General features: G+C 46.3%; 1 protein-coding gene across 1 annotated transcript; it reads right to left on the bottom strand.

Annotated features, from left to right (window-relative positions):
- Positions 1-12,142: 12,142 nt before the first annotated feature.
- Positions 12,143-51,070, bottom strand: st6galnac5a (ST6 (alpha-N-acetyl-neuraminyl-2,3-beta-galactosyl-1,3)-N-acetylgalactosaminide alpha-2,6-sialyltransferase 5a). Its single transcript, XM_038988179.1, has 6 exons — positions 50,948-51,070; positions 49,388-49,612; positions 24,507-24,740; positions 18,515-18,693; positions 13,084-13,191; positions 12,143-12,368 (listed from the first exon to the last, which is right to left on the bottom strand). The coding sequence occupies exons 1-6, from the start codon at positions 51,068-51,070 to the stop codon at positions 12,143-12,145; spliced, it is 1,095 nt and encodes a 364-aa protein (XP_038844107.1).
- Positions 51,071-72,089: the final 21,019 nt, after the last annotated feature.

Below are 72,089 nucleotides of genomic sequence, written 5' to 3'. Positions count from 1 at the left end.
TCCAATATGTTCAACACTAGCCCTGCGTGGCCATCCTTCCAACATGTTCAACACTAGCCCCGCGTGGCCATCCTTCCAATATGTTCAACACTAGCCTCGCGTGGCCATCCTTCCAATATGTTCAACACTAGCCTCGCGTGGCCATCCTTCCAATATGTTCAACACTAGCCTCGCGTGGCCATCCTTCCAATATGTTCAACACTAGCCTCGCGTGGCCATCCTTCCAATATGTTCAGCACTAGCCTCGCGTGGCCATCTTTCCAATATGTTCAGCACTAGCCTCGCGTGGCCATTCTTCCAATATGTTCAACACTAGCCTCGCGTGGCCATCCTTCCAATATGTTCAACACTAGCCTCGCGTGGCCATCCTTCCAATATGTTCAGCACTAGCCTCGTGTGGCCATCCTTCCAATATGTTCAGCACTAGCCTCGCGTGGCCATCCTTCCAGCATGTTCAACACTAGCCTCGCGTGGCCATCCTTCCAATATGTTCAACACTAGCCTCGCGTGGCCATCCTTCCAATATGTTCAACACTAGCCCCGCGTGGCCATCCTTCCAACATGTTCAACACTAGCCCCGCGTGGCCATCCTTCCAACATGTTCAACACTAGCCCCGCGTGGCCATCCTTCCAACATGTTCAACACTAGCCCCGTGTGGCCATCCTTCCAGTATGTTCATCACTAGCCCCGCGTGGCCATCCTTCCAATATGTTCAACACTAGCCCCGTGTGGCCATCCTTCCAATATGTTCAGCACTAGCCCTGTGTGGCCATCCTTCCAATATGTTCAGCACTAGCCCCATGTGGCCATCCTTCCAACATGTTCAACACTAGCCCTTATCTAGCGCACCTAACTAACTGGTTGATAAATTGAATCACGTTCGTTACTACTGGGTTTGGATGGAAAACCTGCAGGATGGTAGCTCTCCAGGAGCAGAGATGGTCAGACCTGCAATAGTGATTTGGGATTTCTAAAAAAATAAATATAAAGTTGAGGCCAATAAATCATCAGATAATCTGATGGGTAGTTTATGGGTAGTTATTATATTAACTACCCATAAATTAAGGGTAGTTGGTGGGTCTGATACAGGAGTGTCTGGGCTTCTCTACCTGACCGTCTCATTACAACAGGCTGCCCTGGTGGGTCTGATACAGGAGTGTCTGGGCTTCTCTACCTGACCGTCTCATTACAACAGGCTGCCCTGGTGGGTCTGATACAGGAGTGTCTGGGCTTCTCTACCTGACCTCATTACAACAGGCTGCCCTGGTGGGTCTGATACAGGAGTGTCTGGGCTTCTCTACCTGACCGTCTCATTACAACAGGCTGCCCTGGTGGGTCTGATACAGGAGTGTCTGGGCTTCTCTACCTGACTGTCTCATTACAACAGGCTGCCCTGGTGGGTCTGATACAGGAGTGTCTGGGCTTCTCTACCTGACCTCATTACAACAGGCTACCCTGGTGGGTCTGATACAGGAGTGTCTGGGCTTCTCTACCTGACCGTCTCATTACAACAGGCTGCCCTGGTGGGTCTGATACAGGAGTGTCTGGGCTTCTCTACCTGACCTCATTACAACAGGCTGCCCTGGTGGGTCTGATACAGGAGTGTCTGGGCTTCTCTACCTGACCGTCTCATTACAACAGGCTGCCCTGGTGGGTCTGATACAGGAGTGTCTGGGCTTCCCTACCTGACCTCATTACAACAGGCTGCCCTGGTGGGTCTGATACAGGAGTGTCTGGGCTTCTCTACCTGACCGTCTCATTACAACAGGCTGCCCTGGTGGGTCTGATACAGGAGTGTCTGGGCTTCTCTACCTGACCGTCTCATTACAACAGGCTGCCCTGGTGGGTCTGATACAGGAGTGTCTGGGCTTCTCTACCTGACCTCATTACAACAGGCTGCCCTGGTGGGTCTGACACAGGAGTGTCTGGGCTTCTCTATCTGACCGTCTCATTACAACAGGCTGCCCTGGTGGGTCTGATACAGGAGTGTCTGGGCTTCTCTACCTGACCGTCTCATTACAACAGGCTGCCCTGGTGGGTCTGATACAGGAGTGTCTGGGCTTCTCTACCTGACCGTCTCATTACAACAGGCTGCCCTGGTGGGTCTGATACAGGAGTGTCTGGGCTTCTCTACCTGACCTCATTACAACAGGCTGCCCTGGTGGGTCTGATACAGGAGTGTCTGGGCTTCTCTACCTGACCTCATTACAACAGGCTGCCCTGGTGGGTCTGACACAGGAGTGTCTGGGCTTCTCTACCTGACCGTCTCATTACAACAGGCTGCCCTGGTGGGTCTGATACAGGAGTGTCTGGGCTTCTCTACCTGACCTCATTACAACAGGCTGCCCTGGTGGGTCTGATACAGGAGTGTCTGGGCTTCTCTACCTGACCTCATTACAACAGGCTGCCCTGGTGGGTCTGATACAGGAGTGTCTGGGCTTCTCTACCTGACCGTCTCATTACAACAGGCTGCCCTGGTGGGTCTGATACAGGAGTGTCTGGGCTTCTCTACCTGACCTCATTACAACAGGCTGCCCTGGTGGGTCTGATACAGGAGTGTCTGGGCTTCTCTACCTGACCGTCTCATTACAACAGGCTGCCCTGGTGGGTCTGACACAGGAGTGTCTGGGCTTCCCTACCTGACCGTCTCATTACAACAGGCTGCCCTGGTGGGTCTGATACAGGAGTGTCTGGGCTTCTTTACCTGACCTCATTACAACAGGCTGCCCTGGTGGGTCTGATACAGGAGTGTCTGGGCTTCTCTACCTGACCGTCTCATTACAACAGGCTGCCCTGGTGGGTCTGATACAGGAGTGTCTGGGCTTCTCTACCTGACCGTCTCATTACAACAGGCTGCCCTGGTGGGTCTGATACAGGAGTGTCTGGGCTTCTCTACCTGACCTCATTACAACAGGCTGCCCTGGTGGGTCTGATACAGGAGTGTCTGGGCTTCTCTACCTGACCTCATTACAACAGGCTGCCCTGGTGGGTCTGACACAGGAGTGTCTGGGCTTCTCTACCTGACCGTCTCATTACAACAGGCTGCCCTGGTGGGTCTGATACAGGAGTGTCTGGGCTTCTCTACCTGACCTCATTACAACAGGCTGCCCTGGTGGGTCTGATACAGGAGTGTCTGGGCTTCTCTACCTGACCTCATTACAACAGGCTGCCCTGGTGGGTCTGATACAGGAGTGTCTGGGCTTCTCTACCTGACCGTCTCATTACAACAGGCTGCCCTGGTGGGTCTGATACAGGAGTGTCTGGGCTTCTCTACCTGACCTCATTACAACAGGCTGCCCTGGTGGGTCTGATACAGGAGTGTCTGGGCTTCTCTACCTGACCTCATTACAACAGGCTGCCCTGGTGGGTCTGACACAGGAGTGTCTGGGCTTCTCTACCTGACCTCATTACAACAGGCTGCCCTGGTGGGTCTGACACAGGAGTGTCTGGGCTTCTCTACCTGACCTCATTACAACAGGCTGCCCTGGTGGGTCTGATACAGGAGTGTCTGGGCTTCTCTACCTGACCTCATTACAACAGGCTGCCCTGGTGGGTCTGATACAGGAGTGTCTGGGCTTCTCTACCTGACCTCATTACAACAGGCTGCCCTGGTGGGTCTGATACAGGAGTGTCTGGGCTTCTCTACCTGACCGTCTCATTACAACAGGCTGCCCTGGTGGGTCTGATACAGGAGTGTCTGGGCTTCTCTACCTGACCTCATTACAACAGGCTGCCCTGGTGGGTCTGATACAGGAGTGTCTGGGCTTCTCTACCTGACCGTCTCATTACAACAGGCTGCCCTGGTGGGTCTGACACAGGAGTGTCTGGGCTTCCCTACCTGACCGTCTCATTACAACAGGCTGCCCTGGTGGGTCTGATACAGGAGTGTCTGGGCTTCTTTACCTGACCTCATTACAACAGGCTGCCCTGGTGGGTCTGATACAGGAGTGTCTGGGCTTCTCTACCTGACCTCATTACAACAGGCTGCCCTGGTGGGTCTGATACAGGAGTGTCTGGGCTTCTCTACCTGACCGTCTCATTACAACAGGCTGCCCTGGTGGGTCTGATACAGGAGTGTCTGGGCTTCTCTACCTGACCGTCTCATTACAACAGGCTGCCCTGGTGGGTCTGATACAGGAGTGTCTGGGCTTCTCTACCTGACCGTCTCATTACAACAGGCTGCCCTGGTGGGTCTGATACAGGAGTGTCTGGGCTTCTCTACCTGACCGTCTCATTACAACAGGCTGCCCTGGTGGGTCTGATACAGGAGTGTCTGGGCTTCTCTACCTGACCGTCTCATTACAACAGGCTGCCCTGGTGGGTCTGATACAGGAGTGTCTGGGCTTCTCTACCTGACCTCATTACAACAGGCTGCCCTGGTGGGTCTGATACAGGAGTGTCTGGGCTTCTCTACCTGACCTCATTACAACAGGCTGCCCTGGTGGGTCTGATACAGGAGTGTCTGGGCTTCTCTACCTGACCTCATTACAACAGGCTGCCCTGGTGGGTCTGATACAGGAGTGTCTGGGCTTCTCTACCTGACCGTCTCATTACAACAGGCTGCCCTGGTGGGTCTGATACAGGAGTGTCTGGGCTTCTCTATCTGACCTCATTACAACAGGCTGCCCTGGTGGGTCTGATACAGGAGTGTCTGGGCTTGACGTTGTCTGACCTGTAATGACCTGTCCGTTTGCTCACACTCAGGTACATGTAACAGTGTCTCCTATTTATCCTGTATTTTATTTAACCTTTTTCTAATTTTTCTCATTTCTTCTCCGTTTTTCTCATTGAGATCACATCCCTTTTCCAAGAGAGACCTGGTATGTAAACCTCCTTCAGGTGTCATTACATCATTATGACCTGGTATGTAAACCTCCCTCAGGTGTCATTACATCATTATGACCTGGTTGCCACTGTTTTCATGTTTTACCATCATGCATTTCACCCCCTATCACCTGCACTGAGCACCTTGGACCCTTTGTCATAGTACCTTTTCTGTTCCCTCTTTCCTCTCCGTTTGAGAAGAATCACCTTGTCATCCTTCTCTGTTTCTAGGACGACTGGGAACCTAGTTTTGCAGTTTCCTGTTGAACAACAGCTCTGCAGGAGACAGACCATGTTTTGATGGAGTAGCCGTGTAGTTCCAGATCTGTCTTTGAGACGAGAGCTATTCTTATGCAGAAGTTTCACTGTTTTGACGCCGTTCTCCACTAACCCATTAACGACTGTGGGCTGGATGTGACATGTTTGAACCCGTACAGTTTAGCAAAATCACTGAAAGCTGAACAGCTATACTGTGAGGCGTTGTCTGTACGGACTACCTCTGAGACCCCGTTATAAGCAAAGAATGACTTCATGTGAGTTATCACCTGACTAGCAGTAGTGTCCTTCAGCAAAGCTCTCTGGGTAATGAGACTAATAGTCCATCAATAGAACATAGAGAGGAGAAAAGAGATGTTCTCTCTGCCCTCAGGAGAAAAGAGTTCTCTCTGCCCTCAAGAGAAAAGAGTTCTCTCTGCCCTCAAGAGAAAAGAGTTCTCTCTGCCCTCAAGAGACAAGAGTTCTCTCTGCCCTCAGGAGAAAAGAGTTCTCTCTGCCCTCAAGAGAAAAGAGTTCTCTCTGCCCTCAAGAGACAAGAGTTCTCTCTGCCCTCAAGAGACAAGAGTTCTCTCTGCCCTCAAGAGACAAGAGTTCTCTCTGCCCTCAGGAGAAAAGAGTTCTCTCTGCCCTCAGGAGAAAAGAGTTCTCTCTGCCCTCAGGAGAAAAGAGTTCTCTCTGCCCTCAGGAGAAAAGAGTTCTCTCTGCCCTCAAGAGAAAAGAGTTCTCTCTGCCCTCAAGAGACAAGAGTTCTCTCTGCCCTCAAGAGACAAGAGTTCTCTCTGCCCTCAAGAGAAAAGAGCTCTCTCTGCCCTCAAGAGAAAAGAGTTCTCTCTGCCCTCAAGAGAAAAGAGTTCTCTCTGCCCTCAAGAGAAAAGAGTTCTCTCTGCCCTCAAGAGAAAATAGTTCTCTCTGCCCTCAAGAGACAAGAGTTCTCTCTGCCCTCAAGAGAAAAGAGTTCTCTCTGCCCTCAAGAGAAAAGAGTTCTCTCTGCCCTCAAGAGACAAGAGTTCTCTCTGCCCTCAAGAGACAAGAGTTCTCTCTGCCCTCAAGAGACAAGAGTTCTCTCTGCCCTCAAGAGAAAAGAGTTCTCTCTGCCCTCAAGAGAAAAGAGTTCTCTCTGCCCTCAAGAGACAAGAGTTCTCTCTGCCCTCAAGAGACAAGAGTTCTCTCTGCCCTCAAGAGAAAAGAGTTCTCTCTGCCCTCAAGAGAAAAGAGTTCTCTCTGCCCTCAAGAGACAAGAGTTCTCTCTGCCCTCAAGAGACAAGAGTTCTCTCTGCCCTCAAGAGACAAGAGTTCTCTCTGCCCTCAAGAGCCAAGAGTTCTCTCTGCCCTCAAGAGACAAGAGTTCTCTCTGCCCTCAAGAGACAAGAGTTCTCTCTGCCCTCAAGAGACAAGAGTTCTCTCTGCCATCAAGAGAAAATAGTTCTCTCTGCCATCAAGAGACAAGAGTTCTCTCTGCCCTCAAGAGACAAGAGTTCTCTCTGCCCTCAAGAGACAAGAGTTCTCTCTGCCCTCAAGAGACAAGAGTTCTCTCTGCCCTCAGGAGAAAATAGTTCTCTCTGCCCTCAAGAGAAAGGAGTTCTCTCTGCCCTCAGGAGAAAAGAGTTCTCTCTGCCCTCAAGAGAAAAGAGTTCTCTCTGCCCTCAAGAGAAAAGAGTTCTCTCTGCCCTCAAGAGAAAAGAGTTCTCTCTGCCCTCAAGAGAAAAGAGTTCTCTCTGCCCTCAAGAGACAAGAGTTCTCTCTGCCCTCAGGAGAAAAGAGTTCTCTGCCCTCAAGAGAAAAGAGTTCTCTCTGCCCTCAAGAGACAAGAGTTCTCTCTGCCCTCAAGAGAACAGAGATCTATTCCTACTTTACCTCATGGTCTCAACACCTATTTTTCCTCAAACTATATTGTGTCTTTGCTCTGTTTTGACCTGTATTTCTGTCATGTATATTGTATCCAAGGTCACGTGACCACTTAGTATTTCTAAGACAAGAAGATACAACAGTATTCAGGACAAAAAGTTAATTTCTTTGCCATGTTTTTTCCATTTTACTTTAGTTCCTTAATGCAAACAGGATGCATGTTTTGGAATATTTTTATTCTGTACAGGCTTCCTTCTTTTCTCGCTGTCATTTAGGTTAGTATTGTGGAGTAACTACAATGTTGTTGATCCATCCTCAGTTTTCTCCTATCACAGCCATTAAACTCTGTAACTACCAATCTCTAGTGGCGCAGTGGTATAAGACACTGCATCGCAGTGCTAACTGTGCCACTAGAGATCCTGGTTCGAGTCCAGGCTCTGTCGCAGCCGCCCGCGCCCGGGAGACCCATGGGGTGGTGCACAATTGGCCCGGCGTTATCCGGGTTAGGGGAGGGGTTTGGCTGGCAGGGATTTCCTTGTCCCATCGCGCTCTAGCGACTCCTGTGGCGGGCCGGGCGCAGTGCAAGCTGACCAGGTCGCCAGGTGCACGGTGTTTCCTCCGACACATTGGTGCGGCTGGCTTCCAGGTTAAGCGGGCATTGTGTCAAGAAGCAGTGCGGCTTGGCTGGGTTAAGAAGGATGCACAGCCGACCTTCGCCTCTCCCGAGTCCGTACGGGAATTGCAGCGATGAGACAAGACTGTAACTACTAATTGGATACCACGAAATTGGGGAGAAAAAGGGGTGAAACATTGGAAAACCTCCCTGGTCTTTGTGGTTGAATCTGTGTTTGAAATTCACTGCTCGACTGAGCAGCCCTCGGGGTTCTCTATGGTGTTTTAGGTCAGGGGGGTTTTCTAGTATTTGTATTTCTATGTTTTTTAATCTTTTTCTATGTTTGTCTCTAATTAAGTTGTCCTTTGTTCCCATCTGTTTTGTGGGATATTGTTTGTGTTTTGTAGCATCACGGCTTTCACGGTTCGTTGTTTGTTTATTTTTTTTATTTTTTTAAAGTTTCACTTTAACTAAAGATGTGGAACTCAACTCACGCAGAGAGGGAAAGGATTGGGGAGCCATTCTACAGAGATCACAATCCCAGACCAAACATTTAATGAATGTTATCTCTTCTCAGATGTCACTGATCTCCTACGACCTACAGCATCGTCATTCTGTTCATCTGAAGCTGTAAAGCTATGAATAGATTTAGCTGCTGTAAGTGTGTGTGTGTGTGTGTGTGTGTGTGTGTGTGTGTTGTGTGTTGTGTGTGTGATGTGTCAGCAGTGTAACAGTCCCATTAATACAGTCTTGTGTAGATGCTGCAGAATGACACAACAGACAGGAGACGGATGAAGACGGAGGACCTGCAGGAATGTAGAGGCTTTCATCCAAACACGTCATCACGCACACGGGCAAGGTCGCACGAACACACACACCGTGTGGGAAACCATCTCTGCCGATGACACCTGTCATTCTCCGAGAGAGAGAAGCGGAGAGAGGAGAGCGTTTGACAGGTGTAACACGTGTTCATAGACTGGCAGTCAGAGTGAAGGGTGTGTGTGTGTGTGTGTGTGTGTGTGTGTGTGTGTGTGTGTGTGTGTGTGTGTGTGTGTGTGTGTGTGTGTGTGTGTGTGTGTGTGTGTGTGTGTGTGTGTGTGTGTGTGTGTGTGTGTGAAGGGTGTCTGTGTGAAGGGTGTCTGTGTGTGTGTGTGTGTGTGTGTGTCAGTCAGAGTAAAGGATGTTAAGTCATTCATATGTCTGTGGCTCTGACAGAACGGGAGAATAATCCCAACTCCAACGCAGTGCTCTGAGGACAAACCTCATCTTCATCCCAAATGGCACCCTATTCCCTTTTAGTGCACTACTTTAGACCAGAGTCCTATGAGTCCCTATTCCCTTTTAGTGCACTACTTTAGACCAGAGTCCTATGAGTCCCTATTCCCTTTTAGTGCACTACTTTCTACCAGGGACCATAGGGGGCCATTTTGTAACAGTAGTTACAGAATTACAGTAGTGTTAATGTAATAGTAATTACAGTAGTTACAGAATTACAGTAGTGTTAATGTAATAGTAATTACAGTAGTTACAGAATTACAGTAGTGTTAATGTAAAAGTAATTACAGTAGGTACATAATTACAGTAGTGTAAATGTAATAGTAATTACAGTAGTTACAGAATTACAGTAGTGTAAATGTAATAGTAATTACAGTAGTTACAGAATTACAGTAGTGTAAATGTAACAGTAGTTACAGTAGTTACAGAATTACAGTTGTGTTAATGTAATAGTAATTACAGTTACAACAATAGCCCAATATGCAGTGAGTGAGTCTCTAGCTGAGTGGAATGTCCAATGCTGTTACCTCCGTTATACACTGAGTAAAACGGGGTATGGTAGTAGGTGCCAGGCGCACCGGTTTGTGTCAAGAACTGCAGCGCTGCTGGATTTTTCACGCTTAACAGTTTCCCCGTGTGTATCAAGAATGTTCCACCAACCAAAGGACAGCCAACTTGACACAACTGTGGGAAGCATTAGAGTCAACATGGACCAGCATTCCTGTTGGAAAGCTTTCGACACCTTGTAGAGTCCACGCCCTGATGAATTGAGGCTGCTCTGAGGGCAAAAGGGGGGGGTGCAACTCAATATTAGGAAGGTGTTCCTAATGTTTTGTCCACTCAGTGTAGACCCACCCAGTGTCCAAACTTCAGACTGAGGTGGAACATACACACCGATGTTTCCTTTGTTTCAGACTAGATGAAACATACAGTACAGTCTAACCTGAAGGTGACAGAATCATCACACAGGAATGTATTGTTCCTCTCTGAGCCCTTCCTCTGTTTGACCATGGTCTACTCCATCTCTGAGACCTTCCACTGTGTGACCATGGTCTACTCCATCTCTGAGACCTTCCTCTGTTTGACCATGGTCTACTCCATCTCTGAGACCTTCCTCTGTTTGACCATGGTCTACTCCATCTCTGAGACCTTCCTCTGTTTGACCATGGTCTACTCCATCTATGAGACCTTCCACTGTTTGACCATGGTCTACTCCATCTCTGAGACCTTCCACTGTTTGACCATGGTCTACTCCATCTCTGAGACCTTCCTCTGTTTGACCATGGTCTACTCCATCTCTGAGACCTTCCTCTGTTTGACCATGGTCTACTCCATCTCTGAGCCCTTCCACTGTTTGACCATGGTCTACTCCATCTCTGAGACCTTCCACTGTTTGACCATGGTCTACTCCATCTATGAGACCTTCCTCTGTTTGACCATGGTCTACTCCATCTGTGAGCCCTTCCACTGTTGGACCATGGTCTACTCCATCTTTGAGCTCTTCCACTGTTGGACCATGGTCTACTCCATGTAGATCCATCCATTTCGTTCCATCTATTAGCAGTTAGCAGCATGTGGACCATCCAACTGTCTTTGGTCCTTGCAGTTGTCCATGACAGATAACTAGAGAAGGACTGTGGATCCTCCCTGAAGGACTCTGTTCTGTATGGACCAGTTCCAGTTGGACCAGTATCTGACCAGGACCAGTACCAGTTGGACCAGTATCTCTCCAGTTGGACCAGTACCAGTTGGACCAGTACCAGTTGGATCAGTATCTGACCAGTACCAGTTGGACCAGTACCAGTTGGACCAGTACCAGTATCTGACCAGTACCAGTTGGACTAGTACCAGTTGGACCAGTACCAGTATCTGACCAGTACCAGTTGGACCAGTACCAGTATCTGACCAGTACCAGTTGGACCAGTATCTCTCCAGTTGGACCAGTACCAGTTGGACCGGTACCAGTTTGACCAGTATCTGACCAGTACCAGTTGGACCAGTATCTGACTTGTTGGACCAATACCAGTTGGACCAGTATCTCTCCAGTTGGACCAGTACCAGTTGGACCAGTACCAGTTGTGGTCAGAAGGCTTTGGACCATCCCATACGGTCCAGCCTGCTCCAGTCCAGTCCTCAGTCCATCTGAGCTGCATCTCTCCATAGACGCCCAGCGATCACCATCCCAGTGCCTCTCCCAGTCACCGGTCACGTATTCTGATCCTGACCTTCTCCGTCTCCCCCTGCGTGCGGTTAGCGGGGGTTTAGCGGGGGTCAGTGGGTTCAGCAGGGTCAGCGGTTAGCAGGGATCAGCTGTTAGCGGGGGTCAGCTGTTAGTGGGGTCAGCGGTTAGCGGAGGTCAGTGGAGTGGTTAGTGGAGGTCAGTGGAGTGGTTAGTGGAGGTCAGTGGAGTGGTTAGCGGAGGTCAGTGGAGTGGTTAGCGGAGGTCAGTGGTTAGCGGGGGTCAGTGGTTAGCGGGGGTCAGTGGTTAGCGGGGGTCAGTGGTTAGTGGAGGTCAGTGGAGTGGTTAGCGGAGGTCAGTGGTTAGCGGGGGTCAGTGGTTAGCGGGGGTCAGTGGATAGCGGGGGTCAGCGGTTAGCGGGGGTCAGTGGATAGCGGAGGTCAGTGGAGTGGTTAGCGGAGGTCAGTGGTTAGCGGGGGTCAGTGGAGTGGTTAGCGGAGGTCAGTGGTTAGCGGAGGTCAGTGGTTAGCGGAGGTCAGTGGTTAGCGGAGATCAGTGGAGTGGTTAGCGGGGGTCAGTGGAGTGGTTAGCGGAGGTCAGTGGTTAGCGGAGGTCAGTGGTTAGCGGAGATCAGTGGAGTGGAGTGGTTAGCGGAGGTCAGTGGTTAGCGGGGGTCAGTGGAGTGGTTAGCGGAGGTCAGTGGTTAGCGGAGATCAGTGGTTAGCGGGGGTCAGTGGTTAGCGGGGGTCAGTGGTTAGCGGAGATCAGTAGAGTGGTTAGCGGAGGTCAGTGGTTAGCGGAGGTCAGTGGTTAGCGGAGGTCAGTGGTTAGCGGAGGTCAGTGGTTAGCGGAGGTCAGTGGTTAGCGGGGGTCAGTGGTTAGCGGAGGTCAGTGGTTAGCGGGGGTCAGTGGTTAGCGGAGGTCAGTGGAGTGGTTAGTGGAGGTCAGCGGTTAGCAGGGGTCAGCGGTTAGCAGGGGTCAGCAGTTAGCGGTGGTCAGCGGTTAGCAGGGGTCAGCGGTTAGCGGGGTCAGCGGTTAGCAGGGGTCAGCGGTTAGCGGGGTCAGCGGTTAGCGGGGGTCAGCTGTTAGCGGGGGTCAGCGGTTAGCGGGGGTCAGCGGGGGTCAGCGGTTAGCGGGGGTCAGCGGCGGGGGCCAGCGGCAGGGGTTCCCAGTCAGGCTGGTAGAAGTGGATGTTGAAGGTTCGAGCCCAGCTGGCAAAGACCCTCTTCTCTGTGATAAAGCGGTGATGGCTTCCCCTGCGGCCTCGCTCATGGCTGATGTACATGGCACACTCCTCTGGACCGAGCGGCTCGTAGTAGTGGTATGGGGAGGGGGAGGACGGGGGCTGGGGCTCTCTAGGAGGGGAACAGGAACACAGGATAGATTATTTGAGAGAGAGAGAGAGAGAGAGAGATATAGAGAGAGAGAGAGAGAGAGAGAGAGAGAGAGAGATATAGGAAGAGGGCACAGAGAGAGAGAGAGAGAGAGAGAGAGAGAGAGAGAGAGAGAGAGAGAGAGAGAGAGAGATAGGGGGATATATAGGGAGAGAGAGAGAGAGAGAGAGAGATATAGGGAGAGAGAGAGAGAGAGAGAGAGAGGTAGAGAGAGAGAGCAGAGATAGAGGGATAGGTATAGGGAGAGAGAGAGAGAGAGAGAGAGAGATATAGGGAGAGAGAGAGGGGAGAGAGATATATGGAGAGAGAGACAGAGGAGGGAGAGAGACAGGGAGAGACTTATAGGGAGAGAGAGAGAGAGAGAGAGAGATATAGGGAGATATATAGGGAGAGAGAGAGAGAGAGAGAGAGAGAGATATAGGAAGAGAGAGAGAGAGAGAGAGAGAGATAGGGAGAGAGAGAGAGAGAGATATAGGGAGAGATATAGGGAGAGAGAGAGAGAGACATAGGGAGAGAGAGAGAGAGAGAGAGATAGAGGGAGAGAGAGAGAGAGATAGAGGGAGATAAAGAGATAGAGAGATAGCGGGAGATAAAGAGATAGAGAGAGAGATATAGGGAGATAAAGAGAGAGAGAGAGATAGAGGGAGAGAGAGAGAGAGATCAGGTCAGATCTCACCTGCAGTGGTCTGGAGCCACCATGCCATAGACATTGATCCGGTCACACAGCTCCAGAGCTATGGTCATAGTGAACCAACCAGTACTCAACCATGAGTTGGAGATACGCCTGGAGGAGGAGGAGGGAGGGAGAGAAAAGGGTGGGGGGGGGGGGGGGGGGGGTAGAGAGATAGGGGAGGCGGGGAGGAGGGGGAGGTGGAATGAGGTTATAGAAGATACCTGATTATCTGGCATAGGTAATCAGTAACTCCCATGTCCATGTGAACTCATCCACCAGACCTCTCTCTCTCACACTCACACTCACACTCACACTCACACTCACACTCACTCACTCACTCACTCACTCACTCACTCACTCACTCACTCACTCACTCACTCACTCACTCACTCACTCACTCACTCACTCACTCACTCACTCACTCACTCAGGCCTTTATGGTGAGTGGCCAGACGGAAGCCACTCCACCAATCAGGTCTTTATGGTGAGTGGCCAGACGGAAGCCACTCCACCAATCAGGTCTTTATGGTGAGTGGCCAGATGGAAGCCACTCCACCAATCAGGCCTTTATGGTGAGTGGCCAGACGGAAGCCACTCCACCAATCAGGCCTTTATGGTGAGTGGCCAGATGGAAGCCACTCCTCAGTAAAAGGCACATGACAGCCCGCTTGGAGTTTGCCAAAAGGCACCCAAAGGTCTATGACCATGAGAAACTAGATTCACTGGTCTGATAAAACCAAGATTAATATCTTTGGCCTGAATGCCAAGCGTCACGTCTACAGGAAACCTGTGGCTTTAGATAAATGTACTTAAAACCCTTTTGAAGGAATACTCCATGAGGAAATCTGCTGGCCGGCAAATGGAAGGGTTTTCAGTGGTTGAATTACAGTTATTCAAGGGAACCACGTCTGAGAAGTACGCAGGAGAGGCCTACATTTCCTACGACTGAATCGGGCACTAAATCCTCTCCAAAGGGATTTTCCTGGTGGTGTCTGAAGGGAGCCTGGTGTAATCAGGACTTGTGTCCCCAATGGCCCTCCTATTCCCTATATAGTGTACTATATTTGACCAGAGATCTATGAGCCCTGGTCAAATGTAGTGCACTATGTAGGGAAGAGGGTGCCATTTAATCAGATAGGATCCCAGCAGCAGACAGACTCCCAGAGCCACGCCTCAGAGCGAGAGAGAGGGAAACAAAGCCTTTCATGCTTTTTGTTTTGTTCAGTATCAATGGGTAGAGATTCAGAATGGAGCACACTATGAACGAGCGAGATGCCTAACTACCCCCACTATCTGAGGGAGATGAAACTCTGCCCCACTATCTGAGGGAGATCCTGAAGCATGCATGAGAGCACCAGCTGTTCTGGACAACTGTGTGATCACGCTCTCCGTAACCGATGTGAGCCAGACCTTCAAACAGGTCAACATTCACAAAGCTGCGGGGCCAGACCGACAACATGGACGTTGTATTCAAAGCATGCACGGTCCAACTAGCAAGTGTCTTCACTGACATTTTCAACCTCTCCCTGACCGAGTCTGTAATACCTACATGTTTCAAACAAACCTGCCTAAAGGATTACCGTCCAGTAGCACTCACGTCGGTAGCCATGAAGTGCTTTGAAAGGCTGGTCATGGCTCACATCAACAGCATCCTCCCAGAAACCCTAGACCCACTCCAATTCACATACCACCCCAACAGATCCACAGATGACGCAATCTTAATCGTTCTCCACACTGTCCTTTCCCACCTGGACAAAAAGAACACCTATGTGAGAATGCTGTTCATTGACTACAGGTCAGCTTTCAAAACCATAGTGCCCACGAAGCTAAGGATCCTGGGACTAAACACCTCCCTCTGCAACTGGATCCTGGACTTCCTGACCGGACGCACCCAGGTGGTAAGGGTAGGCAACAACACATCTGCCACGTTGATCCTCAACACTGGGGCCCCTCAGGGGTGTGTACTTAGTCCCCTCCTGTACTCCCTGTTCACCCACGACTGCGTGGCCAAACACGACTCCAACACAATCATTAAGTTTGCTAAAGACACAACAGTGGTAGCCTGATCACCGACAACAATGAGACGGCTTATAGGGAGGAGGTCAGAGACCTGGCAGTGTGGTGCCTTTCTGTCAATGTGAGCAAGACAAAGGAGATGATTGTGGACTATAGGAAAAGGAAGGCCGAAGAGGCCCCCATTAACACCTATGGGACAAAAGTGGAGCGGGTCGAGAGTTTCAAGTTCTTTGGTGTCCACATCACCAACAAACTAGCATGGTCCAAACGCACCAAGACAGGTGTGAAGAGGTGGCAACTGCTTGGCATCTGACCGTAAGGCGCTACAGAGGGTAGTGGGTATGACTACACATGTTGTATTCAGCATTTCACTGTGGGGTCTACACCTGTTGTATTCAGCATTTCACTGTGGGGTCTACACCTGTTGTATTCAGCATTTCACTGTGAGGTCTACTACACCTGTTGTATTCAGCGTTTCACTGTAAGGTCTACTACACCTGTTGTATTCAGCATTTCACTGTGAGGTCTACTACACCTGTTGTATTCAACATTTCACTGTGAGGTCTACACCTGTTGTATTCAGCATTTCACTGTAAGGTCTACTACACCTGTTGTATTCAGCATTTCACTGTGAGGTCTACTACACCTGCTGTATTCAGCATTTCACTGTGAGGTCTACTACACCTGTTGTATTCAGCATTTCACTGTAAGGTCTACTACACCTGTTGTATTCAGCATTTCACTGTGAGGTCTACACCTGTTGTATTCAGCATTTCACTGTAAGGTCTACTACACCTGTTGTATTCAGCATTTCACTGTGAGGTCTACTACACCTGCTGTATTCAGCATTTCACTGTGAGGTCTACTACACCTGTTGTATTCAGCATTTCACTGTGAGGTCTACTACACCTGTTGTATTCAGCATTTCACTGTGAGGTCTACTACACCTGTTGTATTCAGCATTTCACTGTAAGGTCTACTACACCTGTTGTATTCAGCATTTCACTGTAAGGTCTACTACACCTGTTGTATTCAGCATTTCACTGTAAGGTCTACTACACCTGTTGTATTCAGTATTTCACTGTAAGGTCTACTACACCTGTTGTATTCAGCATTTCACTGTAAGGTCTACTACACCTGTTGTATTCAGCATTTCACTGTGAGGTCTACACCTGTTGTATTCAGCATTTCACTGTGAGGTCTACACCTGTTGTATTCAGCATTTCACTGTGAGGTCTACTACACCTGTTGTATTCAGCATTTCACTGTAAGGTCTACTACACCTGTTGTATTCAGCATTTCACTGTGAGGTCTACACCTGTTGTATTCAGCATTTCACTGTAAGGTCTACTACACCTGTTGTATTCAGCATTTCACTGTGAGGTCTACTACACCTGCTGTATTCAGCATTTCACTGTGAGGTCTACTACACCTGTTGTATTCAGCATTTCACTGTGAGGTCTACTACACCTGTTGTATTCAGCATTTCACTGTGAGGTCTACTACACCTGTTGTATTCAGCATTTCACTGTAAGGTCTACTACACCTGTTGTATTCAGCATTTCACTGTAAGGTCTACTACACCTGTTGTATTCAGCATTTCACTGTAAGGTCTACTACACCTGTTGTATTCAGTATTTCACTGTAAGGTCTACTACACCTGTTGTATTCAGCATTTCACTGTAAGGTCTACTACACCTGTTGTATTCAGCATTTCACTGTGAGGTCTACTACACCTGTTGTATTCAGCATTTCACTGTGAGGTCTACTACACCTGTTGTATTCAGCATTTCACTGTGAGGTCTACTGCACCTGCTGTATTCAGCATTTCACTGTAAGGTCTACTACACCTGTTGTATTCAGCATTTCACTGTGAGGTCTACTACACCTGTTGTATTCAGCATTTCACTGTGAGGTCTACTACACCTGTTGTATTCAGCATTTCACTGTAAGGTCTACTACACCTGCTGTATTCAGCATTTCACTGTGAGGTCTACTACACCTGTTGTATTCAGCATTTCACTGTGAGGTCTACTACACCTGTTGTATTCAGCATTTCACTGTAAGGTCTACTACACCTGCTGTATTCAGCATTTCACGGTAAGGTCTACTACACCTGTTGTATTCAGCATTTCACTGTGAGGTCTACTACACCTGTTGTATTCAGCATTTCACGGTTAGGTCTACACCTGTTGTATTCAGCATTTCACTGTAAGGTCTACTATACCTGTTGTATTCAGCATTTCACTGTAAGGTCTACACCTGTTGTATTCAGCATTTCACTGTGAGGTCTACTACACCTGTTGTATTCAGCATTTCACTGTGAGGTCTACTACACCTGTTGTATTCAGCATTTCACGGTAAGGTCTACTACACCTGTTGTATTCAGCATTTCACTGTGAGGTCTACTACACCTGTTGTATTCAGCATTTCACTGTAAGGTCTACTACACCTGTTGTATTCAGCATTTCACTGTGAGGTCTACTACACCTGTTGTATTCAGCATTTCACTGTGAGGTCTACTACACCTGTTGTATTCAGCATTTCACTGTGAGGTCTACTACACCTGTTGTATTCAGCATTTCACTGTGAGGTCTACTACACCTGTTGTATTCAGCATTTCACTGTGAGGTCTACTACACCTGTTGTATTCAGCATTTCACTGTGAGGTCTACTACACCTGTTGTATTCAGCATTTCACTGTAAGGTCTACTACACCTGTTGTATTCAGCATTTCACTGTGAGGTCTACTACACCTGTTGTATTCAGCATTTCACTGTGAGGTCTACTACAGCTGTTGTATTCAGCATTTCACTGTAAGGTCTACTACACCTGTTGTATTCAGCATTTCACTGTAAGGTCTACTACACCTGCTGTATTCAGCATTTCACTGTGAGGTCTACTACACCTGCTGTATTCAGCATTTCACGGTAAGGTCTACACCTGCTGTATTCAGCATTTCACGGTAAGGTCTACCTACACCTGTTGTATTCAGCATTTCACTGTGAGGTCTACTACACCTGTTGTATTCAGCATTTCACTGTAAGGTCTACTACACCTGCTGTATTCAGCATTTCACGGTAAGGTCTCCACCTGTTGTATTCAGCACATGTGACAAATACAATTTAATTGGATAACATTTTTTTTGATTTGAGATTAAGTTCTTTCTTCAAAATATATCATATAAGCTTTTTGAAGAAAAAAAAGCCAAAATGTTGTCAATACTGATCATGACTTCTAATGTAACTTTTCTAATGTGTTCGTTTCTTTAAAGGAAGCAGTTATTATTATTTATTCAAACTTACTTTTGGAGATAACGCAAGTCTTCAAGTCTCATTCATGGTTCATCTCTGACTCCGAGCCCCTTCTGGTCCACTCATCATTTTTACAGTACTCTAGCTTTTGCAGGTGAAACTCACCTGTCCTTTCCCGTCTCCCTCTTGAAGAGTTCGTCGAACTGCAACATCTTCTGCCTGGAGATCATGTAGACCTTTAGTTTGGGCAACACCTGGTTCATCAACCTCAGGTTATTGTAGACCAGACCCTTCCCATCCCGTCGCATGTAACTACTGGGCCCCCAGAAGATAAACACTGTGTCCTGGAGGGAGGAGAATGTAATGTTACTACTGATAAACACTGTGTCCTGGAGGGGGGAGGAGAATGTAATGTAACTACTGATAAACACTGTGTCCTGGAGGGGGGAGGAGAATGTAATGTAACTACTGATAAACACTGTGTCCTGGAGGGAGGAGAATGTAATGTAACTACTGATAAACACTGTGTCCTGGAGGGAGGAGAATGTAATGTAACTACTGATAAACACTGTGTCCTGGAGGGAGGAGAATGTAATGTAACTACTGATAAACACTGTGTCCTGGAGGGAGGAGAATGTAATGTCACTACTGATAAACACTGTGTCCTGGAGGGGGGAGAATGTAATGTAACTACTGATAAACACTGTGTCCTGGAGGGGGGAGAATGTAATGTAACTACTGATAAACACTGTGTCCTGGAGGGAGGAGAATGTAATGTAACTACTGATAAACACTGTGTCCTGGAGGGGGGAGGAGAATGTAATGTAACTACTGATAAACACTGTGTCCTGGAGGAGAATGTAATGTCACTACTGGTAAACACTGTGTCCTGGAGGGAGGAGAATGTAATGTCACTACTAATAAACACTGTGTCCTGGAGGGAGGAGAATGTAATGTAACTACTGATAAACACTGTGTCCTGGAGGGGGGAGGAGAATGTAATGTAACTACTGATAAACACTGTGTCCTGGAGGGGGGAGGAGAATGTAATGTAACTACTGATAAACACTGTGTCCTGGAGGGGGGAGGAGAATGTAATGTAACTACTGATAAACACTGTGTCCTGGAGGGAGGAGAATGTAATGTCACTACTAATAAACACTGTGTCCTGGAGGGAGGAGAATGTAATGTAACTACTGATAAACACTGTGTCCTGGAGGGGGGAGGAGAATGTAATGTAACTACTGATAAACACTGTGTCCTGGAGGGAGGAGAATGTAATGTAACTACTGATAAACACTGTGTCCTGGAGGGAGGAGAATGTAATGTAACTACTGATAAACACTGTGTCCTGGAGGGAGGAGAATGTAATGTAACTACTGATAAACACTGTGTCCTGGAGGGGGGAGAATGTAATGTCACTACTGATAAACACTGTGTCCTGGAGGGGGGAGAATGTAATGTCACTACTGATAAACACTGTGTCCTGGAGGAGAATGTAATGTCACTACTAATAAACACTGTGTCCTGGAGGGGGGAGAATGTAATGTCACTACTGATAAACACTGTGTCCTGGAGGGGGGAGAATGTAATGTCACTACTGATAAACACTGTGTCCTGGAGGAGAATGTAATGTCACTACTGATAAACACTGTGTCCTGGAGGGGGGAGGAGAATGTAATGTAACTACTGATAAACACTGTGTCCTGGAGGAGAATGTAATGTCACTACTGATAAACACTGTGTCCTGGAGGGGGGAGGAGAATGTAATGTAACTACTGATAAACACTGTGTCCTGGAGGGGGGAGAATGTAATGTAACTACTGATAAACACTGTGTCCTGGAGGGAGGAGAATGTAATGTAACTACTGATAAACACTGTGTCCTGGAGGGAGGAGAATGTAATGTAACTACTGATAAACACTGTGTCCTGGAGGGAGGAGAATGTAATGTAACTACTGATAAACACTGTGTCCTGGAGGGAGGAGAATGTAATGTAACTACTGATAAACACTGTGTCCTGGAGGGAGGAGAATGTAATGTAACTACTGATAAACACTGTGTCCTGGAGGGAGGAGAATGTAATGTTACATGTAACATTACCCAACTGTGCTATTTTGTTTGTTTTTTCACATTGTTTGTAACTAATTTTGTACATAAAGTTGATGCTACCGTCTCTTATGACCGAAAATAGCTTCTGGACATCAGAACAGTGATAACTCATCTCGAACTGGACGAAGATTTTATCTTTAATGATTCCGACGCGAAGGGTATACTGCTTTGTTGAGACAACGCCCAAATCCCCGTCATCAGCGTGGAGAAAAAGAGGGAGGAGGGCGGGGTGCCTTGTAAGAATTTGCCGACAAGTAGGTAAACCACCACTATTATTGGCCAATAATTGGGCAAAAAAAACGGATGATCTACGATTAAGACTATCCTACCAATGGGACATTAAAAACTGTAATATCTTATGTTTCACTGAGACGTGGCTGAATGACGACACGGATAAAATAGAGCTGCCTGGCTTGTCCATGTATCGGCAGGACAGAGCAGCTACGTCTGGTAAGACGAGGGGCGAGGGTCCGTGTCTATTTGTCAATAACAGCTGGTGCGCAATGTCTAATATTAAAGAAGTCTCGAGGTTCTGCTCACCTGAGGTAGAATACCTTATGATAAGCTGTAGACCACACTATCTACCAAGAGAGTTCTCATCTATATTATTCATAGTCGTCTATTTACCACCACAAACCGATGCTCGCACTAAGACCGCACTCAACCAGCTGTATAAGGCCATAAGCAAACAAGAAAATGCTCATCCAGAAGCAGTGCTCCTAGTGGCCGGGGACTTTAATGCAGGAAAACTTAAATCCCTTTTACCTCATTCCTACCAGCATGTCACGTGTGCAACCAGAGGGAAAAAAACTCTGGACCACCTTTACTCCACACACAGAGATGCATACAAAGCTCTCCCTCACCCTCCATTTGGCAAATCTGACCATAATTCTATCCTCCTGATTCCTGCTTACAAGCAAAAACTAAAGCAGGAAGTACCAGTGACTCGCTCAATACAGAAGTGTTCAGATGACGCGGATGCTACAGGACTGATTTGCTAGCACAGACTGGAATATGTTCCGGGATTGATCCAATGGCATTGAAAAGTATACCACCTCAGTCACCGGCTTCATCAATAAGTGCATTGATGACGTCATCCAACAGTGACCGTACGTACATTTCCCAACCAGAAGCAATGGATTCCAGGCAACATCTGCACCGAGCTAAAGGCTAGAGCTGCCACTTTCAAGCAGCGGGACACTAATCCGGACGCTTATAAGAAATCCCACTATGCCCTCAGACGAACCAGGCAAAGCGTCAATACAGGACTAAGATTGAATCCTTCTACACCGGCTCTGACGCTCGTCGGACGTGACAGGGCTTGAAAACTATTACGGATTACAAAGGGAAACCCAAGCGCGAGCTGCAAAGTGACGCGAACCTACCAGACGAGCTAAATACCTTTTATGCTTGCTTCGAGGCAAGCAACACTGGAGCATGCATGAGAGCACCAGCTGTTCCGGACGACTGTGTGATCACGCTCTCCGTAGCCAATGTGAGCAAGACCTTTAAACAAGTCAACATTCAAAAAGATGCGGGGTCAGACAGATTACCAGGACGTGTACTCAAAGCAAGAGCGGACCAACTGGCAAGTGTCTTCACTGACATAACACGGTGTCCTATAGTGTCCCCAGTAGATAACACTGTGTCCTATAGTGTCCCCAGTAGATAACACTGTGTCCTATAGAGTCCCCAGTAGATAACACTGTGTCCTATAGTGTCCCCAGTAGATAACACTGTGTCCTATAGTGTCCCCAGTAGATAACACTGTGTCCTATAGTGTCCCCAGTAGATAACACTGTGTCCTATAGTGTCCCCAGTAGATAACACTGTGTCCTGTAGTGTCCCCAGTAGATAACACTGTGTCCTATAGTGTCCCCAGTAGATAACACTGTGTCCTATAGTGTCCCCAGTAGATAACACTGTGTCCTATATTGTCCCCAGTAGATAACACTGTGTCCTATATTGTCCCCAGTAGATAACACTGTGTCCTATAGTGTCCCCAGTAGATAACACTGTGTCCTATATTGTCCCCAGTAGATAACACTGTGTCCTATATTGTCCCCAGTAGATAACACTGTGTCCTATAGTGTCCCCAGTAGATAACACTGTGTCCTATATTGTCCCCAGTAGATAACACTGTGTCCTATAGAGTCCCCAGTAGATAACACTGTGTCCTATAGTGTCCCCAGTAGATAACACTGTGTCCTATAGTGTCCCCAGTAGATAACACTGTGTCCTATAGTGTCCCCAGTAGATAACACTGTGTCCTATAGTGTCCCCAGTAGATAACACTGTGTCCTATAGTGTCCCCAGTAGATAACACTGTGTCCTATATTGTCCCCAGTAGATAACACTGTGTCCTATAGAGTCCCCAGTAGATAACACTGTGTCCTATATTGTCCCCAGTAGATAACACTGTGTCCTATATTGTCCCCAGTAGATAACACTGTGTCCTATAGTGTCCACAGTAGATAACACTGTGTCCTATAGTGTCCCCAGTAGTACAACATGCATCAACAACATGCAGAAAGAACTAATGGAAGTAGATCAGATCAGGACACAGAGAGGAGAGGCTGAGTAGGACACAGAGAGGAGAGGCTGAGCAGGACACAGAGAGGAGAGGCTGAGTAGGACACAGAGAGGAGAGGCTGAGCAGGACACAGAGAGGAGAGGCTGAGCAGGACACAGAGAGGAGAGGCTGAGCAGGACACAGAGAGGAGAGGCTGAGCAGGACACAGAGAGGAGAGGCTGAGCAGGACACAGAGAGGAGAGGCTGAGCAGGACACAGAGAGGAGAGGCTGAGCAGGACACAGAGAGGAGAGGCTGAGTAGGACACAGAGAGGAGAGGCTGAGCAGGACACAGAGAGGAGAGGCTGAGTAGGACACGGAGAGGAGAGGCTGAGTAGGACACAGAGAGGAGAGGCTGAGTAGGGACTTGTACCCCGTCGTCATATGTCTAGTTTGGAGTCGAGAGTGTTGCTGCTCAACCAAACCGGCACACAAGATGCACATTTGAAATCTCGGAGAATCATCTAACCTGGGATGTATTTATATCTTATAACATGTATCATCTAACCTGGGATGTATTTATATCTTATAACATGTATCATCTAACCTGGGATGTATTTATATCTTATAACATGTATCATCTAACCTGGGATGTATTTATATCTTATAACATGTATCATCTAACCTGGGATGTATTTATATCTTATAACATGTATCATCTAACCTGGGATGTATTTATATCTTATAACATGTATCATCTAACCTGGGATGTATTTATATCTTATAACATGTATCATCTAACCTGGGATGTATTTATATCTTATAACATGTATCATCTAACCTGGGATGTATTTATATCTTATAACATGTATCATCTAACCTGGGATGTATTTATGTCTTATAACATGTATCATCTAACCTGGGATGTATTTATATCTTATAACATGTATCATCTAACCTGGGATGTATATCCTATAACATGTATCATCTAACCTGGGATGTATTAATATCTTATAACATGTATCATCTAACCTGGGATTTATTAATATCGTATAACATGTATCATCTAACCTGGGATGTATTATATCTTATAACATGTATCATCTAACCTGGGATGTATTTATGTCTTATAACATGTATCATCTAACCTGGGATGTATTTATATCTTATAACATGTATCATCTAACCTGGGATGTATTATATCTTATAACATGTATCATCTAACCTGGGATGTATTTATATCTTATAACATGTATCATCTAACCTGGGATGTATTATATCTTATAACATGTATCATCTAACCTGGGATGTATTTATGTCTTATAACATGTATCATCTAACCTGGGATGTATTATATCTTATAACATGTATCATCTAACCTGGGATGTATTTATATCTTATAACATGTATCATCTAACCTGGGATGTATTTATATCTTATAACATGAATCATCTAACCTGGGATGTATTATATCTTATAACATGTATCATCTAACCTGGGATGTATTTATATCTTATAACATGTATCATCTAACCTGGGATGTATTGAGCAGTTCGTGGCGGTTCCGTAGGACCCTCTGCACGCTGGAGTGAGCGATGACGCGTAGCGAGGTGCGGCGCCCGACGTCTCGCCCGTACCCCAGCGCCGTGGGGGCGTCGTTCATACGGATGACACACTCCGCCCGGTCGATCTCCTCGCCGCGACCACCACCTATCAGGTGACCAGAGCTGGTGACCAACGCACAGCTATGGCAGTGCATTTTCAGAGGCTGGGGGAGAGAGGAATGTTTTGTTATTTTAGTAGAGAGAGGGAGGAAGGGGGAGAGGACCAGAGGGAGAGCACCAGAGGGAGAGCACCAGAGGGAGAGCACCAGAGGGAGAGCACCAGAGGGAGAGCACCAGAGGGAGAGCACCAGAGGGAGAGGATGAGGAAGAGAGGAATGTTTTGTTATTTTAGTGGAGAGAGGGAGGAAGGGGGAGAGGATGAGGGAGAGAAGACCAGAGGGAGAGGACCACAGGTGGACTCCAATCAAGTTGTAAAAACATCTCAAGGAGGATCAATGGAAACAGGATGCACCGGAGCTCCATTTCGAGTCTCATAGCAAAAGGACTGAATACTTAAGTAAATAAGACATTTATTTGTAATAAATTTGCAAACATTTCTAAAAAAAACAGTTTTTGCTTTGTCATTATGGGGTATTGTGTGTAAATTGATGAGAAAAAAACAATAGAATCCATTTTAGAATAAGGCTGTAACGAAACAAAATGTGGAAAAAGTCAAGGGCTCTGACTACTTCCTGAATGCACTGTATGGTTTTCCTTATGCATATCCCCATAGGAATTATTCCCAACGACTGCTGTAAAAGCTCCTGGCATTATAGAAGCCTGATCTTTGACTAGGTCATATGGATAAAGAGTGAGTGTGTGGTGTGCACATGTGTGTGTTGTGTGTGTGTGTGTGTATGTCTTGTGTGTGTGTGTGTGTATGTCTTGTGTGTGTGTGTGTCTTGTGTGTGTGTGTGTCTTGTGTGTGTGTGTATGTCGTGTATGTGCTGTGTGTGTGTGTTGTGTGTATGTCTTGTGTGTGTGTGTGTATGTCTTGTGTGTGTGTGTGTGTGTATGTCTTGTGTGTGTGTATGTCTTGTGTGTGTGTGTGTCTTGTGTGTGTGTGTGTCTTGTGTGTGTGTGTATGTCGTGTATGTGCTGTGTGTGTGTGTTGTGTGTATGTCTTGTGTGTGTGTGCATCCATGTGTGTCCAGGTCTGGAGGGCAGTAGCCTTCCCTCTGGAAGTTTTCAATTTCCGGTCTGTGCGCGTATGTGTGATCTCCCCGAGACAGGACAACCAATCTCTGTTCTTTAAATCAATGATATGCAAACCAGGTGTAGAAACACTGAAATATCTCCTTGGCAACAATATGATAATGACTCATATTCTAATGAGCATGACAATAACGAAGCCTGATGTAGCAGTGTGGGGCCCCTGACCAGTTATGATGTGTTGTTAATGGTATGATGTAGCAGTGTGGGGCCCCTGGCCAGTTATGATGTGTTGTTAATGGTATGATGTAGCAGTGTGGGGCCCCTGACCAGTTATGATGTGTTGTTAATGGTATGATGTAGCCATGTGGGGCCCCTGGCCAGTTATGATGTGTTATTAATGGTATGATGTAGCAGTGTAGGGCCCCTGACCAGTTATGATGTGTTGCTAATGGTATGATGTAGCAGTGTGGGTTATGATGTATTGTTAATGGTATGATGTAGCAGTGTGGGGCCCCTGGCCAGTTATGATGTGTTGTTAATGGTATGATGTAGCAGTGTGGGGCCCCTGACCAGTTATGATGTGTTATTAATGGTATGATGTAGCAGTGTGGGGCCCCTGACCAGTTATGATGTGTTGTTAATGGTATGATGTAGCAGTGTGGGGCCCCTGGCCAGTTATGATGTGTTGTTAATGGTATGATGTAGCAGTGTAGGGCCCCTGGCCAGTTATGATGTGTTGTTAATGGTAGGATGTAGCAGTGTGGGGCCCCTGGCCAGTTATGATGTGTTATTAATGGTATGATGTAGCAGTGTGGGGCCCCTGGCCAGTTATGATGTGTTGCTAATGGTATGATGTAGCAGTGTGGGGCACCTGACCAGCACCTGGCCAATCATCACAGCTTTGAGTGATGCTCCCACAGAGAACAGGAAATGAAATGTGCAATACTCAATAGGATGAGAGACAGAGGGAAAGCTTTCACCCGACAAAAGGGAACGTCCAACGCTGAAACACCAGCGTTACAAAACCAATAAACATAAACTAAGCCGTTGACCAAAAGGCTGTGGTCAAAAAGGGAAAGCAACACAAGAGACGGCTGCTCCCCATTCTCCCCATGGCACACCTATATAGACAGGAAGACACAAAGCAATTAGTGGGCCCACCTGTGTGCTCCCCATTCTCCCCATGGCACACCTATATAGACAGGAAGACACAAAGCAATTAGTGGGCCCAACTGTGTGCTCCCCATTCTCCCCATGGCACACCTATATAGACAGGAAGACACAAAGCAATTAGTGGGCCCAACTGTGTGCTCCCCATTCTCCCCATGGCACACCTATATAGACAGGAAGACACAAAGCAATTAGTGGGCCCAACTGTGTGCTCCCCATTCTCCCCATGGCACACCTATATAGACAGGAAGACACAAAGCAATTAGTGGGCCCAACTGTGTGCTCCCCATTCTCCCCATGGCACACCTATATAGACAGGAAGACACAAAGCAATTAGTGGGCCCAACTGTGTGCTCCCCATTCTCCCCATGGCACACCTATATAGACAGGAAGACACAAAGCAATTAGTGGGCCCAACTGTGTGCTCCCCATTCTCCCCATGGCACACCTATATAGACAGGAAGACACAAAGCAATTAGTGGGCCCAACTGTGTGCTCCCCATTCTCCCCATGGCACACCTATATAGACAGGAAGACACAAAGCAATTAGTGGGCCCAACTGTGTGCTCCCCATTCTCCCCATGGCACACCTATATAGACAGGAAGACACAAAGCAATTAGTGGGCCCAACTGTGTGCTCCCCATTCTCCCCATGGCACACCTATATAGACAGGAAGACACAAAGCAATTAGTGGGCCCACCTGTGTACTACTTGGCTTTACACTGAGTACCTGTCCCCTGGGGAGGGTGCTGTCGTGTCGTCTTCCTCCGGCTGGTGTAACGATCGTCGTAATCCTCCTCCTCGGACGAGGAGGAGAGGCGAGAAGGATCAGACCAATATGCAGAGTGGTTTGTGTCCATGATTATTTAATGAAAACAGACTGAACACTACAACCTACAAAACAACAAACGTGACAAACCGCAAACAGTCCCGTGTGGTGCGACATACACAGACACGCGATACAACCACCCACAAAACACACGTGAAACCCCGGCTGCCTTAGTATGATTCTCAATCAGGGACAAACGATCTACAGCTGCCTCTGATTGAGAATCATACCAGGCCGAACACAAAACCCCAACATAGAAAAACACACATCGACAACCCACCCCAACTCACACCCTGACCAACTAAATAAACACAAGAAAAAGGAAAAACAGGTCAGGAACGTGACAATAACCCCCCCCTTAAGGTGCGAACTCCGGGCGAACCAGCATAAAGTCTAGGGGAGGGTCTGGGTGGGCGTCTGTCCACGGTGGCGGCTCTGGCGCTGGTCGTGGTCCCCACCCCACCATAGTCACTACCCGCTTTCGTAGCCTCCTCAAAATGACCACCCTCCAAATTAACCCCACTGGATTAAGGGGCAGCACCGGAATGAGGGGCAACACCGGAATGAGGGGCGGATCCTGGCTGGCTGGCGGATCCTGGCTGGCTGGCTCTGGCGGATCCTGGCTGGCTGGCTCTGGCGGATCCTGGCTGGTTGGCTCTGGCGGATCCTGGCTGGCTGGCTCTGGCGGATCCTGGCTGGCTGGCTCTGGCGGATCCTGGCTGGCTGGCTCTGGCGGATCCTGGCTGGCTGGCTCTGGCGGATCCTGACTGGCTGGCTCTGGCGGCTCCTGACTGGCTGGCTCTGGCGGCTCCTGACTGGCCGGCTCTGGCAGCTCCTGGCTGGACGGCTCTGGCAGCTCCTGGCTGGACGGCTCTGGCTGGTCCTGGCCGGACGGCTCTGGCTGGTCCTGGCCGGACGGCTCTGGCTGGTCCTGGCCGGACGGCTCTGGCTGGTCCTGGCCGGACGGCTCTGGCTGGTCCTGGCTGGACGGCTCTGAAAGCTCAGTACAGACGGACAGCGCTGGGCAGGCAGGCAGTTCAAACAGCGCTGGGCAGGCAGGCAGCTCAGACAGCGCTGGGCAGACGGGCAGTTCAGGCGCCGCTGGGCAGACGGCAGACTCTGGCCGGCTGAGACGCACTGTAGACCTGGTGCGTGGTGTAGGCACTGGCTGCGCTGGAGAGGAGGAAGGCTCTGAAGGGGCTGGACAGGTGGGAGTAGCTGGATAGAGATCCCGGAGAGACAGCCTGGTGCGGGGGGCTGCCACCGGTGGACTGGTACGTGGAGGTGGCACCGGGTATACCGGACCGTGAAGGAGGACACGCGCTCTTGAGCACCGAGCCTGCCCAACCCTACCAGGTTGAATGATCCCCGTAGCCCTGCCAGTGCGGCGAGGTGGAATAGCCCGCACTGGGCTATGCTGGCGAACCGGGGACACCATTCGTAAGGCTGGTGCCATGTATGCCGGCCCGAGGAGACGCACTGGAGGCCAGATGCGTTGGGCCGGCTTCATGACATCCGGCTCGATGCCCAACTTAGCCCTACCAGTGCGGCGAGGTGGAATAGCCCGCACTGGGCTAAGCACGCGTACTGGGGACACCGTGCGCTTTACCGCATAACACGGTGTCTGACCAGTACGACGCCCTCTCACTCCACGGTAAGCACGGGGAGTTGGCTCAGGTATCCTACCCGGCTTTGCCACACTCCTCGTGTGCCCCCCCCCCCCCCCCCAAGAAATTTTTGGGTCTGACTCTCGGGCTCCCAACCGCGTCGCCGCGCTGCCTCCTCATACCAGCGCCTCTCTGCCTTCGCTGCCTCCAGCTCCGCCTTGGGACGGCGATATTCCCCTGGCTGAGCCCAGGGTCCTTTGCCGTCCAGGATCTCCTCCCAAGTCCAGGAGTCCTGGGTTTTTTCCCACTGCTGTTTCCTCCCTTCTCCACTCCGCTTGGTCCTAGATTGGTGGGTGGTTCTGTAACGATCGTCGTAATCCTCCTCCTCGGACGAGGAGGAGAGGCGAGAAGGATCAGACCAATATGCAGAGTGGTTTGTGTCCATGATTATTTAATGAAAACAGACTGAACACTACAACCTACAAAACAACAAACGTGACAAACCGCAAACAGTCCCGTGTGGTGCGACATACACAGACACGCGATACAACCACCCACAAAACACACGTGAAACCCCGGCTGCCTTAGTATGATTCTCAATCAGGGACAAACGATCTACAGCTGCCTCTGATTGAGAATCATACCAGGCCGAACACAAAACCCCAACATAGAAAAACACACCTCGACAACCCACCCCAACTCACGCCCTGACCAGCTAAATAAACACAAGAAAAAGGAAAAACAGGTCAGGAACGTGACAGCTGGTCACTGAACTCTCACACAGTTCTGATTTTCTCTGGTTTATAAAGACAGCTCTGATCTTCTCTGATTTACAAAAGACAGCTCTGATCTTCTCTGATTTATAAAGACCGTTCTGTCTTCTCTGATTTATAAAGACATCTCTGATTTAAAAAGACAGCTCTTATTTCCTCTGATTTATAATGGCAGCTCTGTCTTCTCTGATTTCTAAAGACAGCTCTGATTTATAAAGACAGCTCTGATTTTCTCTGATTTATAAAGACAGCTCTGCTTTTCTCTGATTTATAAAGACAGCTCTTATTTATAAAGACAGGTCTGATATTCTCTGATTTATAAAGACAGCTCTGATTTATAAAGACAGCTCTGATTCATAAAGACAGCTCTGATTTTCTCTGATTTATAAAGACAGCTCTGATTTATAAAGACAGCTCTGATTTTCTCTGATTTATAAAGACAGCTCTGATTTATAAAGACAGGTCTGATATTCTCTGATTTATAAAGACAGCTCTGATTTATAAAGACAGCTCTGATTCATAAAGACAGCTCTGATTTTCTCTGATTTATAAAGACAGCTCTGATTTTCTCTGATTTATAAAGACAGCGCTGATTTTCTCTGATTTATAAAGACAGCTCTGATTTATAAAGACAGCTCTGATTTTCTCTGATTCATAAAGACAGCTCTGATTTTTTCTGATTTATAAAGATAGCTCTGATCTTCTCTGATTTATAAAGACAGCTCTGATTTTCTCTGATTTATAAAGGCTTAGTCCCCTCCAGTACTCCCTGTTCACCCACGACTGCGTGGCCAGGCACGACTCCAACACCATCATTAAGTTTGCTGATGACACAACAGTGGTAGGCCTGATCACCGACAACGATGAGACAGCCTATAAGGAGGAGGTCAGAGACCTGGCATTGTGGTGCCAGGACAACAACCTCTCCCTCAACGTGAGCAAGACAAAGGAGCTGATCGTGGACTATAGGAAAAGGAGGGCCGAACAGGTCCCCATTAACATCAACGGGGCTGTAGTGGAGCGGTCAAGCGGTTCAAGTTCCTTGGTGTCCACATCACCAACAAACTAACATGGTCCAAACACACCAAGACAGGTGTGAAGAGGGCATGACAACGCCTTTTCCCCCTTAGGAGACTGAAAAGATTTGGCATGGGTCCCCATATTTTCAAAAAGTTCTACAGCTGCACCATCGAGAGCATCCTGACCGGATGCATCACCGCCTGGTATGGCAACTGCTCGGCATCTGACCGTAAGGAGCTACAGAGGGTAGTGCGTACGGCTCAGTACATCACTGGGGTCAAGCTTCCTGCCTTCCAGGACTTATATACTACGCGGTGTCAGAGGAAGGCCCAAAAAATGGTTAAAGACTCCAGTCACCCAAGTCATATACTGTTCTCTCTGCTACCGCACGGCAAGCGGTACCGGAGTGCCAAGTCTAGGTCAAAGAGTGAGCAAATCTGTCATCAAGGCAAAGGGTGTCTACTTTGAAGAATCTAAAATCTAAAATATATTTAGATTTTTGTTAACACTTTCTTGGTTGCTACATGATTTCATAGTTTTGATGTCTTCACTATTATTCTACAAAGTAGAAAATAATAAAAAATAAAGAAAAACCCTTGAATGAGGTGTGTCCTACCTTTTGACTGGTACTGTGTGTTAACAAGTTATGGTCAATAATATAGAAGGCTGCACTGGAATCTAACAGTACAGCTCCCACAAGCTGCACTGGAATCTAACAGTACAGCTCCCACAAGCTGCACTGGAATCTAACAGTACAGCTCCCACAAGCTGCACTGGAATCTAACAGTACAGCTCCCACAAGCTGCACTGGAATCTAACAGTACAGCTCCCACAAGCTGCACTGGAATCTAACAGTACAGCTCCCACAAGCTGCACTGGAATCTAACAGTACAGCTCCCACAAGCTGCACTGGAATCTAACAGTACAGCTCCCACAAGCTGCACTGGAATCTAACAGTACAGCTCCCACAAGCTGCACTGGAATCTAACAGTACAGCTCCCACAAGCTGCACTGGAATCTAACAGTACAGCTCCCACAAGCTGCACTGGAATCTAACAGTACAGTTCCCACAAGCTGCACTGGAATCTAACAGTACAGCTCCCACAAGCTGCACTGGAATCTAACAGTACAGCTCCCACAAGCTGCACTGAAATCTAACAGTACAGCTCCCACAAGCTGCACTGGAATCTAACAGTACAGCTCCCACAAGCTGCACTGAAATCTAACAGTACAGTTCCCACAAGCTGCACTGGAATCTAACAGTACAGCTCCCACAAGCTGCACTGGAATCTAACAGTACAGCTCCCACAAGCTGCACTGGAATCTAACAGTACAGCTCCCACAAGCTGCACTGGAATCTAACAGTACAGCTCCCACAAGCTTCTTATGATCAATTTCTTTCAGCCAATCATCAGTCATTAGTGTCAGTGCAGTACATGTTGAGTGGCCTTCTCTATAAGCATGCTGAAAGTCTGTTGTTAATTTGATTACAGAGAAATAGCATTGTATTTGGTCAAACACAAATTCTTTTCACCAGTTTACTAAGAGCTGGCAGCAAGCTGATAGGTCTGCTGTTAGGACCAGTAAAGGCCGCTTTACCACTCTTGGGTAGCGGAATGACTTTGGCTTCCCTCCAGGCCTGAGGACAAAGACTTTCCTCTCGGCTCAGATTAAAGATATGACAGATAGGAGTGGCCATAGAGTCAGCTACCATCCTCAGTAGCTTTCCATCTCAGTTGTCAATGCCAGGAGGTTTGTCATTATTGATCGATAACAATCATTTCCCCACCTCTCCCACACTAACTTTTCTTTCATTATTAGTTTTTTTATGCTCACTGTTCGTTGCTGAAATAATAATTTAAAAAATTGGCAACATGAATAAGCCATCTGATTGGATGAAAGAGTTGAATTTGTCTTTCTGCCCATAATTTCATTTAAAGTAACTCCAAAGCGTTTTTCCATCATTCTTCATATCATTGATCTTGGCTTCAGAATACAGTTTCTTCTTCTTTTTGCTGAGTTTAGTCACATAATTTCTCATTTTGCAGTAAGTCAGCCAGTCAGATGTACAGCCAGTCAGATAGGCCACTCCTTTTGCCCCATCTCTTTCAATTATACAGTTTTTCAATTCCTCATCAATCCATGGAGCCTTAACAGTTCTATCAGACCGTTTCTTAACAGGTGCATGTTTATCAATAATTGGAAGAAGCAATTTCATAAATTCATCAAGTGCAACGTCTTGAGGCTCCTCATTAATCACATCAGACCAACAAATATTTTTAACATTATCCACATAAGAGTCACAGTAAAATATTTTGTATGTCTTATACACTATTTTAGGCCCAGCTGTTGGAACTTTGGCTCTTTATTGTGATCACTGCATCCAATGGGTACGGATATAGCTTTAGAACATGGTTCTACAGTATTAGTAGATATGTGATGGATACATGTGGATGATCTTGTTCCTGTAGTGTTTGTAAACACCCTGGTAGGTTGATTAATAACCTGAACCAGGTAACAGGCACTGGATACAGTGAGAAGCTTCCTCTTGTTAAACACCCTGGTAGGTTGATTATTAACCTGAACCAGATTACAGGCACTGGTTACAGTGAGAAGCTTCCTCTTGTAAAACACCCTGGTAGGTTGATTAATAACCTGAACCAGATTACAGGCACTGGTTACAGTGAGAAGCTTCCTCTTGTTAAACACCCTGGTAGGTTGATTAATAACCTGAACCAGATTACAGGCACTGGATACAGTGAGAAGCTTCCTCTTGTTAAACACCCTGGTAGGTTGATTAATAACCTGAACCAGGTAACAGGCACCGGTTACAGTGAGAAGCTTCCTCTTTAGTGGACTGCTTGATGAGAACCAGTCAATATTCAGGTCCCTGAGAAAGTAGACCTCTCTGTTTTACATCACATACACTATCACGCATTTCACACATATTATTTAGATACTGACTGTTAGCACTTGGTAGCCTATAGCAACACCCCAAAATAAAAGGCTTTAGATGTGCCAAGTGAACCTGCAACCACAACACTTCAATAACACATAAGATCTTCTCTAAGCATTACAGGGATATGGCTCTGAATATATACAGCAACACCTCCCCCATAAGCATTACAGGGATATGGCTCTGAATATATACAGCAACACCTCCCCCATAAGCATTACAGGGATATGGCTCTGAATATATACAGCAACACCTCCCCCATAAGCATTACAGGGATATGGCTCTGAATATATACAGTAACACCTCCCCCATAAGCATTACAGGGATATGGCTCTGAATATATACAGCAACACCTCCCCCATAAGCATTACAGGGATATGGCTCTGAATATATACAGTAACACCTCCCCCATAAGCATTACAGGGATATGGCTCTGAATATATACAGCAACACCTCCCCCATAAACATTACAGGGATATGGCTCTGAATATATACAGCAACACCTCCCCCATAAGCATTACAGGGATATGGCTCTGAATATATACAGTAACACCTCCCCCATAAGCATTACAGGGATATGGCTCTGAATATATACAGTAACACCTCCCCCATAAGCATTACAGGGATATGAATATATACAGCAACACCTCCCCCATAAGCATTACAGGGATATGGCTCTGAATATATATACAGCAACACCTCCCCCATAAGCATTACAGGGATATGGCTCTGAATATATACAGTAACACCTCCCCCATAAGCATTACAGGGATATGGCTCTGAATATATACAGCAACACCTCCCCCATAAGCATTACAGGGACGTGGCTCTGAATATATACAGCAACACCTCCCCCATAAGCATTACAGGGATATGGCTCTGAATATATACAGCAACACCTCCCCCATAAGCATTACAGGGATATGGCTCTGAATATATACAGCAACACCTCCCCCATAAGCATTACAGGGATATGGCTCTGAATATATACAGCAACACCTCCCCCATAAGCATTACAGGGATATGGCTCTGAATATATACAGTAACACCTCCCCCATAAACATTACAGGGATATGGCTCTGAATATATACAGCAACACCTCCCCCATAAGCATTACAGGGATATGGCTCTGAATATATACAGCAACACCTCCCCCATAAGCATTACAGGGATATGGCTCTGAATATATACAGCAACACCTCCCCCATAAGCATTACAGGGATATGGCTCTGAATATATACAGCAACACCTCCCCCATAAGCATTACAGGGATATGGCTCTGAATATATACAGCAACACCTCCCCCATAAGCATTACAGGGATATGGCTCTGAATATATACAGCAACACCTCCCCCATAAGCATTACAGGGATATGGCTCTGAATATATACAGTAACACCTCCCCCATAAACATTACAGGGATATGGCTCTGAATATATACAGTAACACCTCCCCCATAAGCATTACAGGGATATGGCTCTGAATATATACAGCAACACCTCCCCCATAAGCATTACAGGGATATGGCTCTGAATATATACAGCAACACCTCCCCCATAAGCATTACAGGGACGTGGCTCTGAATATATACAGTAACACCTCCCCCATAAGCATTACAGGGATATGGCTCTGAATATATACAGTAACACCTCCCCCATAAGCATTCCTGTCTCTTCTATAGATGTTATATCCTTGTATTGCTACTGATGTATCATCTAAGTGAGTCTCAGAAATGGCTAATACAGTATTTTTATTAATTATTATTATTTTTTTTAAATTTCACCTTTGTCACGACTTCGGCTGAGGTCGGCTCCTCTCCTTGTTCGGGCGGCGTTCGGCGGTCGACGTCACCGGGCTTTCTAGTCATCACCGATCCATGTTTCCTTTTTTTCCTTTTGTTTTGTCTTGATTACGCACACCTGACTTCTATTCCCTTTATTATGTTCCTTATTTACCCTCTCGTCTACCTTTCTGTTTTGTCCGTGATTGTTTTGTGTTACCGTGTGTGTTGGAGGGTTCTCTCATTACGCTATGTTTCCTTGTTGGAGATATTCCGGCTTTTGAATATATTTTTGAGTAAAGACTTTTGTGTTTTTCTCAAACCTGTGTCCTGCGCCTGACTCAGACTATGAACCCAGCATTTATTTATCACAACCTTGATTTAACCAGGTAGGCTAGTTGAGAACAAGTTCTCATTTACAACTGCGACCTGGCCAAGATAAAGCAAAGCAGTTCGACACATACAACAACACAGAGTTACACATGGAATAAAACAAACATACAGTCAATAATACAGTAGAAAAATAAGTCTATGTACAATGTAAGCAAATGAGGTGAGATGTGCATGCTACGGGTGGGTGCTGCTATGGTGACCAGTGAGATAAGGCGGGGCTTTACCTAGCAAAGACTTGTAGATGACCTGGAGCCAGTGGGTTTGGCGACGAATATGAAGCGAGGGCCAGTATATGAATGTTATCTGATGTTAGCAAATGATTGATTTCATGAAGCTTATTTTTTAGGCTAGTTTCAGCCCTTCCCTGGGTTATCAGTGATAGACATAAAATGGAAAAGAACAAACAAAGCATGAAAAAACAACATTTAGCGGTTGGTGTGTGTAAATGTGTGTGTGTCTGTGTGTGTGTGTGTGTGTGTGTGTGTGTGTGTGTGTGTGTGTGTGTGTGTGTGTGTGTGTGTGTGTGTGTGTGTGTGTGTGTGTGTGTGTGTGTGTGTGTGTCTGTGTGTGTGTGTGTAAATGTGTGTGCGCTGCGGGGTTGGAAGATGTGTGAAACCCCAATGAATGCACAATCAAAGATTCTGAACATACGAGTGTTAACAGTTTGAAAATATACATCTGAAAATTGTGCCGAAGTGATTGAAAAAAACTGTAACGTGACTTGAAGTGAGAGTCTGAGCAACGGGAGTTAACCTACTACTGTCTGTGTGTGTGTGTGTGTGTGTGTGTGTGTGTGTGTGTGTGTGTGTGTGTGTGTGTGTGTGTGTCTGTGTGTGTGTGTGTGTGTGTGTGTGTGTGTGTGTGTGTGTGTGTGTGTGTGTCTGTGTGTGTGTGTGTGTGTGTGTGTGTCTGTGTGTGTGTGTGTGTGTGTGTGTGTGTGTGTGTGTGTGTGTGTGTGTGTGTCTGTGTCTGTGTCTGTGTGTGTGTGTGTGTGTGTGTGCGCTTGTGTCTGTGTCTGTGTCTGTGTCTGTGTCTGTGTCTGTGTCTGTGTCTGTGTCTGTGTCTGTGTCTGTGTCTGTGTCTGTGTCTGCTTGTGTCTGTGTCTGTGTCTGTGTCTGTGTCTGTGTCTGTGTCTGTGTGTGTGTGTGTGTGTGTGTGTGTGTGTGTGCGTGTGCGTGTGCGTGTGCGTGTGCGTGTGCGTGTGCGTGTGCGCGTGCGCTTGTGTGTGTGTGCTTGTGTCTGTGTCTGTGTCTGTGTCTGTGTCTGTGTGTGTGTGTGTGTGTGTGTGTGTGTGTGTGTCTGTGTCTGTGTCTGTGTCTGTGTCTGTGTCTGTGTCTGTGTCTGTGTCTGTGTCTGTGTCTGTGTCTGTGTGTGCGTGTGCGTGTGCGTGTGCGTGTGCGTGTGTGCTTGTGTAGAAGAGGGATGAACAGATAGAGAGGAGGCAGAGAGGGAGAAGAGAGAGAGAGACCTAAAAGGGTAGAGACAGAGGTCTCTCTCTCTCTTCTCTCTCTCCTTGCCCCTCCCCTCTCCTTCTCTATCGAAGAGAGTCTCAGAGGACCCTTCTCCCCCGATTGCTCAGTTTGGCCAGAGGCCAGCTCTAGGAAGAGTCTTGGTGGTTCCAAACTTATTCCATTTAAGAATGATGGAGGCTAATGTGTACTTGGGGACCTTCAAAGCTGCAGAAATGTTTTGGTACCATTGCTCATATCTTTGCCTCGACACAATCCTGTCTCAGGGCTCTACGGACAATTCCTTCAAACTCATGGCTTGGATTTTGCTCTGACATGCACTGTCAACTGTGGGACCTTATATAGACAGGTGTGTGCCTTTCCAAATCATCCAAACAGGATGCACCTGATATCAATTTTGAGTCTCATAGCAAATCTGAATACTTATGTAAATAAGCTATTTATGTTTTTTTTATATTAATACATTTGCAAAAATGTTTAAAAAAACTGTATTTCGCTTTGACATTATGGGGTATTGTGTGTAGATTGATGAGAAAAACAAGTTGATTTAATCCATTTTAGAATAAGGCTGCAACGTAACAACATGTGGAAAAAGTCAAGGGGTCTGAATACTTTTCAAATGCGCTGTATACTGGGTCGTATGCACTAACCTCTGTACTGTAGCACATTGCGGTCAGATGCCAAGCAGTTGCCATATAATTAGTCTGGCCCCGTAGCCTTGTGAATGTTGACCTGTTTAAAGGACTTACTCAAATTGGTTACGGAGAGCGTGATCACACAGTCGCCGGCCGGTGCTGTCTTGCATGGTCCAGTGTTGCTAGCCTCGAAACGAGCATAAAAGGTATTTAGCTCGTCTGGTAGGCGTGCGGCACTGGACAGCTTGCGGCTGAGTTTCCCTTTGTAATCGGCGCCAACCAAGATGGCAGAGAGGGCTGCCTCGCTTCTAGTCCTTAGGAACTTTAGCAGTATTTTTTATTGTATTATTTCTTACATTGTTGGCCCAGAAAACCTTAAGTGTTATTACATACAGCCGGGAAGACCTATTGGATATCAGAGAGACATGATGATTAACGTCTCATGGTGTAATTGTAACAACATGCAGGAACTCAAGTCCTTTTGCTCATCTGACCTATAATTCCTCACAATCAAATGCCGACCGTATTATCTCCCAAGAGAATTCTTGTCGGTTATTGTCACAGCCGTGTATATCCCCCTCTAGCAGATACCAAGACGGCCCTCAAGGAACTTCACTGGACTTTAAGCAAACTGGAAACCACACATCCTGAGGCTGCATTTATTATAGCTGGAGATTTTAACAAAGACAATTTGAGAACAAGGATACCTAAATTCTATCAGCATATTGACTGTAGCACCTGCGCTGGAAAAACACTGGATCACTGCTACTCTAACTTCCGCGATGCATACAAGGCCCTCACCCGCCCTCCTTTAGGCAAATCTGACCACGACTCCATTTTGTTCCTCCCTTTCCTATAGGCAGAAACTCAAACAGGATGCATCCGTGCTAAGGACTAGTCAATGCTGGTCTGACCAATCGGAATCCACGCTTCAAGATTGTTTTGATCACGTGGACTGGGACATGTCCCAGATAGTGTACTGGGGATGTTGTTCCCACTGTGACTATTAAAACCTATCCTAACCAGAAACAGATGGCGACATTCACACAAAACTGAAAGCGTGAACCACCGCATTTAACCACGGAAAGATGACAGGGAATATAGCTGAATACAAAACGGTGTAGTTATTCAGTGAAACTGGCTCCTGGGTTCAGAAGTGAATTTGACGGAGGTGTCCAATTGAACTAGCTTCTGGTCTTAACTGTACATGAAATATGATTATTGGCCATCAAACAAGCGAAATGTCAGTATAGAGCCAGAGTGCAGTCGCAATTCAACGGCCCAGACACGGCCCGCTCTCACACACCGTTATCACTCATGTCATTCTGCGTCACTAGGGTTGACTGTGGGCTCTCGTTCTCCGTGGCCGACGTGATCAAGACATTTACACGTGTTAACCCTCGCAAGGCTGCCGGCCCAGACGGCATCCCTAGCCGCGTCCTCAGAGCATGCGCAGACCAGCTGGCTGGTGTGTTTACAGACATATTCAATCTCTCCCTATCCCAGTCTGCTGTCCCCACTTGCTATGTCTCCTATATGTCAATACGTTTATGTCTGGGAGAACAAGCACAGGAGAATAAATTGGACATTTCATTGAGTGATGCACCGCTGCTCACATCACCAGAAGGATGAATCAATACCGCTCCATCCTGTGTGTGTGTGTGTGTGTGTGTGTGTGTGTGTGTGTGTGTGTGTGTGTGTGTGTGTGTGTGTGTGTGTGTGTGTGTGTGTGTGTGTGTGTGTGTGTGTGTGTGTGTGTGTGTGTGTGTGTGTGTGTGTGTGTGTGTGTGTGTGTGTGTGTGTTTGTGTATATGGGTGTGTATATGTATGTATGTATGTGTGTGTGTGTGTGTATATGTATGTGTGTATGTGAGTATACAGTGGGGAGACAAGTATTTGATACACTGCCGATTTTGCAGGTTTTCCTACTTACAAAGCATGTAGAGGTCTGTAATTTTTATCATAGGTACACTTCAACTGTGAGAGACGGAATCTAAAACAAAAATCCAGAAAATCACATTGTATGATTTTTAAGTAATTAATTTGCATTTTATTGCATGACATAAGTATTTGATCACCTACCAACCAGTAAGAATTCCGGCTCTCACAGACCTGTTAGTTTTTCTTTAAGAAGCCCTCCTGTTCTCCACTCATTACCTGTATTAACTGCACCTGTTTGAACTTGTTACCTGTATAAAAGACACCTGTCCACACACTCAATCAAACAGACTCCAACCTCTCCACAATGGCCAAGACCAGAGAGCTGTGTAAGGACATCAGGGATACAATTGTAGACCTGCACAAGGCTGGGATGGGCTACAGGACAATAGGCAAGCAGCTTGGTGAGAAGGCAACAACTGTTGGCGCAATTATTAGAAAATGGAAGAAGTTGAAGATGACGGTCAAGCACCCTCGGTCTGGGGCTCCATGCAAGATCTCATCTCGTGGGGCATCAATGATCATGAGGAAGGTGAGGGATCAGCCCAGAACTACACGGCAGGACCTGGTCAATGACCTGAAGAGAGCTGGGACCACAGTCTCAAAGAAAACCATTAGTAACACACTACGCCGTCATGGATTAAAATCCTGCAGTGCACACAAGGTCCCCCTGCTCAAGCCAGCGCATGTCCAGGCCCTTCTGAAGTTTGCCAATGACCATCTGGATGATCCAGAGGAGGAATGGGAGAAGGTCATGTGGTCTGATGAGACAAAAATAGAGCTTTTTGGTCTAAACTGCACTCGCCGTGTTTGGAGGAAGAAGAAGGATGAGTACAACCCCAAGAACACCATCCCAACCGTGAAGCATGGAGGTGGAAACATCATTCTTTGGGGATGCTTTTCTGCAAAGGTGACAGGACGACTGCACCGTATTGAGGGGAGGATGGATGGGGCCATGTATCGTGAGATCTTGGCCAACAACCTCCTTCCCTCAGTAAGAGCATTGAAGATGGGTCGTGGCTGGGTCTTCCAGCATGACAACGACCCGAAACACACAGCCAGGGCAACTAAGGAGTGGCTCCGTAAGAAGCATCTCAAGGTCCTGGAGTGGCCTAGCCAGTCTCCAGACCTGAACCCAATAGAAAATCTTTGGAGGGAGCTGAAAGTCCGTATTGCCCAGCGACAGCCCCGAAACCTGAAGGATCTGGAGAAGGTCTGTATGGAGGAGTGGACCAAAATCCCTGCTGCAGTGTGTGCAAACCTGGTCAAGAACTACAGGAAACGTATGATCTCTGTAATTGCAAACAAAGGTTTCTGTACCAAATATTAAGTTCTGCTTTTCTGATGTATCAAATACTTATGTCATGCAATAAAATGCAAATGAATTACTTAAAAATCATACAATGTGATTTTCTGGATTTTTGTTTTAGATTCCGTCTGTCACAGTTGAAGTGTACCTATGATAGAAATTACAGACCTCTACATGCTTTGTAAGTAGGAAAACCTGCAAAATCAGCAGTGTATCAAATACTTTTTACCCCCACTGTATGTGGGTGTATGTTTGTGTGTGTTTGTGTGTATATGTGTGTGTATTACATTTACATTTGAGTCATTTAGCAGACGCTCTTATCCAGAGGGACTTACAAATTGGTGCATTCACCTTATGATATCCAGTGGAACAACCACTTTACAATAGTGCATCTAAATCTTTTAAGGGGGGGGAAGGGGGTTAGAAGGATTACTTTATCCTATCCTAGGTATTCCTTAAAGAGGAAGGGTTTCAGGTGCCTCCGGAAGGTGGTGATTGACTCCGCTGACCTGGCGTCGTGAGGGAGTTTGTTCCACCATTGGGGTGCCAGAGCAGCGAACAGTTTTGACTGGGCTGAGCGGGAACTGTACTTCCTCAGAGGTAGGGAGGCGAGCAGGCCAGAGGTGGATGAACGCAGTGCCCTTGTTTGGGTGTAGGGCCTGATCAGAGCCTGAAGGTACTGAGGTGCCGTTCCCCTCACAGCTCCGTAGGCAAGCACCATGGTCTTGTAGCGGATGCGAGCTTCAACTGGAAGCCAGTGGAGAGAGCGGAGGAGCGGGGTGACGTGAGAGAACTTGGGATATGTATGTGTATGTGTCTGTGTGTGTGTGTGTGTGTGTGTGTGTGTGTGTGTGTGTGTGTGTGTGTGTGTGTGTGTGTGTGTGTGTGTGTGTGTGTGTGTGTGTGTGTGTGTGTGTGTGTCTGTGTCTGTGTCTGTGTCTGTGTCTGTGTCTGTGTGTGTGTGTGTGTGTGTGTTGATGTGTGTGAATCCTAATTTAATCAGACAGGCTCACTCAGTGCATATTGACATTTCAAACTCAGAGAACATGTTTCTTCTGCTTGGCTTGGCAAGTGTTATTAAATATGGATGACTCATTCAGAATATTTATCGCAAAGTGTGTTTGTGTCTGTCTGTCTTTCTCCCTGTCTCCCTGTCTCCCTGTCTGTCTGTCTTTCTCCCTGTCTCCCTGTCTCCCTGTCTCCCTGTCTGTCTTTCTCCCTGTCTGTCTGTCTGTCTGTCTGTCTGTCTGTCTGTCTTTCTCCCTGTCTCCCTGTCTCCCTGTCTGTCTGTCTGTCTGTCTGTCTGTCTGTCTGTCTGTCTGTCTGTCTGTCTGTCTGTCTGTCTGTCTGTCTGTCTGTCTGTCTGAATGTCTGCCTGCCTGTCTGCCTGTCTGCCTGCCTGTCTGTCTGCCTGCCTGTCTGCCTGTCTGCCTGCCTGTCTGCCTGTCTGCGTGCATGCCTGCCTGTCTGTCTGCCTGCCCGTCTGCCTGCCTGTCTGCCTGCCTGCCTGTCTGTCTGCCTGCCTGTCTGTCTGCCTGCCTGTCTGCCTGCCTGTCTGTCTGCCTGCCTGCCTGTCTGTCTGCCTGCCTGTCTGTCTGCCTGCCCGTCTGCCTGCCTGTCTGCCTGCCTGCCTGTATGTGTGTTTGTATGTGAACCCGTGTGTTGATTGTGGACTCTCTTGTACGGTCTGCCTGTCGTTCTGCCTGCAATCCAAACATCAAACATAAACCACACCCCCAGTCCCTGCCATAGGATATTCACCTATTATAAACTGGGTGGTTCGAGCCCTGAATGCTGATTGGCTGACAGCCGTGTTATACCACGGGTATGACAAACATTTATTTTTACATTTATCATATTACGTTGGTAACCAGTTTATAATAGCAATAAGGCATCTCTGGGGTTTGTGGTATATATGGCCAATATACCACGGCTAAGGGCCTTATTGCTATTATAAACTGGTTACCAACGTAATATAGGATATTCCCTAATATAGACCACACCCCCAGTCCCAGTCATAGGATATTCCCTAATATAGACCACACCCCCAGTCCCAGCCAAAGGATATTCCCTAATATAGACCACACCCCCAGTCCCAGTCATAGGATATTCCCTAATATAGACCACACCCCCAGTCCCAGTCATAAGATATTCCCTAATATAGACCACACCCCCAGTCCCAGTCATAGGATATTCCCTAATATAGACCACACCCCCAGTCCCAGTCATAGGATATTCCCTAATATAGACCACACCTCCAGTCCCAGTCATAGGATATTCCCTAATATAGACCACACCTCCAGTCCCAGTCATAGGATATTCCCTAATATAGACCACACCCCCAGTCCCAGTCATAGGATATTCCCTAATATAGACCACACCCCCAGTCCCAGTCATAGGATATTCCCTAATATAGACCACACCCCCAGTCCCAGTCATACATTCATCTCACTGTGCTGTAGAAGTATAGACACCTGAGTTGCCTAACCCGTTCACAGGATTGGTTAACTCTTGGGGTTCCTAACCCGTTCACAGGATTGGTTAACTCTTGGGGTTCCTAACCCGTTCACAGGATTGGTTAACTCTTGGGGTTCCTAACCCGTTCACAGGATTGGTTAACTCTTGGGGTTCCTAGGGTCTCCACCGAGCTAGGTAAATATGCTTTTAAAGCACCGTATTGCTGACAGGTGTATGCAATCTCCATAGACAAACATTGGCAGTAGAACGGCCTTACTGAAGAGCTCACTGACCTTCAACATGGCATTGTCATAGGATGCCACCTTTCCAACGAGTCAGTTTTGTCAAATTTCTGCCCTGCTAGAGCTGCCCCCGGTCAACTGTAAGTGCTGTTATTGTGAAGTGGAAACATCTCGGGAGCAACAACGGATTATCTGCAAAGTGGTAGGCCACACAAGCTCACAGAACGGGACCGCCAAGTGCTGAAGCGCGTAGCTCGTAAAAATCGTCTGTCCTGCGCCGCAGTGCTGAGACGTCACTACAGCCTGGGGTTCAATCCCAGGCTGTGTCACATCCGGCCGTGACCGGGAGTCCTATAGGGCGGCGCACAATTGGCCCAGCGCCATCTGGGTTAGGGGAGGGTTTGGAATCAAGAAAGTAAGTAAGGACAGAGCCCTCCACATGACCTCTCAACTACAACCACTCCCAGCATGCACTGAGAGAGAGAGAGACAGAGAGACAGAGACAGAGAGAGACAGAGAGACACAGAGACAGAGAGAGAGAGAGACAGAGAGAGAGAGAGACAGAGAGAGAGAGAGAGAGAGAGAGAGAGAGAGAGAGAGAGAGAGAAAGAGAGAGAGAGAGAGAGAGAGAGAGCCAGCCAGACTGCCAGCCAGCTATACAAAATGACGGAAAGTGGTGTTGAGGGTAAAACATACGACATTATAAAATCCATGTACACAAAGAACAAGTGTGCAGTTAAAATTGGCAAAAAGCACACACATTTCTTTCCTCAGGGCCGTGGGGTGAGACAGGGATGCAGCTTGAGCCCCACTCTCTTCAACATATATATCAACAAATTGGCGATGGCACTAGAACAGTCTGCAGCACCCGGCCTCACCCTACTAGAATCTGAAGTCAAATGTTTACTGTTTGCTGTTGATCTGGTGCTTCTGTCCCCAACCAAGGAGGGCCTACAGCAGCACCTAGATCTTCTGCACAGATTCTGTCAGACCTGGGCCCTGACAGTAAATCTCAGTAACACAAAAACAATGGTGTTACAAAAAAGGTCCAGTTGCCAGGACCACAAATACAAATTACATCTAGACACCGTTGCCCTAGAGCACACAAAAGCACCCAGTTGCCCACTGCACTGAGGCTAGGAAACACTGTCACCACCAATAAATCAACAATAATTGAGAATTTAAATAAGCATTTTTCTACAGCTGGCCATGCTTTCCACCTGGCTACCCCTACCCTGGTCAGCCCTGCACCCCCCACAGCAACTTGCCCAAGCCTCCTCTCCTTCACCCAAATCCAGATAGCTGATGTTCTGAAAGAGTTGCAAAATCTGGACCCCTACAAATCAGCAGGGCTAGACAATCTGGACCCTCTCTTTCTAAAATTAGCTGTCAAATTGTTGCAACCCCTATTACCAGCCTGTTCAACCTCTCTTTCGTATCTTTTGAGATCCCCAAAGATTGGAAAGCTGCCGCAGTCATCCACCTCTTCAAAGGGGGAGATACTCTAGACCCAAACTGCTACAGACCTATATCTATCGTACCCTGCCTTTCTAAGGTCTTCGAAAGACAAGTTAACAAACAAATTACCGACCATTTCGAATCCCACCGTACCTTCTTCACTATGCAATCTGGTTTCCGAGCTGGTCATGGGTGCACCTCAGCCATTCTCAAGGTACTAAACGATATCATAAACGCCATCGATAAGAGACAATACTGTGCAGCAGTATTCATCGACCTGGCCAAGGCTTTCGACTCTGTCAATCACCACATTCTTATCAGCAGACTCAACAGCCTTGGTTTCTCAAATGACTGCCTCGCCTGGTTCACCAACTACTTCTCAGACAGAGTTCAGTGTGTCAAATCGGAGGGCCTGTTGTCCGGACTTCTGGCAGTCTCTATGGGGGTGCCACAGGGTTCAATTCTCGGGCCGACTCTTGTCTCTGTATACATCAATGATGTCGCTCTTGCTGCTGGTAACTCTCTGATCCACCTCTACGCAGACGACACCATTCTGTATACCTCTGGCCCTTTGGACACTGTGTTAACTAACCTCCAGACGAGCTTCAATGCCATACAACTCTCCAACTGCTCTTAAATGCAAGTAAAACTAAATGCATGCTCTTCAACCGATCGCTGCCCGCATCTGCCCAACAAAGCATCCTTCACTCATGCTGGCAAACATACCCTCATAAAACAAACTATCCTGCCGATCCTTGACTTTGGCGATGTCATTTACAAAATAGCCTCAAACACAAATCAGCAAATTGGATGCCGTCTATCACAGTGTCATCCGTTTTGCCACCAAAGCCCCATATACTACCCACCACTGCAACCTGTATGCTCTCGTTGGCTGGCCCTCGCTTCATATCGTTGCCAAACCCACTGGCTCCAGGTCATCTATAAGTCTTTGCTAGGTACAGCCCCACCTTATCTCAGCTCACTGGTCACCATAGCAGCACCCACCCGTAGCACGCGCTCCAGCAGGTATATTTCACTGGTCATCCCCAAAGCCAATCCCTCCTTTGGCTGCCTTTCCTTCCAGTTCTCTGCTGCCAATGACTGGAACGAACTGCAAAAATCACTGAAGCTGGAGACTCATATCTCCCTCACCAGCACCAGCTGTCAGAGCAGCTCACAGATCACTGCACCTGTACATAGGCCATCTGTAAATAGCCCATCCAACTACCTCATCCCCATACTGTTATTCATTTTTTGCTCCTTTGCACCCCAGTGTCTCTACTTGCACATTCATCTTCTGCACATCTATCACTCCAGTGTTTAATTGCTAAATTGTAATTATTTCGCCATTAAGGCCTATTTATTGCCTTACCTCCCTAATCTTACCACATTTGCACACACTGCATATATACTATTTTCTATTGTGTTATTGACTGTATGTTTGTTTTATTCCATGTGTAACTCTGTGTTGTTGTTTGTGTCGCACTGCTTTGCTTTATCTTGGTCAGGTCGGCAGTTGTAAATGAGAACTTGTTCTCAACTGGCCTACCTGGTTAAATAAAGGGGAAATAAAATCCTATTCCTACCTCGGCCTAAACATCAGCGCCACAGGTAACTTCCACAAAGCTGTGAATGATCTGAGAGACAAGGCAAGAAGGGCCTTCTATGCCATCAAAAGGAATATAAAATTCGACACACCAATTAGGATCTGGCGAAAATGACTTGAATCATTTATAGAACCCATTGTCCTTTATAGTTGTAAGTATATGTAAGGTCTGGGGTCCGCTCACCAACCAAGAATGTACAAAATGGGACAAACACCAAATAATGCATGCAGAGCAGAATTAGGCCGATACCCGCTAATTATCAAAATCCAGAACAGAGACGTTAAATTCTACAACCACCTAAAAGGAAGCGATTCCCAAACCTTCCATAACAAAGCCATCACCTACAGAGAGATGAACCTGGAGAAGAGTCCCCTAAGCAAGCTGGTCTTGGGGCTCTGTTCACAAACACAAACAAACTCCACAGAGCCCCAGGATAGCAACACAATTAGACCCAACCAAATCATGAGAAAACAAAAAGATAATTACTTGACACATTGGAAAGAATTAACAAAAAAACATAACAAACTAGAATGCTATTTGGCCCTAAACAGAGAGTACACAGTGGCAGAACACCTGACCACTGTGACTGACCCTAAACAGAGAGTACACAGTGGCAGAACACCTGACCACTGTGACTGACCCTAAACAGAGAGTACACAGTGGCAGAATACCTGACCACTGTGACTGACCCTAAACAGAGAGTACACAGTGGCAGAATACCTGACCACTGAGACTGACCCTAAACAGAGAGTACACAGTGGCAGAATACCTGACCACTGTGACTGACCCAAACTTAAGGAAAGCTTTGACTATGTACAGACTCAGTGAGCATATCCTTGCCATTGAGAAAGGCCGCCGTAGGCAGACCTGGCTCTCAGGAGAAGACATGCTATGTGCTCACTGCCCACAAAATGAGGTGGAAACTGAGCTGCACTTCCTAACCTCCTGCCCAAATGTATGACCATATTAGAGACACATATTTCCCTCAGATTACACAGACACACAAAGAATTTGAAAACAAATCCAATTTTGATAAACTCCCATATCTACTGGGTGAAATACCACAGTGTTCCATCACAGCAGCAATATTTATGACCTGTTGCCACAAGAAAAGGTCAACCAGTGAAGAACAAACACCATTGTAAATACAACCCATATTTATGTTGATTTATTTTCCCTTTTGTACTTTAACTATTTGCACATCGTTACAACACTGTAGATAGACATCAACTCAAATCAACGTTTATTTGTCGCGTGCGCCGAATACAACAGGTGTGTGTGTGTGTGTGTGTGTGTGTGTGTGTGTGTGTGTGTGTGTGTGTGTGTGTGTGTGTGTGTGTGTGTGTGTGTGTGTGTGTGTGTGTGTGTGTGTGTGTAGGTAAGTAAAGAAATAAAACAACAGTAAAAATACATTTGAAAATAAGAGTAGCAAGGCTGTATACAGACACCGGTTAGTCAGGCTGATTGAGGTAGTATGTACATGTAGATAAGGTTAAAGTGACTATGCATATATGATGAACAGAGAGTAGCAGTAGCGAGGCTACATACAGACACCGGTTAGTCAGGCTGATTGAGGTAGTATGTACATGTAGATATGGTTAAAGTGACTATGCATATATGATGAACAGAGAGTAGCAGAGGCGTAAAAATGACATTTGAAATGTCTCTATTCCTTTGGAACGTTTGAGAGTGTAATGTTTACTGTTCATTTTTATTGTTTATTTCACTTTTGCTTATTATCTATTTCACTTGCTTTGACAATGTAAATATATGTTTCCCACGCCAATAAAGCTCTTTGAATTGAGAGGGAGAGAGAGAGAGAGAGGTGATTTCTTTAGCAGAAAAGATTCTAAAACAATTAAGAGGGGAAATTAAATCCTGCTGTCTTGCCACCTGTACATCCTCACAATAGATATAGAACAGGAGAGGGAGGAAGAGCAGAAGAGAAAGCGAGAACACAGGAAGACAAGAGATATCAATTTAGAGAAAATTAAAAGGCCACCTGTGCCTACCTTGTGGTCGATGATACCGCTGTATCCCTGTAGGACTGTAGGGTGAGGAGGTGGGGTTCTGGTGGTCTGCTGCTGCTCAGTCTGCCATCTTCTTCTCGCTACATCACTCCCGTCTCTGGACCTCCCCGCCACGGCCGCGTTGGTGGTACCATGGAAACCAGCGTGGTAGATAAAGAACAGGCTGCCACACAGAGTTATGACGAGAAATAAAGCTAACCCATGGCGCTGGAGGAACAAACACACAGAGAGAGAGGAGAGAGAGAGGAGAGGGAGAGAGAGGAGAGAGAGAGAGAGAGAGGAGAGAGAGAGAGACAGAGAGACAGAGAGAGAGCGAGAGAGAGCGAGAGAAGAGAGAAGAGAGAAGAGAGAGAGAGAGAGAGAGAGAGAGAGAGTTGAGAGGGAAAATGAAAGAGAGAGAGAGAGAGATAGAAAGAGAGGAGAGAGAGAACAGAGAGAGTGAGATGTTGACAAATTACCCAGATTACAGTCCACTAACTATTCAGTCCTTGAAACCTCATGCTGAGTGTTGTCCCATATTAAGATGAAGAGATTAAGGATCACTTTATTGGGCAACCTGAAATTTGACTTCCTCTAATTAACCCAACCCCTCTGAAAAACACACGTACATATCCTGGAGAGCTGCAGAGGGCTGCACCACTGGGGCATCTGGTGTTCTGCCTTGCTCAAGGGCACAACACCAGGAAATGGCATCTATGATACCAGCCCCCCTCCAGTTGGAGCATTACATCAACAAAGGAAACAGGAAGGAAAAAAATCACGGGGGGAAAAATACATGTGATTTTTTTTGTTAAAACATGTGAACTAATCACGTGAAAATATTCACATAAAAAAAATATATACAAAATTACACATTTAAATGTTATTTACCTTTATTTACCTAAATGTTTACATGACATTTACATTACATTTAAGTCATTTAGCAGACGCTCTTATCCAGAGCGACTTACAAATTGGTGCATTCACCTTATGATATCCAGTGGAACAACCACTTTACAATGTCCACTTTACACTTTACAACTTTACACTTTACACACTTTACAATATCCACATATCCCTACCGGCCAAACCCTCCCTAACCCGGACGACGCTAAGCCAATTGTGCGTCGCCCCACGGACCTCCCGGTCGCGGCCGGCTGCGACAGAGCCTGGGCGTGAACCCAGAGACTCTGGTGGCGCAGCTAGCACTGCGATGCAGTGCTCTAGACCACTGCGCCACCCGGGACTATGTGAAGTGTCACATGTTTCACGTTTTTCTTTGGGAACGCCCCCACATGTTTATTTTCCACCACTCTCAGATACACCTGGTCTCCAGGGACCGACCCTGCTTCGTTTCAGATACATCTGGTCTACCATCCAGGGACCGACCTGCTTCGTTTCAGATACATCTGGTCTTCCATCCAGGGACCGACCTGCTTCGTTTCAGATACATCTGGTCACCCATCCAGGGACCGACCTGCTTCGTTTCAGATACATCTGGTCTCCAGGGACCGACCTGCTTCGTTTCAGATACATCTGGTCTCCAGGGACCGACCTGCTTACTTTCAGATACATCTGGTCTCCAGGGACCGACCTGCTTAGTTTCAGATACATCTGGTCTCCAGGGACCGACCTGCTTAGTTTCAGATACATCTGGTCTCCCATCCAGGGACCGACCTGCTTCATTTCAGATACATCTGGTCTCCCATCCAGGGACCGACCTGCTTCATTTCAGATACATCTGGTCTCCCACCCAGGGACCGACCTGCTTCGTTTCAGATACATCTGGTCTCCCATCCAGAAACCGACCTGCTTCGTTTCAGATACACCTGGTCTCCCATCCAGGGACCGAGCTGCTTCGTTTCAGATACATCTGGTCACCAGGGACCGACCTGCTTCGTTTCAGATACATCTGGTCTCCCATCCAGGGACCGACCTGCTTCGTTTCAGATACATCTGGTCACCAGGGACCGACCTGCTTCGTTTCAGATACATCTGGTCTCCAATCCAGGGACCGACCCTGCTTCATTTCAGATACATCTGGTCTCCCATTCAGGGACCGACCTGCTTCGTTTCAGATACATCTGGTCACCAGGGACCGACCTGCTTCGTTTCAGATACACCTGGTCTCCCATCCAGGGACCGACCTGCTTAGTTTCAGATACATCTCGTCTCCAGGGACCGACCTGCTTAGTTTCAGATACATCTGGTCTCCCACCCAGGGACCGACCTGCTTCGTTTCAGATACATCTGGTCTCCCATCCAGGGACCGACCTGCTTCGTTTCAGATACACCTGGTCTCCCATCCAGGGACCGACCTGCTTCATTTCAGATACATCTGGTCACCCATCCAGGGACCGACCCTGCTTAGTTTCAGATACATCTGGTCTCCCATCCAGGGACCGACCCTGCTTAGTTTCAGATACATCTGGTCTCCCATCCAGGGACCGACCCTGCTTCATTTCAGATACATCTGGTCTCCCATCCAGGGACCGACCTGCTTCGTTTCAGATACATCTGGTCACCAGGGACCGACCTGCTTCGTTTCAGATACACCTGGTCTCCCATCCAGGGACCGACCTGCTTCGTTTCAGATACATCTGGTCTCCCATTCAGGGACCGACCTGCTTCGTTTCAGATACATCTGGTCACCAGGGACCGACCTGCTTCGTTTCAGATACACCTGGTCTCCCATCCAGGGACCGACCTGCTTAGTTTCAGATACATCTGGTCTCCAGGGACCGACCTGCTTCGTTTCAGAGCTTCACAGCTTCACAGCTAAACCAGCAGTGGGATACAGGGTGCAGGATGTTCCTGGAATGTTGCTGGGATGAATGTGCCAAAACTTGCAACTGGAAAAAAGTTGGAGAAAGCAACGGCCAGGGTAACATAACCAGAGATAACAAAGGCCAGGGTAACATAACCAGAGATAACAAAGGCCAGGGTAACATAACCAGAGATAGCAAAGGCCAGGGTAACATAACCAGAGATAGCAAAGGCCAGGGTAACATAACCAGAGATAGCAAAGGCCAGGGTAACATAACCAGAGATAGCAAAGGCCAGGGTAACATAACCAGAGATAACAAAGGCCAGGGTAACATAACCAGAGATAACAAAGGCCAGGGTAACATAACCAGAGATAACAAAGGCCAGGGTAACATAACCAGAGATAGCAAAGGCCAGGGTAACATAACCAGAGATAGCAAAGGCCAGGGTAACATAACCAGAGATAACAAAGCCCAGGGTAACATAACCAGAGATAACAAAGGCCAGGGTACCATAACCAGAGATAGCAAAGGCCAGGGTAACATAACCAGAGATAACAAAGGCCAGGGTAACATAACCAGAGATAACAAAGGCCAGGGTAACATAACCAGAGATAACAAAGGCCAGGGTAACATAACCAGAGATAACAAAGGCCAGGGTAACATAACCAGAGATAGCAAAGGCCAGGGTAACATAACCAGAGATAGCAAAGGCCAGGGTAACATAACCAGAGATAACAAAGCCCAGGGTAACATAACCAGAGATAACAAAGCCCAGGGTAATATAACCAGAGATAGCAAAGGCCAGGGTAACATAACCAGAGATAGCAAAGGCCAGGGTAACATAACCAGAGATAGCAAAGGCCAGGGTAACATAGCCAGAGATAACAAAGGCCAGGGTAACATAGCCAGAGATAACAAAGGCCAGGGTAACATAACCAGAGATAACGAAGGCCAGGGTAACATAACCAGAGATAGCAAAGGCCAGGGTAACATAACCAGAGATAGCAAAGGCCAGGGTAACATAACCAGAGATAACAAAGCCCAGGGTAACATAACCAGAGATAACAAAGGCCAGGGTAACATAACCAGAGATAGTAAAGGCCAGGGTAACATAACCAGAGATAGCAAAGGCCAGGGTATTTAATCACGTTATTATTTAAAAAAACATTTAGCTGAAAACTATTTTTTTGCATCCATTGACAATTCATTTGTTCTCGCATTTCGAAAATGATTTCTTTGCAATATTTCGTTTTTCTATAAGAACTTTTGGGATGACGTTTTGCTTTCCATATAATTATTTTTTTAAAGGATTGCACCATATAATAACACTATGACTCTATTACAGGGGTATAAAGGGGCAATCCTTAATTGAAACATTAACAAAGTGAACTCCCCGCCACAGTTTCAGTAAAAACCTGAAGAATGGGGCTGGAGAAATGCACCCACTCTCAAATTCGTAGACGGAGCTATGGATGCAAGGACTGACCATCCATGACATTGAAATGATAGTTTTAAACATGTTTTGAGGATATATAGTGGTTGTTTACATTTATGTTGTTTACAAACATTGGAGTAAAACAAGCTTGTGGGTGGTGGTCTGATGAGGTACCGCAGTTGAACTCATGAGACATTCATACGTTTTTATAATCTTTGAGAATCAACTGCAACTGCAGATTGCTCCTTTAACAGGCAGTGTCCTTCATACAGGAGAACTCCTTCGCTGGTTAAACGTGATCCATTAACCTGCGTCCAATTTTTCTTTAGTTGTCGTCTGTCCTCTGTTTCGTGAATGTCCTGTAAAATCATTATTTTAAATGTGGTCACCCTAATTCCACCGGTGGAAACACTGCTACCACAACATATTAACACCGTCTTTTCACATGTGAGGAAAATAATAACACGTTTTTCAACCCCACATGTGAATCTGCAACCCCACATGTGAATCTGCAACCCCACATGTGAATCTGCAACCCCACATGTGAATCTGCAACCCCACATGTGAATCTGCAACCCCACATGTGAATCTGCAACCCCACATGTGAATCTGCAACCCCACATGTGAATCTGCAACCCCACATGTGAATCTGCAACCCCACATGTGAATCTGTGATTTTCACAGTGGGAGTTTTCTGACATGTGAACCTGCAAATGTAGATTTTCACGTGAATGTTTTCCACATGTGAAACTGTATGTCTGATTTTGAGGTGAAAACATGTTATTCTCTTCACATGAAAGGTGATGTCAACATGTGAAACTGTATGTCTGATTTTGAGGTGAAAACATGTTATTCTCTTCACGTGAAAGGTGATGTCAACATGTGAAACTTTATGTCTGATTTTGAGGTGAAAACATGTTATTCTCTTCACGTGAAAGGTGATGTCAACATGTGAAACTGTATGTCTGATTTTGAGGTGAAAACATGTTATTCTCTTCACGTGAAAGGTGATGTCAACATGTGAAACTGTATGTCTGATTTTGAGGTGAAAACATGTTATTCTCTTCACGTGAAAGGTGATGTCAACATGTGAAACTGTATGTCTGATTTTGAGGTGAAAACATGTTATTCTCTTCACGTGAAAGGTGATGTCAACATGTGAAACTGTATGTCTGATGTCGAGGTGAAAACATGTTATTCTCTTCACGTGAAAGGTGATGTCAACATGTGAAACTGTATGTCTGATTTTGAGGTGAAAACATGTTATTCTCTTCACGTGAAAGGTGATGTCAACATGTGAAAACCGTAATTTCACATCTGAAACTGGAATGTGTCATGTTTCTTTTAGTAAAAGCCAGTTCTCTTCCTGACAGATTTTTTCCCGTCAGACCCGGGATTCGAACTGCAGTTGCTGGCTCACCTCTCTAACCCCTAGGCTACATGCCGCACAAGTGCACTTCTTTTGACTAGAACCCAGTTCATGTAGGGAAAAGGCTGCAATTTGGGATGTAGGCATTGTTGTCCCCACAGAGACTCAAGTAATCTCAAGAAATACTGCTCTGCTGCTAAAGAAAGAAAGAAACCTGGCTCTTTTACACATTGTCAGATTGTTCTTTGTCTACTAATCCCCAGAGACCATAGTTTGTTTTGGGAGTGATATTGTCCACAATAAAAGGTAAATGTGAAATACCATTTTTACATATCATTGATGGGAATAGGTAGGCTACAACCTCAGAACTAGAATGAGATTCTAGAATGTAATCCAATCTAATTCTAGAATAAAATGTGGTTCTATTTCTGTAGACTACACTAGCCTAGAACGTCAAGGTAAACACTATAGGTAAACACTATAGACTACACTAGCCTAGAACGTCAAGGTAAACACTATAGACTACACTAGCCTAGAACATCACTAGCCTACACTAGCCTAGACTACACTAGCCTAGAACGTCAAGGTAAACACTATAGACTACACTAGCCTAGAACATCACTAGCCTACACTAGCCTAGACTACACTAGCCTAGAACGTCAAGGTAAACACTATAGACTATAATAGCCTAGAACGTCAAGGTAAACACTATAGACTATAATAGCCTAGAACGTCAAGGTAAACACTATAGGTAAACACTATAGACTACAATAGCCTAGAACGTCAAGGTAAACACTATAGACTATAATAGCCTAGAACGTCAAGGTAAACACTATAGGTAAACACTATAGACTACACTAGCCTAGAACGTCAAGGTAAACACTATAGACTACACTAGCCTAGAACATCACTAGCCTACACTAGCCTAGACTACACTAGTCTAGAACGTCAAGGTAAACACTATAGACTACACTAGCCTAGAACATCACTAGCCTACACTAGCCTAGACTACACTAGTCTAGAACGTCAAGGTAAACACTATAGACTACACTAGCCTAGAACATCACTAGCCTACACTAGCCTAGACTACACTAGTCTAGAACGTCAAGATAAACACTATAGGGCTCTAAAAATGCGTGTCAATAATTCCTCCATACCATGCATTACTAACATCATACTATACATTACAGGTGTCATTCATTGCTAGTAGATTTCGCCTACTATTTCAAGGAAACACATGAGCTGTTTCCCCATAAAAACACAATGAGCTGTTTCCCCATAAAAACACAATGAGCTGTTTCCCCATAAAAACACAATGAGCTGTTTCCCCATAAAAACACATGAGCTGTTTCCCCATAAAAACACAATGAGCTGTTTCCTCATAAAGGAATATAGCCTAAAAACTCTTTACAGTAGATGACATTGCTTCATGTCCTTTCTTACATTAATTACACAAAGAGCAAGTATTCAGTATTTGCAAGAAAAAGGGATCGTTATGGTATCTAAGAAATATAATACATTTCAGGGTAACATATTTCTTAAAAAATCATAAATCAACACCACACAGCTGGATGTCTATGGTTCACAGCTTTGTGTAATCTCCTTCTCAGCTGAGAACAGATACTGAACACTAGGCTACAGATACTGAACACTAGGCTACAGATACTGAACACTAGGCTACAGATACTGAACACTAGGCTACAGATACTGAACACTAGGCTACAGACACTACATATACTGAACACTAGGCTACAGATACTGAACACTAGGCTACAGATACTGAACACTAGGCTACAGACACTGAACACTAGGCTACAGATACTGAACACTAGGCTACAGATACTGAACACTAGGCTACAGATACTGAACACTAGGCTACAGACACTACATATACTGAACACTAGGCTACAGATACTGAACACTAGGCTAAAGATACTGAACACTAGGCTACAGATACTGAACACTAGGCTACAGATACTGAACACTAGGCTACAGATACTGAACACTAGGCTACAGATACTGAACACTAGGCTACAGATACTGAACACTAGGCTACAGATACTGAACACTAGGCTACAGACACTACATATACTGAACACTAGGCTACAGACACTACAGATACTGAACACTAGGCTACAGATACTGAACACTAGGCTACAGACACTACATATACTGAACACTAGGCTACATATACTGAACACTAGGCTACAGATACTGAACACTAGGCTACAGATACTGAACACTAGGCTACAGATACTGAAAAATAGGCTACAGATACTGAACACTAGGCTACATATACTGAACACTGGGCTAAAGATACTGAACACTAGGTTACAGACACTACATATACTGAACACTAGGCTACAGACACTACATATACTGAACACTAGGCTACAGATACTGAACACTAGGCTACAGATACTGAACACTAGGCTACAGATACTGAACACTAGGCTACAGACACTGAACACTAGGCTACAGACACTGAACACTAGGCTACAGATACTGAACACAGGCTACAGATACTGAACACTAGGCTACAGACACTGAACACTAGGCTACAGACACTGAACACTAGGCTACAGACACTGAACACTAGGCTACAGACACTGAACACTAGGCTACAGATACTGAACACTAGGCTACAGATACTGAACACTAGGCTACAGATACTGAACACTAGGCTGCAGATACTGAACACTAGGGTACAGATACTGAACACTAGGCTACAGATACTGAACACTAGGCTACAGATACTGAACACTAGGCTACAGATACTGAACACTAGGCTACAGATACTGAACACTAGGCTACAGATACTGAACACTAGGCTACAGATACTGAACACTAGGCTACAGATACTGAACAGTACATTACAGATACTGAACACTAGGCTACAGATACTGAACACTAGGCTACAGATACTGAACACTAGGCTGCAGACACTACAGATACTGAACACTAGGCTACAGATACTGAACACTAGGCTACAGACACTACAGATACTGAACACTATTCTATTCAGTTGTGCAGACAGACAGTCAGTTCTATTCAAATGTGCAGACAGACAGTTCTATTCAGTTGTGCAGACAGACAGTTATATTCAAATGTGCAGACAGACAGTTCTATTCAGATGTGCAGAGAGACAGCTCTATTGAAATGTGCAGACAGACAGTTCTATTCAGTTGTTCAGACAGACAGTTCTATTGAAATGTGCAGACAGACAGTTCTATTCAGATGTGCAGACAGACAGTTCTATTCAGTTGTGCAGACAGACAGTTCTATTGAAATGTGCAGACAGACAGTTTTATTCAAATGTGCAGACAGACAGTTCTATTCAAATGGGCAGACAGACAGTTCTATTCAGATGTGCAGACAGACAGTTCTATTCAGATGTGCAGACAGACAGTTCTATTCAGTTGTGCAGACCAACAGTTCTATTCAGATGTGCAGACAGACAGTTCTATTCAGATGTGCAGACAGACAGTTCTATTCAGATGTGCAGACAGACAGTTCTATTCAGTTGTGCAGACAGACAGTTCTATTGAAATGTGCAGACAGACAGTTTTATTCAAATGTGCAGACAGACAGTTCTATTCAAATGGGCAGACAGACAGTTCTATTCAGATGTGCAGACAGACAGTTCTATTCAGTTGTGCAGACCAACAGTACTATTCAGATGTGCAGACAGACAGTTCTATTCAAATGTGCAGACAGACAGTTCTATTCAGTTGTGCAGACAGACGGTTCTATTCAGTTGTGCAGACAGACAGTTCTATTCAGATGTCCAGACAGACAGTTCTATTCAGTTGTGCAACACTAGTTCAACAAGATCCTACCATGGTGTCTAGTTCAACAAGATCTTACCATGGTGTCTAGTTCAACAAGATCCTACCATGGTGTCTAGTTCAACAAGATCTTACCATGGTGTCTAGTTCAACAAGATCTTACCATGGTATCTAGTTCAACAAGATCCTACCATGGTGTCTAGTTCAACAAGATCTTGCCATGGTGTCGAGTTCAACAAGATCCTACCATGGTGTCTAGTTCAACAAGATCCTACCATGGTGTCTAGTTCAACAAGATCTTACTATGGTGTCTAGTTCAACAAGATCCTACCATGGTGTCTAGTTCAACAAGATCCTACCATGGTGTCTAGTTCAACAAGATCCTACCATGGTGTCTAGTTCAACAAGATCTTACCATGGTGTCTAGTTCAACACTATTCTACCATGGTGTCTAGTTCAACAAGAACCTACCATGGTGTCTAGTTCAACAATATCCTACCATGGTGTCTAGTTCAACAAGATCTTACCATGGTGTCTAGTTAAACAAGATCTTACCATGGTGTCTAGTTCAACAAGATCCTACCATGGTGTCTAGATCAACAAGATCTTACCATTGTGTCTAGTTCAACAAGATCCTACCAGGGTGTCTAGATCAACAAGATCTTACCATTGTGTCTAGTTCAACAAGATCCTACCATGGTATCTAGTTCAACAATATCCTACCATGGTGTCTAGTTCAACAAGATCCTCACATGGTGGCTAGTTCAACAAGATCTTGCCATGGTATCTAGTTCAACAAGATCCTACCATGGTGTCTAGTTCAACAAGATCTCACCATGGTGTCTAGTTCAACAAGATCCTACCATGGTGTCTAGTTCAACAAGATCCTACCATGGTATCTAGTTCAACAAGATCTTACCATGGTGTCTAGTTCAACAAGATCCTACCATGGTGTCAAGTTCAACAAGATCCTACCATGGTGTCTAGTTCAACAAGATTCTACCATGGTGTCTAGTTCAACAAGATCCTACCATGGTGTCTAGTTCAACAATATCTTACCATGGTATCTAGTTCAACAAGATCCTACCATGGTGTCTAGTTCAACAAGATCTTACCATGGTGTCTAGTTCAACAAGATCTTGCCATGGTGTCGAGTTCAACAAGATCCTACCATGGTGTCTAGTTCAACAAGATCCTACCATGGTGTCTAGTTCAACAAGATCTTACCATGGTGTCTAGTTCAACCATATCCTACCATGGTGTCTAGTTCAACAAGATCCTACCATGGTGTCTAGTTAAACAAGATCCTACCATGGTGTCTAGTTCAACAAGATCCTACCATGGTGTCTAGTTAAACAAGATCTTACCATGGTGTCTAGTTCAACAAGATCCTACCATGGTGTCTAGTTCAACAAGATCTTACCATTGTGTCTAGTTCAACACGATCCTACCATGGTGTCTAGTTCAACAAGATCCTACCATGGTGTCTAGTTCAACAAGATCATACCATGGTATCTAGTTCAACAAGATCCTACCATGGTGTCTAGTTCAACAAGAACCTACCATGGTGTCTAGTTCAACAAGATCTTGCCATGGTGTCTAGTTCAACAAGATCCTACCATGGTGTCTAGTTCAACAAGATCTTACCATGGTGTCTAGTTCAACAAGAACCTACCATGGTGTCTAGTTCAACAAGATCTTGCCATGGTGTCGAGTTCAACAAGATCCTACCATTGTGTCTAATTCAACACGATCCTACCATGGTGTCTAGTTCAACAAGATCCTACCATGGTGTCTAATTCAACAAGATCTTACCATGGTGTCTAGTTCAACAAGATCCTACCATGGTATCTAGTTCAACAAGATCTTACCATGGTGTCTAGTTCAACAAGATCCTACCATGGTATCTAGTTCAACAAGATCCTACCATGGTATCTAGTTCAACAAGACCCTACCATGGTGTCTAGTTCTACAAGATCCTACCATGGTTTCTAGTTCAATAAGATCCTACCATGGTGTCTAGTTCAACAAGACCCTACCATGGTATCTAGTTCAACAAGATCCCACCATGGTATCTAGTTCAACAAGATCCTACCATTTTGCAGCACCTCTCCGTCTTATTTGTTGTAGTTTGCACGCGTAGCTCCAGTTTTCCTCATGATATAGGTCCGCTTATAAAGAACAGCAGCGGGATAATGTCTTCTCCTCGCATCCCATCCCTGTCACTCTGTCATCAATATGGTGCTGCGTTGGAGACGTCTCCTTGCTCTAGCCGCGCTGTGTGTGTCAGATCACCGAGCGTGTAGAAACGGACTGGAAGCCGAGCGCGATTCACAGCGCAGAGGACAGATGTTGCCTGTTGGAGTACAGCACGGTCTTAAAGCTCGCAGTGTTTCAGGTCTGGAGGTAGAAAGCAACGGCAGGTTCCTCTCTGTAACCAATAAGGACACTGGAATACAGAGCAGTGCCACAATAACCACGCAAGTGCGAGCAACAGTGGTTTATTCAATCCACGGTGCTGAACTGAAACGGCCGTTGTGTCGGATCCTAGATATTTCACTCTGGATGCGTGCTGGTTGTCCGTAGTTCTGAATGACTTGTACAGCTGTTTGAATGACACATTAACTTATTCCAATTAGTGAAGGAGAATAATTACCTCCCTGCCGGGTATATTGACATCAATGTGCAGAGTGATTGTGAGAGCAATGGATCGTATCAATTCCAGTCTGGGTTGTTTCATTATGATAATCTTCTTCTGAAAATAATGTCTGAACGGTCCTGAGAGACAATATATGTCCTATGGAACCTGGTCAACTGTCCCTATCGAGAGCCCTATGGAACCTGGTTAACAGTCCCTATATAGAGACCTATGGAACCTGGTCAACAGTCCCTATATAGAGCCCTATGGAACCTGGTTAACAGTCCCTACATAGAGCCCTATGGAACCTGGTCAACAGTCCCTATATAGAGTCCTATGGAACCTGGTTAACAGTCCCTATATAGAGCCCTATGGAACCTGGTTAACAGTCCCTATATAGAGCCCTATGGAACCTGGTCAACAGTCCCTATATAGAGCCCTATGGAACCTGGTTAACAGTCCCTATATAGAGCCCTATGGAACCTAGTCAACAGTCCCTATATAGAGCCCTATGGAACCTGGTTAACAGTCCCTATATAGAGCCCTATGGAACCTGGTTAACAGTCCCTATATAGAGCCCTATGGAACCTGGTCAACAGTCCCTATATAGAGCCCTATGGAACCTGGTCAACAGTCCCTATATAGAGCCCTATAGCACCTGGTCAACAGTCCCTATATAGAACCCTATGGAACCTGGTTAACAGTCCCTATATAGAGCCCTATGGAAACTGGTTAACAGTACCTATATAGAGCCCTATGGAACCTGGTCAACAGTCCCTATATAGAGCCCTATGGAACCTGGTTAACAGTCCCTATATAGAGCCCTACGGAACCTGGTTAACAGTCTCTATATAGAGCCCTACGGAACCTGGTCAAAAGTCCCTATATAGAACCCTATGGAACCTGGTTAACAGTCCCTATATAGAACCCTATGGAACCTGGTTAACAGTCCCTATATAGAGCCGTATGGAACCTGGTTAACAGTCCCTATATAGAGCCCTATGGAACCTGGTTAACAGTCCCTATATAGAGCCCTATGGAACCTGGTTAACAGTCCCTACATAGAGCCCTATGGAACCTGGTCAACAGTCCCTATATAGAGTCCTATGGAACCTGGTTAACAGTCCCTATATAGAGCCCTACAGAACCTGGTTAACAGTCCCTATATAGAGCCGTATGGAACCTGGTTAACAGTCCCTACATAGAGCCCTACAGAACCTGGTTAACAGTCCCTATATAGAGCCCTATGGAACCTGGTTAACAGTCCCTACATAGAGCCCTATGGAACCTGGTTAACAGTCCCTATATAGAGCCCTATGGAACCTGGTTAACAGTCCCTATATAGAGCCCTACAGAACCTGGTTAACAGTCCCTATATAGAGCCTTATGGAACCTGGTTAACAGTCCCTACATAGAGCCCTATGGAACCTGGTTAACAGTCCCTATATAGAGCCCTACAGAACCTGGTTAACAGTCCCTATATAGAGCCGTATGGAACCTGGTTAACAGTCCCTACATAGAGCCCTATGGAACCTGGTTAACAGTCCCTATATAGAGCCCTATGGAACCTGGTTAACAGTCCCTACATAGAGCCCTATGGAACCTGGTTAACAGTCCCTATATAGAGCCCTATGGAACCTGGTTAACAGTCCCTATATAGAGCCCTACAGAACCTGGTTAACAGTCCCTATATAGAGCCTTATGGAACCTGGTTAACAGTCCCTACATAGAGCCCTATGGAACCTGGTTAACAGTCCCTATATAGAGCCCTATGGAACCTGGTTAACAGTCCCTACATAGAGCCCTATGGAACCTGGTTAACAGTCCCTATATAGAGCCCTATGGAACCTGGTTAACAGTCCCTATATAGAGCACTACGGAACCTGGTTAACAGTCCCTATATAGAGCCCTATGGAACCTGGTTAACAGTCCCTATATAGAGCCCTATGGAACATGTTCAACAGTCCCTATATAGAGTCCTATGGAACCTGGTCAACAGTCCCTATATAGAGCACTATGGAACCTGGTCAACAGTCCCTATATAGAGCCCTACTGAACCTGGTCAACAGTCCCTATATAGAGTCCTATGGAACCTGGTCAACAGTCCCTATATAGAGCCCTATGGAACCTGGTCAACAGTCCCTATATAGAGCCCTATGGAACCTGGTCAACAGTCCCTATATAGAGCCCTACGGAACCTGGTTAACAGTCCCTATATATAGCCCTACAGAACCTGGTTAACAGTCCCTATATAGAGCCTTATGGAACCTGGCTAACAGTCGCTACATAGAGCCCTATGGAACCTGGTTAACAGTCCCTATATAGAGCCCTATGGAACCTGGTTAACAGTCCCTATATAGAGCCCTACGGAACCTGGTTAACAGTCCCTATATAGAGCCCTACGGAACCTGGTTAACAGTCCCTATATATAGCCCTACGGAACCTGGTCAACAGTCCCTATATAGAGTCCTATGGAACCTGGTTAACAGTCCCTATATAGAGCACTATGAAACCTGGTTAACAGTCCCTATATAGAGCCCTATGGAATCTAGTCAACAGTCCCTATATATAGCCCTATGGAACCTGGTTAACAATCCCTATATAGAGCCCTATGGAACCTAGTCAACAGACCCTATATAGAGCACTATGGGACCTGGTTAACAGTCCCTATATAGAGCCCTATGGAACCTGGTTAACAGTCCCTATATAGAGCCCTATGGAACCTGGTTAACAGTCCCTATATAGAGCCCTATGGAACCTGGTTAACAATCCCTATATAGAGCCCTATGGAGCCTGGTTAACAGTCCCTATATAGAGCCCTATGGAACCTGGTTAACAGTCCCTATATAGAACCCTATGGAACCTGGTTAACAGTCCCTATATAGAGCCCTATGGAACCTGGTTAACAGTCCCTATATAGAGCCCTATGGAACGTGGTCAACAGTCCCTATATAGAGCCCTATGGAACCTGGTCAACAGTCCCTATATAGAGCCCTACGGAACCTGGTCAACAGTCCCTATATAGAGCCCTATGGAATCTAGTCAACAGTCCCTATATATAGCCCTATGGAACCTGGTTAACAGTCCCTATATAGAGCCCTATGGAACCTAGTCAACAGACCCTATATAGAGCACTATGGGACCTGGTTAACAGTCCCTATAGAGAGCCCTATGGAACCTGGTTAACAGTCCCTATATAGAGCCCTATGGAACCTGGTTAACAGTCCCTATATAGAGCCCTATGGAACCTGGTTAACAGTCCCTATATAGAGCCCTATGGAGCCTGGTCAACAGTCCCTATATAGAGCCCTATGGAACCTGGTTAACAGTCCCTATATAGAACCCTATGGAACCTGGTTAACAGTCCCTATATAGAGCCCTATGGAACCTGGTTAACAGTCCCTATATAGAGCCCTATGGAACCTGGTTAACAGTCCCTATATAGAGCCCTATGGAACGTGGTCAACAGTCCCTATATAGAGCCCTATGGAACCTGGTCAACAGTCCCTATATAGAGCCCTATGGAACCTGGTTAACAGTCCCTATATAGAGCCCTACTGAACCTGGTTAACAGTCCCTATATAGAGCCCTACGGAACCTGGTCAACAGTCCCTATATAGAGCCCTACAGAACCTGGTCAACAGTCCCTATATAGAGCCCTATGGAACCTGGTTAACAGTCCCTATATAGAGCCCTATGAAACCTGGTTAACAGTCCCTATATAGAGCCCTATCGAACCTGGTTAACAGTCCCTATATAGAGCCCTACGGAACCTGGTTAACAGTCCCTATATAGAGCCCTACGGAACCTGGGTAACAGTCCCTATATAGAGCCCTACGGAACCTGGTCAACAGTCCCTATATAGAGCCCTACGGAACCTGGTCAAAAGTCCCTATATAGAACCCTATGGAACCTGGTTAACAGTCCCTATATAGAACCCTATGGAACCTGGTTAACAGTCCCTATATAGAGCCGTATGGAACCTGGTTAACAGTCCCTATATAGAGCCCTATGGAACCTGGTTAACAGTCCCTATATAGAGCCCTATGGAACCTGGTTAACAGTCCCTACATAGAGCCCTATGGAACCTGGTCAACAGTCCCTATATAGAGTCCTATGGAACCTGGTTAACAGTCCCTATATAGAGCCCTACAGAACCTGGTTAACAGTCCCTATATAGAGCCGTATGGAACCTGGTTAACAGTCCCTACATAGAGCCCTATGGAACCTGGTTAACAGTCCCTATATAGAGCCCTATGGAACCTGGTTAACAGTCCCTACATAGAGCCCTATGGAACCTGGTTAACAGTCCCTATATAGAGCCCTATGGAACCTGGTTAACAGTCCCTATATAGAGCCCTACAGAACCTGGTTAACAGTCCCTATATAGAGCCTTATGGAACCTGGTTAACAGTCCCTACATAGAGCCCTATGGAACCTGGTTAACAGTCCCTATATAGAGCCCTACAGAACCTGGTTAACAGTCCCTATATAGAGCCGTATGGAACCTGGTTAACAGTCCCTACATAGAGCCCTATGGAACCTGGTTAACAGTCCCTATATAGAGCCCTATGGAACCTGGTTAACAGTCCCTACATAGAGCCCTATGGAACCTGGTTAACAGTCCCTATATAGAGCCCTATGGAACCTGGTTAACAGTCCCTATATAGAGCCCTACAGAACCTGGTTAACAGTCCCTATATAGAGCCGTATGGAACCTGGTTAACAGTCCCTACATAGAGCCCTATGGAACCTGGTTAACAGTCCCTATATAGAGCCCTACAGAACCTGGTTAACAGTCCCTATATAGAGCCGTATGGAACCTGGTTAACAGTCCCTACATAGAGCCCTATGGAACCTGGTTAACAGTCCCTATATAGAGCCCTATGGAACCTGGTTAACAGTCCCTACATAGAGCCCTATGGAACCTGGTTAACAGTCCCTATATAGAGCCCTATGGAACCTGGTTAACAGTCCCTATATAGAGCCCTACAGAACCTGGTTAACAGTCCCTATATAGAGCCTTATGGAACCTGGTTAACAGTCCCTACATAGAGCCCTATGGAACCTGGTTAACAGTCCCTATATAGAGCCCTATGGAACCTGGTTAACAGTCCCTACATAGAGCCCTATGGAACCTGGTTAACAGTCCCTATATAGAGCCCTATGGAACCTGGTTAACAGTCCCTATATAGAGCCCTACGGAACCTGGTTAACAGTCCCTATATAGAGCCCTATGGAACCTGGTTAACAGTCCCTATATAGAGCCCTATGGAACATGTTCAACAGTCCCTATATAGAGTCCTATGGAACCTGGTCAACAGTCCCTATATAGAGCACTATGGAACCTGGTCAACAGTCCCTATATAGAGCCCTACTGAACCTGGTCAACAGTCCCTATATAGAGTCCTATGGAACCTGGTCAACAGTCCCTATATAGAGCCCTATGGAACCTGGTCAACAGTCCCTATATAGAGCCCTATGGAACCTGGTCAACAGTCCCTATATAGAGCCCTACGGAACCTGGTTAACAGTCCCTATATATAGCCCTACAGAACCTGGTTAACAGTCCCTATATAGAGCCTTATGGAACCTGGCTAACAGTCGCTACATAGAGCCCTATGGAACCTGGTTAACAGTCCCTATATAGAGCCCTATGGAACCTGGTTAACAGTCCCTATATAGAGCCCTACGGAACCTGGTTAACAGTCCCTATATAGAGCCCTACGGAACCTGGTTAACAGTCCCTATATATAGCCCTACGGAACCTGGTCAACAGTCCCTATATAGAGTCCTATGGAACCTGGTTAACAATCCCTATATAGAGCACTATGAAACCTGGTTAACAGTCCCTATATAGAGCCCTATGGAATCTAGTCAACAGTCCCTATATATAGCCCTATGGAACCTGGTTAACAATCCCTATATAGAGCCCTATGGAACCTAGTCAACAGACCCTATATAGAGCACTATGGGACCTGGTTAACAGTCCCTATATAGAGCCCTATGGAACCTGGTTAACAGTCCCTATATAGAGCCCTATGGAACCTGGTTAACAGTCCCTATATAGAGCCCTATGGAACCTGGTTAACAATCCCTATATAGAGCCCTATGGAGCCTGGTCAACAGTCCCTATATAGAGCCCTATGGAACCTGGTTAACAGTCCCTATATAGAACCCTATGGAACCTGGTTAACAGTCCCTATATAGAGCCCTATGGAACCTGGTTAACAGTCCCTATATAGAGCCCTATGGAACGTGGTCAACAGTCCCTATATAGAGCCCTATGGAACCTGGTCAACAGTCCCTATATAGAGCCCTATGGAACCTGGTTAACAGTCCCTATATAGAGCCCTACTGAACCTGGTTAACAGTCCCTATATAGAGCCCTACGGAACCTGGTCAACATTCCCTATATAGAGCTCTATGGAACCTGGTCAACAGTCCCTATATAGAGCCCTATGGAACCTGGTTAACAGTCCCTATATAGAGCCCTATGGAACCTGGTCAACAGTCCCTATATAGAGCCCTATGGAACCTGGTTAACAGTCCATATATAGAGCCCTACTGAACCTGGTTAACAGTCCCTATATAGAGCCCTACGGAACCTGGTCAACAGTCCCTATATAGAGCCCTATGGAATCTAGTCAACAGTCCCTATATATAGCCCTATGGAACCTGGTTAACAGTCCCTATATAGAGCCCTATGGAACCTAGTCAACAGACCCTATATAGAGCACTATGGGACCTGGTTAACAGTCCCTATAGAGAGCCCTATGGAACCTGGTTAACAGTCCCTATATAGAGCCCTATGGAACCTGGTTAACAGTCCCTATATAGAGCCCTATGGAACCTGGTTAACAGTCCCTATATAGAGCCCTATGGAGCCTGGTCAACAGTCCCTATATAGAGCCCTATGGAACCTGGTTAACAGTCCCTATATAGAACCCTATGGAACCTGGTTAACAGTCCCTATATAGAGCCCTATGGAACCTGGTTAACAGTCCCTATATAGAGCCCTATGGAACGTGGTCAACAGTCCCTATATAGAGCCCTATGGAACCTGGTCAACAGTCCCTATATAGAGCCCTATGGAACCTGGTTAACAGTCCCTATATAGAGCCCTACTGAACCTGGTTAACAGTCCCTATATAGAGCCCTACGGAACCTGGTCAACAGTCCCTATATAGAGCCCTACAGAACCTGGTCAACAGTCCCTATATAGAGCCCTATGGAACCTGGTTAACAGTCCCTATATAGAGCCCTATGAAACCTGGTTAACAGTCCCTATATAGAGCCCTATCGAACCTGGTTAACAGTCCCTATATAGAGCCCTACGGAACCTGGTTAACAGTCCCTATATAGAGCCCTACGGAACCTGGGTAACAGTCCCTATATAGAGCCCTACGGAACCTGGTCAACAGTCCCTATATAGAGCCCTACGGAACCTGGTCAAAAGTCCCTATATAGAACCCTATGGAACCTGGTTAACAGTCCCTATATAGAGCCCTATGGAACCTGGTTAACAGTCCCTATATAGAGCCCTATGGAACCTGGTTAACAGTCCCTACATAGAGCCCTATGGAACCTGGTCAACAGTCCCTATATAGAGTCCTATGGAACCTGGTTAACAGTCCCTATATAGAGCCCTACAGAACCTGGTTAACAGTCCCTATATAGAGCCCTATGGAACCTGGTTAACAGTCCCTACATAGAGCCCTATGGAACCTGGTTAACAGTCCCTATATAGAGCCCTATGGAACCTGGTTAACAGTCCCTACATAGAGCCCTATGGAACCTGGTTAACAGTCCCTATATAGAGCCCTATGGAACCTGGTTAACAGTCCCTATATAGAGCCCTACAGAACCTGGTTAACAGTCCCTATATAGAGCCTTATGGAACCTGGTTAACAGTCCCTACATAGAGCCCTATGGAACCTGGTTAACAGTCCCTATATAGAGCCCTATGGAACCTGGTTAACAGTCCCTACATAGAGCCCTATGGAACCTGGTTAACAGTCCCTATATAGAGCCCTATGGAACCTGGTTAACAGTCCCTATATAGAGCCCTATGAAACCTGGTTAACAGTCCCTATATAGAGCCCTATCGAACCTGGTTAACAGTCCCTATATAGAGCCCTACGGAACCTGGTTAACAGTCCCTATATAGAGCCCTACGGAACCTGGGTAACAGTCCCTATATAGAGCCCTACGGAACCTGGTCAACAGTCCCTATATAGAGCCCTATGAAACCTGGTTAACAGTCCCTATATAGAGTCCTATGGAACCTGGTCAACAGTCCCTATATAGAGCCCTACGGAACCTGGTCAACAGTCCCTATATAGAGCCCTATGGAACCTGGTTAATAGTCCCTACATAGAGCCCTATGGAACTCGCCAGTCTATTCTTGTTCTGAGAAATGAAGGCTATTCCATGCGAGAAATTGCCAAGAAACTGAAGATCTCGTACAACGCTGTGAACGACTCCCTTCACAGATCAGGGCAAACTGGCTCTAACCAGAATAGAAAGAGGAGTGGGAGGCCCCGGTGCACAACAGAGTAAGAGGACAAGTACATTAGAGTGTCTAGTTTGAGAAACAGACGCCTCACAAGTCCTCAACTGGCAGCTTCATTAAATAGTACCCGCAAAACACCAGTCTCAACGTTAACAGTGAAGAGGCGACTCCGGGATGCTGGCCTTCTAGGCAGAGTTCCTCTGTCCAGTGTCTGTATTCTTTTGCCCATCTTAATCTTTTCTTTTTATTGGCCAGTCTGAGATATGGCTTTTTCTTTGCAACTCTGCCTAGAAGGCCAGCATCCCGGATTCACCTCTTCACTGTTGACGTTGAGACTGGTGTTTTGCGGGTACTATTTAATGAGGCTGCCAGTTGAGGACTTGTGAGGCGTCTGTTTCTCAAACTAGACACTCTAATGTACAACACACAACATCAACAACAACAGTGTAAACAACATGGATATTAATGAAGGCCTGTGCAGCTCCAGTATTTCTCCTGAGGCGGATGGCGGAGGCAGACTAGTCAGTCACCTAGATCAGGTACAGATGTAGGGAGGGTGGAGAACTTGGGTCAAATAGAGACGTAGGGAGGGTGGAGAACCTTGATCAGATACAGAGGTAGGGAGGGTGGAGAACCTTGATCAGATAGAGAGGTAGGGAGGGTGGAGAACCTTGATCAGATAGAGGTAGGGAGGGTGGAGAACCTTGATCAGATAGAGAGGTAGGGAGGGTGGAGAACCTTGATCAGATACAGAGGCTGGGAGGGTGGAGAACCTTGATCAGATACAGAGGTAGGGAGGGTGGAGAACCTTGATCAGATAGAGGTAGGGAGGGTGGAGAACCTTGATCAGATAGAGAGGTAGGGAGGGTGGAGAACCTTGATCAGATACAGAGGTAGGGAGGGTGGAGAACCTTGATCAGATAGAGAGGTAGGGAGGGTGGAGAACCTTGGAAGCATTACACACAGAGCTGCAAGGTTGAAGTACACTACATGACCAAAAGTATGTGTACACCTGCTCGTCAAACATGAATATAGAGTTGGTCTCCCCTTTGCCGCTGTAACAGCCTCCACTCTTCTGGGAAGGCTTTCCACTAGATGTTGGAACATTGCTGCTATAACAGCCTCCACTCTTCTGGGAAGGCTTTCCACTAGATGTTGGAACATTGCTGCTATAACAGCCTCCACTCTTCTGGGAAGGCTTTCCACTAGATGTTGGAACATTGCTGCAACAAGAGCATTAGTGAGGTCGGGGACTGTTGTTGGGCGATTAGGCCTGGCTCACAGTTGGCGTTCCAATTCATCCCAAACATGTTTGTAGACGTGAAGATTTCCCTTCACTGGAACTAAGGGGCCTAGCCTGAACCATGAAAAACAGCTCCAGACCATTATTTCTCCTCCACCAAACTTTACAGTTGGCACTATGCATTGGGGCAGGTAGCGTTCTCCTGACATCTGCCAAATCCAGATTAGTCCATCGGACTGTCAGATAGTGAAGTGTGATTCATCCCTCCAGAGAACGCTTGGCTTTGCGCATGGTGATCTTAGGCTTGTGTGCGGCTGCTCGGCCATGGAAACCCATTTCATGAAGCTCCCGACGAACAGTTATTGTGCTGACGTTGCTTCCAGAGGCAGTTTGGAACTTGCAACCGAGGACAGACGATTTTTACACACTACGCGCTTCTGCACTCCGCGGTCCCGTTCTGTGAGCTTGTGTGACCTACCACTTCGTTGCTGAGCTGTTGTGGCTCCTAGACGTTTCCATTTCACAATAACAGCACTTACAGTTGACCGGGGCAGCTCTAGCAGGGGAGACATTTGACGAACTGACTTTTTGGAAAAGTGCCATCCTGTGACGGTGCCATGTTCAAAGTCACTGAGCTCTTCAGTAAGGCCGTTCTATTGCCAATGTTTGTCTATGGAGATTGCAAGGCTGTGTGCTCAATTTTATACACCTGTCAGCAACGGTTGTGGGTGAAATAGCCAAATCCACTAATTTTAAGGGGTGTCCACATGCTTTTGTATATATAATGTATGTAACGGATGTAAATTGTACTCTCCTTGCGTTGTGTTTTGTCCAAGTAAATCACATCAGCCAGTGGTCCCAGTTGAGCATAATTTATTTCTGTTGTTAAATAGGAAACAGCACGTTAGTTGTGCAGGGCTTAACGCTATTGATGGCTGTCGACGGCAAA

Source organism: Salvelinus namaycush, unplaced genomic scaffold (genome assembly GCF_016432855.1).
Source record: "Salvelinus namaycush isolate Seneca unplaced genomic scaffold, SaNama_1.0 Scaffold979, whole genome shotgun sequence".
Taxonomy (NCBI): domain Eukaryota; kingdom Metazoa; phylum Chordata; class Actinopteri; order Salmoniformes; family Salmonidae; genus Salvelinus; species Salvelinus namaycush.
Note: the sequence above shows the minus strand (reverse complement) of the source record. Positions and strands in the feature narration are given on the sequence as shown.

Coding starts and splice junctions, on each gene's coding strand:
- st6galnac5a (XM_038988179.1), bottom strand. CDS start 51,070: ATGAAGCAGGTCGGTCCCTGGATGGGAGACCAGATGTATCTGAAACTA. Junction 49,613..50,947: donor GAGACCAGATGTATCTGAAA/GTAAGCAGGTCG, acceptor TTGTTCCTCCAG/CGCCATGGGTTAGCTTTATT. Junction 12,369..13,083: donor GTGGCTCCAGACCACTGCAG/GTGAGATCTGAC, acceptor TTCCCCTCCTAG/AGAGCCCCAGCCCCCGTCCT.